The sequence below is a fragment of the Arvicanthis niloticus genome, chromosome Y (genome assembly GCF_011762505.2).
Source record: "Arvicanthis niloticus isolate mArvNil1 chromosome Y, mArvNil1.pat.X, whole genome shotgun sequence".
Taxonomy (NCBI): Eukaryota; Metazoa; Chordata; class Mammalia; order Rodentia; family Muridae; genus Arvicanthis; species Arvicanthis niloticus.
The window spans coordinates 555,911-627,999 of record NC_133431.1 but is presented as its reverse complement, the minus strand read 5'-3'; the positions used below and the strand labels follow the sequence as shown (position 1 = coordinate 627,999).

General features: G+C 39.5%; 1 protein-coding gene and 2 pseudogenes across 1 annotated transcript; 1 reads left to right on the top strand and 2 right to left on the bottom strand.

Moving 5' to 3' along the window:
- Positions 1 to 22,970: 22,970 nt before the first annotated feature.
- LOC143437309 (large ribosomal subunit protein eL38 pseudogene) lies at positions 22,971 to 23,223 on the bottom strand (annotated as a pseudogene).
- A 44,415-nt stretch (positions 23,224 to 67,638) lies between these two features.
- Positions 67,639 to 70,398, bottom strand: LOC143437348 (recQ-mediated genome instability protein 1-like). The gene is made up of 2 exons (XM_076922144.1): positions 70,353 to 70,398; positions 67,639 to 69,607 (listed from the first exon to the last, which is right to left on the bottom strand). The coding sequence occupies exon 2, from the start codon at positions 69,487 to 69,489 to the stop codon at positions 67,639 to 67,641; it is 1,851 nt and encodes a 616-aa protein (XP_076778259.1). The 5' UTR covers positions 69,490 to 69,607; positions 70,353 to 70,398.
- Positions 70,399 to 70,868: 470 nt separating this feature from the next.
- Positions 70,869 to 71,468, top strand: LOC143437246 (bcl-2-like protein 2 pseudogene; annotated as a pseudogene).
- Positions 71,469 to 72,089: the final 621 nt, after the last annotated feature.

Sequence of the window (72,089 nt, the reverse complement as noted above, 5' to 3'; positions counted from 1 at the left end):
AACCCTGTCTCAAAAAACAAAAACAAACAAACAAAAAGAAGCAGGCACCTTTAGCTTTTCATGTCTGGCTCCCTGCCTCAGAGCAGACATCCTGTCTCATTTCACAGCAGGGGATCCTAGCACCTGTGAGCCTTTGTTTAAGTTCCCCACCTCCCCCGCCCCCACAAACTGCAGCCACCACTGATTCACTTCACTCTTCTTGCTGATAAAACAATTTCCCCTCTTCCTAGACATATATCACTGTGTGTATGTGATCAATCATAGAATTCCTAAATTAATAGTGTATTCCTGACTGTATCTTTTTATTTATTTTTTTTAATTTTCATACAATGTATTTTGATCAGGTTTTCCCCTTCCCCAAATTCTCCCAAAATGTAGTCTTGATAAGACTGACCTATACTTGAGAGGGGGAGGAGTCCTTTAGTGGCCAACTCTAGGCTTGAGATCTAGGCTAAATAACAGCAACTCAGTTCAAAGTACAAGAAACCTCAGAAAAAGACAGGCTGGAGATGCAGTACCCACTTTTATTGAAGCCTAAAAGTTGGGAATGGGATGAGAAGTCTGAGACATTGCTACATACCCAAGTCAGGTGTCTATGTGATGGAGCAGCAGACCCAGACCCCAGTGCAGGTGAACAGAACTTAGACTCCTGTGCAAGCTTCTCCACTCTTTTTGTATCCACTCCATCCATGGATGGTGCCTATGGGGTGGGTACCATCCCACTCCTTCCTGAGCCATGTTCCAGTTGCTTCTGAAAATTCCCTCACAGACTCATAGGGAATAGTTCAAGTGTGTTTCAAACTGCTTAAAGTGACAAGCAGGTTTAACCTACACAGGGGGTATCATCCCAGAAGAAGCTTCTAAGGTAACACATTCATCAGCTGGGGGCTAAGCAGATGACAGGATTTCTTTCTATTTAAAGAAACAAGAGAATGGGATTAAAATAGAAAAATAGGGGAGGTGTTTTGTGCACATTGCATGTAGTTATGTCTCTGAGCAACTCGGCTTCCATCCTACTTTAAACCACTGCACTCAGCCAGCCTTATTATAAGGTACAAGAGGCATGTTTTTAAAAATGTAGCATATGTCCCCACAGATGAGTCACAGTATCACAGCACAATGGATTTAGGAGAAGCCAAACAGCAGTTCTCACGGAGGCCACACATATGCAGGGACTTGATTCATGTCACATGAACTCACAGGTTCACACTGCTGTGCTCCCTTGGAAAAAAGGCAAAAACTCTACAGCTTTACCCTTTGGACTCTGACAGGGGCGTAATTTGGCTTCCACATGTACAGAGGCTTAACAAGTAATATTTTGAGCAGTTCTGAAGAGCTACAACTAATACATTAATATGTCTTATCTGATGATTATAAAATAATAAAAAATATAAAATTAGAGATATGCTAGCTATTGGATCACTTCAGGGAAGAGTTTACACAAAACAGACATTATAAAATTTGGTTTTTATTGATTAAAAGTATGGAAAGTCTGAAAATTGGATATTTAACCTCATATTTACCTCAAATGGAAGCAAATGCAAGCCAGAGCGCAGGATGAAAAATGTTGAAGATGTCACCACCAGCATGTCCAACAGCTTTTTGAAATCTGGAACACAACCTCCAGACCAGAATACAAACTGCAAGAGAATGCCTCGACCTCCCTAATGATGAGTCTGAAGGTATTTCCCAAAATATACAAACATGGGCTTCAACTTATTGGCAGGTGGGAAAGAAAAAATCATGAGGTGAAGGGTCCAGGGTCTAGCTCCTCCTAACTTGCTGTGTGACACATATCTGATCTTTCATTTACAAACTAAAGAAAAGAACACTGTGTCCTCGCAGTTCACACAGGTAGGCTTTGTGGAGAGTGGCCACTACTCCACATGCAATAGTACTTGAATGAGACAGGCTTTCCTTTTCTTCTGTGGTTAACATTCTACACACAGAAACCAGTGCATTCTTATTCTTGGATCTGTATACTGATGGTCTTTCAGTCTTGCTGTGTTTGTTGGGGATAAGCTCTCACATAACTAAGGCTCGGCTTAGATTTATTATACAGCTGATGATGTCCTTGAACTTCTGATTCTCCTGATTCTAATTCTCAAAGATATGAAAGAGCATACCAAATTTTTGCAATCCTAGAGTTTCAACTTTTCAGGCAAAAACTCTACTATGGAACTATGAATCCAGAGCCTTGCAGGTGACAGGAAAATGGGGATACCCAAAATGATGGATTTGATTCTTTGGTCTAGGAGTAGTAAACTCTTTAATATATGTTACCTATTCCAAGAAAAGATTCAGACCAATATTAACAGTTTATATTTATTGTACCTGTGTGGATATATTGATTAAATATATTTTTGTCCTTTCATATCAATTTTTAAGTTGATTTTCATTAGGAACAAAATGAACTAGGATCAAGTTAACAAGTTTAATTTACTTGTAATTCATTTGCTATTAAGTACATGATGTGTATAACAAACCATGTCTCATGTGTATATTCTACATGTCATTAATAAAAAGACAATTTTTAATAAGCCATGAATTTATGTCTATTGCATGTCTGGGATTTCTGTTTCAGAATTTTCATTGTCAAGTGAAAACTTCACATAGAAATCTTTGATAAGCATATTTTTAGGTTGGGAAGAAGGTAAACCAGACATGTCTAGAGCAGAAGAGTACTGAGGGCATTTTATCTCAGAGGAAAATTAACTGCAGCAATAGCTGATAGTGAGACCCAGCATAGGGCAGCATAAATGTTCTTTGCTGGCAGCAGGCTGTGTGACTCTTGGCAACTTATCCTTTGATTATCTGTGAGGTTCTGTGACTATCAAAGTCTTTGCTTCCTTTGTTAGTATGCTGGTTTTAGAGGCAAATGGCTGGAAAAACTTTTAGGTTCTTTTGAGAAGCCTTTCTCTAAGTAAAAGAGAAGCTCTCAGAATAAGAATAAAATAACCATTAAGTTATAAAATGAATACCTTGTAGACATGATATTTTGTCTTTGTGTAATAGGGATAATATTGACACACTGGGACCATCAAGAATAATGGTGGCCACCTTAACCTTAACCCTGAGCCTAACCCTTTCCTAACCCTCACCTCTTAATTTCCTAACTTCCTAAACCTAATTCTAAAAACATTTATCCTAATCCTAACCATGACTGTCTAATCTCCTAACCCTAACTCAAACCCTGCTTGCTGTGGGGCATATTTCTTAATTACCACTGTTGAAGGGAGAAACCCTTTATTAATCTTGATCTTTTGAGATGTTCAGATCCACCTTTAATCTGGGCTACAGATTCTTTTGACAACCTACATATATAAAGGACATTGGACAGGGTGGTGTTTTTGTTTGTAGTATTTGCCCTACATTTTTACAAAACAAAGGTGATTTGTTTGTTTATTTGTGTTTTAAAACTGGCATTAGTAAGTACTTAATTCTTCAGAATTCTGGTATTCACTGAAGATCAGCTGTAATACCCTACAGCATAAAATAAACCAGCCCTTGTTTTTCTAATTTCCCTTGTCCAACAGCCTTTACTGGGACATTCTATTACATAACCTTTCTGTGTAAAAAGATTCATTCTCTCTATGATTTGGCTATGTTTATCTACAGAACCTGTCCTAATCCAACTGTGTTTTTTCTCCACGTTTCTACTAATGAAGATATGCTGGCTAACAATAGTGTTCAACTGCGTTTCCCTTATAAATCTGGCCTTTCTTTAGGGTTGATTCATACCTGTCATCTGGTGGAAGGAAGCTGCAGTTTCCCTGAGCCCAGCATGAAGCCACAAAACTAGACTCTTGTTTCAGAAAATCCCTCTTTAATGTTAATGGTGTTAGCATTCTGTTTAAAACTCTACCTCACAGTTATCTGATGAAAGCCAAGTATCCTTCTCCCCATAGTTACCTCTCTTTAAAGAGAGATGGAATGTGTTCTATGGGTGTGTAGGAAAGTGTGGAGGAATGCCCAGGCCCATGGGGATTTGGACAAGACCCTAGGGAAGGGGGCAAAGAATGAACAGACAAGAGACACAAGGAAGAAGCACCAGGCTGCCGTTATAAAGGCAAGCAGGCAGGAGGGGCATCTGACAGTCAGGGTCCAGGGTCATCCCATAATTGCAGAGTTCTCTAAGCCCACAAGAATCCCTAGCCCAAATTACTTATCTAAATATTTTCTCACAAGCAAGAAGATAATTAAAACATTTTTCAGTTTGAGTTGCTTATCTGATAAATATTTTCTCCCTGGGAGAAGGGTAATAAATAAAGTATTCCTTAACTCAGGCTGTTTACTTAACTGACACTTGCTTTCAGGCAGAAGGGGGTCTTAGCTCCCAGCATCTCCTCCTTTCTAACAATTTTTAAAGAGACTGGTCTGAGAAAGCAGACATTTGCAAATCTCATTGACAAATGAGTGGGCATGAACCAGAGGGGGGAAGATTGACCTGATCCTCCCATTATCATTAGAAATGGTGTCTTTTGGGGGAGGAGAGGGTTATATGTCTCATGGCTTTATAGAATATCGAGGGTCCTAGTCAGCTGCTTTGAGACACAAGAAATTACCACCAACCTCTATGCAATCAGGTTTACTTCATGGGAACTCAGATGCAGAAAATTTGGGTCCTCCCCCTGCGGTACCTCGTTACACACCCCTTGTAGGTACCCACACTGTGTTCATGCCATGCAAACCAGTGTGCATAGATCTGAGTTCTATGAAGCTCCTAAAGGAGATATGTCAACACAAGTCTCAGCCATGTCTCTATCAGCCAGATCATGTCTGTGATAATATACTTGTAGAGGTTTAAATGCCAAGGAGTCAATTTGTTGTTTTACAAAGCCAGTAAGGCTGTTAAAGGACCAAGGGCTGATAGCCAAAAGGAGAAGGAGACTGAGCACAGGGCCCAGGATGGAAGGGAGAAGGGTGGTAGGCCAAGGGGAAACAGAAAAGCAATTTTTAAGCTACCCTTCTTCTTGTTCTCACTGTTTCTTTTGCCATTTTAATCTCTCTCTTATCTTGGCTATACTCTCTCTCTAACTACCCCAGTGTGATTAGTACAAAAAGAGTATTCCTCCTTGAGAGCAGCACATAATCCACTGCTGAAGGAAAGCCAGATCTAGCCCTCTGCGTTTTGGGTGAACCACTTCAGACAACAAAACGAGGGATTTTTTCCAGATTAGTGATGTCAATCTCTAGCTGTTCGATGTCCTTGTCAATGTCCCCTCAAAGTTCCAGTAGTAGAAGTCCTGAGGCTGGCATCAGAATTAGAACTTCCAACAGCAGACACCATGCGTGGCATCTTTTTATCTGGAAAGAAAAAAATGAAGGGAATACTCAGAGAGATCCCTCTTCCCTGGAAATGACATTATGATCTAAGGGATTTTTGTCATTATCTATTTGTTTAATCAAATGTTCAGGGAACAATCGGGCTTCTCCTTCTTTTGTGTCAAAAATACAAGCAGAGCCCCTGCCCCAGATAAGGACAGGGTCAGGGCCATTCCATCTACATGTAAAGGGGTCTCTCCACATAACTGTGGCATAGTTTTATTGGTCTCAGGATGCCAGAGGCGATCAGCAGCAGACTTACCATGAGCGTCCAGATTTAGAAAATTGAGGACAAGCAAGGCATGGTGAAGAATATTTCTAGGGGACCCCTTCTGGGTGGATAACTTCCCCCTTTTTAATTAATTAATGTAAAGTGTTCTTGATAGTCTGGTGGGCACGTTCAACAATGCCTTGCCCTTGAGGATTATAAGGGATGCCAGTAATATGTCTGATTTGTAATTGGTGGCAAAACTCTTGAAAATTTTTTCCAGTGTAGCTGGGACCACTGTCAGTCTTAATGATCTTAGGCTTACCCATGACAGAGAGACAATTTAAAACGTGGGCTATAACATTTTTTGAAGCCTCTCCAGTATGTAAGCTAGCAAAAATAAATCCACTAAAGGTGTCTATGGTCACGTGAAGATATTTAAGACTTCTAAATTCAGGAATGTGTGTGACACCCATTTGCCATATTTCATTTGGGAACAAGCCTCTGTGGTTAACACCCAGGTGTGGGTGGGCAAAAGTGTGACACAGGCGGGGCATTGTTTAACAATCTGACATGCCTGTTCACAAGTAATCTTAAAAAGCAGGTGAAGGGTCTGAGCATTTAAATGATGTAAAGCATGACTCTTCTGGGCTGTTCTACAGAACCTAACAACACTGGAAAGGTCAAGTGGCTGGCAGCATCTGCACAGGCATTTCCTCTAGAAAGGGGACCAGGCAGATCAGAATGATCAAGGAGATGTCCAACAAAAAAGAGTTGGCATCTAGAGGCAATCAGCTTTTGAAGCTGAGAAAAGAGAGGGGCAGCATTTGTGGGGGGGTCTAATGTATGGGACCATTTCAAGAATGGGACCAGAATGAGCAATATAGGCACTGTCAGTATACAACTTAAAAGGGCAATCTTTTAGTAACTGAAAAATCTTTATTACTGCAAAAAGTTTTACAACTTGGGCTGATTTAAATGGGGACTAAAAGCAATTGAGCAATTTTCTGTCCTGATTTAACAGTCAAGGGGCCAGAGGTGGACGAGGCCAGGATCTATATTTCACCTGTGAAATCATTATCAATCACTCTGGGGGAGATATTTAAACCCTCAAGAGTGGATCTGGTATGTCCAAGAAGAAGTCCAAAATTATTGGGGGGGTGGCAAGGGGCCAAAGACCTCAGTATGTAGAACTTGTGTCCCCATCTCAGGTGTTAATATTGTATCGGTGGAGGAACAGAGGTCCAATCCTGCGCTGCTTGCTCCTTAAAGGGAGGTAATGTTTGAGTCTGAGGGCCTAATGTTTGAGGGGCAAACCTGATAGCCTCAAGGTTTTGTCTCGGATTTGGGGCTAGGGGCTGGCCCCTCTGGGAGTTTCCCTGATTCTGAGGCAAGGTATTATTTTGTATTTTTACCTTGGTGTGGCTCTCTGAAGCCCAATGTCTACCTCGATGGGAACGGGACACAAGGAGGCAGGGAGAGGATCGGCCTTAGGGGCTTTGCACTCCCTAGAAAAATGTCCTGGCTGTTTACAGTTAAAGCACTTTTTCTGGTGGCCATCCTGCTTGAAATCCTTAAGGGCAGCTCCAATGGCAGGTCCTATTGCATGAGCTGAACCAATGGCTGCACACAGTTTTATATAATCAGGAATATCAGCACCACTATGGTGGGGTCTTATTGTAGCCTAGCAGGCAGGATTTGCATTCTTAAATGCAAAGTGTTTGAGAAAAGCACTTTTGTTTTTCTCAGGACCAACAAGTCTTTCAGCTGCATCAGTAAGATGACTGATAAAATTACTATAAGGCTCATCTGGGCCCTGGGGGACCTGGGCAAGAGAAGTGGTTGCTGATCCTTTCGGAGGGAGTTGTTTTCAAGCCTTAAGACCCACATTTTGAATTTGGGCTAGAAGGCCAGGAGGGAACTGAGCCTGTTTTTCATTAGTATCATAAGGTCTCCGCCCCAAAAGCTTATCTTTGTTCCACTTCATAGAGGTTTTACTTTCAGAATTGCAAAGTGCTATTTCTCTGCAGTTTTCAACAAAATCTGTCTTCCAGAGAACATAGTCACCTCCAGCCAGAGTGGCACAGGCTAAAAAAATACCAATCCTTGGGAAGAAGCCACCGTTCAATCAAATTTTGAATTAAGGATAAAGTAAAGAGAGCTGTTGGTCAGTAATTTGTTACTGTCATTTTTAAGTCTTTCAGCTGAAGAAACCCTAGCTTGTGATACTATTGAGTTTTTATTTCATCTTCCTCACTTTCTGAGTCCCCTGAGGCTTTGTTTTCATTATAAGAGGCCTCAGTGCTTGATGACACCATATCCTTATTGTCTTCCCCAGCATCAGAGTCATTTCTCCTTTTAGAGGGTGAGGCAGTGTTTTTATTTCTGCTATTGGAAGAGACAGCAGATTTGCTTCTGGTAACAGGAAAGGCCAGTACATGTTTTTGAGATTTTGGTTTAGATTTATTCTTAGAGATAGCAGGCATTGGGAAGAGGGAAGGTAATTCTAAATTAAGAGCTCCCAGATCTTTTACTAACTGCAAATGTTCCCATTTTTCCTCTATTAACTTTCTAAGAGAAGCCATTTTTTGTGAAAGTTGGGCTTTAGCCTTGGTGGTATGATTGTTAATATTGGTCAAGTTGAGGACCAGAGCACAAAATGGAGCAGCAATAGTATATGGAGGTGGTCTTGGCATGAATGAGCATTGGGGCAGCAAGTCAGGATTACCATATTTAGCTGCCCCCTTCTCTAGGGACAATGTCTCTGCAGGTGATTGTCAGGCCCATTCTTGGCCAGGGATTTTAAGGATGCAAGGGAGTGGTAAATGTTAGCAAGCGGGGGTTTTTGCAGTTACTGGCTCACCTGCAGCAGCCTCAAGGGGAGCAGCAGGGATGTCTAAATCAGTTATGGGAATAGAAACAGACTCACACACAGACAGTGGTCTAGAGTGTCACTGTAACACCTTTTCCCCTTCTTTCACTAACTCACGAATATCTGGAAATTGTATATAGACTTGAAGTATATCGTGCACCAGGTTCCAATAGGAAAAAACCTGAACAGGGACTTTCTCAGGACCAAAGATTTTGTAAAAATCTTTTAAGCAATCTCCAACCCTAGCCCATCATTTCTCATCAGTAGTCCCCTCGTGGGCAAACCATGGACAAATAGCACCAATGAATTCAAAAAATCTTTTAAGATCCTTTTTCTTAACCCTTATTCCTCATGCCTTGAGGCTCTCTTTGAGACCCTGTAAGAACAAATCATGTTTGCTCAATGTTTGTTCCATAACTGTGTTGCTTTTTCTTACCTTTACTGGATCAATCTCACAGGCGGGCTACTCTGTGGCGATCACAATGCGGATCTTCTCTCTTCTCTTTTCTCTCTGGAGAAGCATTGATCCTATGCTTACAGGATGTCCCTGTAGAAGCAACGTTCAATCGACCACAACCCAAAGGGCCACACGTCTGGCGCCAAGATGCCCTGTCCCGCGGGGATTCAACAAGACCCTAGGGAAAGGGGCAAAAGAATGAAGAGATAAGAGACACAAGGAAGAAGCACCAGTCTGAATGTCTGATCTAGTGCTTAAATTTTATTGTTCAGGCTGCCATTATAAAGGCAAGCAGGCAGGAGGGTCATCTGACAGTCAGAGTCCAGGGTCATCCCATAATTGCAGAGTTCTTTAAGCCCACAAGAATTCCTAGCCCAAATTACTTATCTAAATATTTTCTCACAAGCAAGAAGGCAATTAAAACATTTCTCAGCCCAAGTTGCTTATCTGATTAATATTTCATCCCTGGCAGAAGGGCAATAAATAAAGTATTCCTTAACTCAGGCTGTTTACTTACCTGACACTTGCTCTCAGGCAGAAGGGGGTCTTGGCTCCCAGCAGGGGAAGGGGATGTATGGGAAGGCTCATGCCTCCTGCTGAGATATTTTTCCCCCAGGAGGGACCATGCCTCATGCTGAGACAGCTCTTACCCCTGAGGAACCTGCCACAAGACTGTATAGTATAGAATATAGTTTATTCAGGATATGGGGAGGGGAGTTAAAAAGGTAATAGAGGAAGAGAAATGCAGAGAGAGGCAGAGAGTAGAGAAGTAGAGGCCAGGCATGAGCATGTGCAGAGAGAGAGAGGGGAAGGGAAGAGCACAAGAGGGCAAGAGAAAGAGAGAACAAAAGGTCAAGAGATCAAAAGAGAGGAAAGGGTAAGTAGCCACATTTACAGGGGATCAGGCTGTTGCCAGGTAACTGTGGGGAGGAGCATACCTGGCTGTTGCCAGGTAACTGCAGTGGAATTTAGACAGAATGCTAAGCAATAGCTGGGAAATCCTTCCACTTGTGGGCAAATTAATATCTCCACTGCAAACTGAGTACTGGGCTATGGAAACTGTTCACATTGATTACAGGAAGAAGAAGGCAAGTGTTGTGTGGAAAGCTAAGGTAAGGTCTGGAGTCAGGTCCTGGTAACTGCAGGATCATTGTTCTTGAGACAGAACAGCAGGCAGCAGAACAGCCAGAGCTGGTTTGGTGGGTTCTCCCCCAGGGCTGGGTGTTGTGAAATTCCTCTTTGAAGACAGAAACAAATGCTAATTGGGTGTAAACCCCTCCTGAGCTCTGCAAAAGATCTGACCCTGCTCTGGAAGCACACTTTAAGCTTGAGTAGTGGTAAGTCTCACTGGCCAATCAATGCTTCCAAGCAGACCTGCCAATCAGACAAGGAGGCAGTTCTTCCTGGTATCATTCTGCAAGTTCGATTTGGTTGTGCAGGCTTTAATGGTCATCTGTGCCCTCCTCTGAGCTCTGAGCTCTGCTGTGGGTGCTGTGTGGAGACCTCAGGGAAGCTCTGAAATCAAGTCATGGTGAGCACAGGATCACTGCCCACAATGGGTAGGGGCAGGCGGTTGAGCAGTGGGAGCTGGGTGCTGGGTCCTCTCTGGGGCTGCATTGGAAGCATCAGCCAGATGTGACCACCTGTGAGGTCCCTGGTGATGCCCCTCATGTGTTAGATCAGGAGGTGACCTCTGAGTAACTTCACTGTCATGGCTGATTCTGAATCTGCACAAAACATTTGGACCAGTTTTTTCTTGTAGAAACATGGGTGGTTTCTCTGACTCTGCAACACATGTGTCCAAACCCTTTTGTCTTTTATAGTATACATTAAGAAGACAGGTATAAACCTAATAGATCTGGTTTTATATGTTACTTGGGTTTTTGTTTAGTTTTTGTTAATCTTTTTCTATTGCAGTTTTTTATATTTCTTGACTTTATATGTTTAGGGTTTGATTATTATGTGGCAAAGACACTTTTTTTTCCCAATTTATTTGGCAGTTTGGATGTTCCTTGTACCTTAATAGTTATCTTCCTCTTTACTTTAAGAAATTTTTCAGTTATGATTTCATTGATAAATTTTCCAGACTTATTTTGGTGGGAGTTTTGTGACTGGGTTATTGTTCAATGTATGGATTTGCAGAGAGCCTTGGCTGAGTGCTGCCTCTTTTACTGATCTGTTTGTTTGTTATGTTCCAGAGGGAATGCTTGCTAATGTTGAAAGCTGGGAGAAGAGGTGGGCAGGAAGAGATGATCTTAGTAATCTACAAGGAGACTTTGTCATTAGCAAGGTTAACCTGCTTCTGGTGTTTAGTACAGTACTAGAGGCAACTGTGAAAATTGCATTTTGGATAACAAATATTGTGGTAGATCTATGGAAAGTTTACCTTGTGTCCTTTCAGGCATGGCATGTGGGTGAACAGGAACTATCTGCCCAAGTTGGGGCTATGATACAGGGATGAGGCAGGAAAAGAAGGGCAAGTGGGGATTGTCTGCAGTATCATTAGGAGGCATGTACAATAGGAGGGGTAATTTTCACTAATATTCTTTTCCAATGGTGAGGGCCACTGGTATTCTGTTCTAGTTTTAAGGGCAACTGATATTAGGGTTTGCAGTAACAGACAGTGAGGTAGGCCTTTGGATAAAGTACCTGCTCTACTGTCAGGCATGGCTTGCAGGTAAACAGTAGTATCTTTTGATATTAAGGGGTTAGTCAAAAAGATGAGTTTGTGAAGTCCAACCACCTCTGTTTTTGAGATTGCACAAAGTCCACTTGGGCAAACATCTTATGACTAAACCCACTTATCAACAGCCAGTCAAGGTACAGCAGCAGGGTTTACCTACATATAGATAACTAATAAACCTTAAAGAGGAAAAAATGTTAACCTACCCATCATAGTTGTCAGATGGTTTTGTCTCCTTGTTTGGTTCTTGCAAATTATACCAGACATGCCATTTCTTAAAAAAATAAGTTGCTGACCTGTATGTTAATGTCCCAATCTTGTTGTAGCTGCAATAAATACTCAGCACCCCTAGACTTGGTCTCTCAGTTTGGACCTGATGTGAGATTGACTGGTGAGAATTATGGTTACTGATCTCATAGTACAGACCTTTGTGTATTTGCATTGCAATACACTCTTGTTGGTCTTTGGGGTACCAGTGAGTTGGGCACAACATCTTGGTGCATGGACTGGAACCCTGAAACCCTCAAGAATCCCAACTGAATGCTGATGTGTCATTGTTCTTTGTGTCAAAGTGGCTTATCTGTCAGATTTGTGTCTGTGTACCTTGGGTTTTACATTTTTCTTGAGTATTTGCAAAGGGAGATGACTAAAGTGACTGTGGAAGCACAGTATAGTGGATGCACTGGAGCGTTGAAGACACAAAGGGCTTGGAAGATGTTTCAAAGCCTGGTGTAGCGGATGGTGTGCCCATGGTCTTAATTTTGGGGATGGTTTTCAGCTGACATTCATTCTAAAGCCAAGAAAAAGCCAGGTTTAGAACTAAGTGTTTTAGTTAGGAGAGATGACAGAGGCTTTGGTTAGTCAACAAAATGATGGACTGGGTATTAAGACTATCTTGTACTTCACTGGTACAATTAGAAATAATTATGTTCTAATTGTACTTTGAGAGAAATATTTTATTTTAACAGGAAGGGTGATATGTACGAGGAGCTAAGGTAGGAGGAGTACTGAGAGGAAGAGAAGTAGAGGAAAAGTTAGTTGATGGGAGAAAGAAAGAGAAAGAGGGAAGACATGGAGGCAGATGTTCATGTGTCTCCACCAGTCAAAGATAGTTGATATATCTATGTTGGGTATTGGGTTACACTTCTTTTTTTTTGGATTTTTTGAGACAGGTTTTCTCAGTGTAGCCCTGGCTGTCTTGGAACTCACTCAGTAGACCAGGCTGGCCTCGTACTCAGAAATCCGCCTGTCTCTGCCTCCCAAGTGCTGGGATTAAAGGCATGCACAACCACTCTCCAGCTGGGTTACACTTCTGATTGAGCATTACAAAACTTATAAAGCCTTTGATTAACATTTTAAAAAATTGTATAAAAGCAAAAAGGGAAAGGGGGCATGGAATAGGGGTTTTCTAGGGAGGGGAAATGGGGAAAGGCGATGGCATCTGAAATGTAAATAAAATATCCAAAAGAAAAATATTGGGAAGGTTAAAGCCTACTTAGAAACCTGCTACATGGCTGACAGCTCACTTCCCATCTTCACTGTCTCCTCTGTACTAGTAGAAGAATCTGCTGGGTAGCCTTTACCGCCCCCTTGTGGCTGTCTATTTTGTGTGTGGCACTTTGTTATTCTCTCACTGAGGAAATGAGACAGACTCCATCCTAATTGATTTATTTATTAGCCCCACACCTTGGGTTAAATCCTTCTTAACAACAGGACTTAGACCCATTGACTAGTCCATGACAGAGAGCTTTTGGAGACAGCATCCAGGGCAAAATCAGACTCTGCCTACCTTGTTTTATAGGGTAGAAAGACAAAAATCTCATTTCCAACCTCCTGAACTACCCTCTGCCCAGTTCATATGTGACTCTGTAGTTTTGAACTTGGAGCTGTCATGAGATGGAAGGTCGTTCTTCATCGATTCTCACAAATTTAGCATATCTTCCTTGGACCAGAGGTCCTGTCCTTTGTTGGTGGTCCTTTCCAGGTCTGTGGGACAATCTGCTTTTCTGTCCACCTTCCAGCTGCTTTAGCCACATCTTTGGTAGCACTGGCCTGAGAACCCAGGGTTAAAGATGCTCACCCCAGGTCAGCACAGCCTCTGAGCTCCCCATTCCAGTGTATCCTTCCCTGCTCTGAGTCAGGTGCCCTCTCTATTTTGTTCTTGCTCAGCCACAACTCCAACTCCGTCTTGTAGTGTCAGGGGCTCCTGTAATTGATATGGATAGCTCATTGGTTTTGTGTTGTAACAACTTCCTCACTTATTATTGTGTCTGTGTCATAGTTGTTTTCAGTTCTCAGCATTTCAGAGCTACAGTCATCTGAAGGCACCTAAATTGAGGGCGTGCCCTCATCAGAATGGCTGGTTGCTATGTCTGTGAGAGATAGTGTTGATGATTGATTAGGAAGGCTCTTCCACTGAGGGTGGCAATATCCCTAAGCAAGTGGTCCTGGGCTTGATAAGAGAGCAGGCTAAGCATGAGACAGTGACCAAGCAAGAGAGCAAGCCAGGAGATAGTGTGTGTCCATGCCTTTTGCCTTCAGTTTCTAATCTAAGCTTTCAAAATGATGGGCGGTGATCTGATAGAATCATGTACAACAATCACTTATTATCTGAGACGGTTTTGCTTAGAGGATTCAATCACAGCAGCAGAGGAGCAAGTTAGAATAACAACATGGTATCAAAGGGTTATTTTGCTGCTGTACAGAATCTATGTTGTAGATTGCATTCTTGTGGACAGGACAAATTTTAGGTACAAAGGTTTTTGGATTGGTTGGTTTCTTTAACTCTCCATTGGGGGTCCTCGCTGACTGCAGGATGTGGCCTCTTCAGCATCCATATCTCACTGCCATGAATCTCAGCTAAGATCAACCCCATAGTCTCCTTGTCACCCTCCAATTCACAGTCTCTGGCACATCCTAAATGTACCCCCTTCTCCCAGCCAGCTGCAGATTTTGATTCATTTTCCCCTCTGGCCCTCTCTTGTCTCTCACCACATCTGTTGCTGGTTCTCCCTGATTTACCCTTCTTATCTGCTCTCCCATGCAGTTCTCTCTCTTCCATCTGCCTCCTATGATGTTATACTCCCCCTTTTGAGTGATATTCAACTGTGCTCATTTGGGCCTTATTTCTTGTTTGGTTTCTTTGTGTCTATGGAGTGTAGTGTGAGTTTCCTATATTTTATGATTACTATTCACTTGTAAGTGAGTACATACATGCATGTGCTTTTAGGTCTGGGTTACCCCAATCGAGATGGTAGTTTCTAGCTATATCCATTTGCCTGAAAAATTCATGGTGTTCTTGTATTTTATAGCTGAATAATGTTTCATTTTGTAAATGAACCACATTTTCTATATTCATATTTTAGTTAAGGGGCATCTGGATTCTTTTCAGTTTCAAGTTGTTATGATTAAAATGGCTATGAACTTAGTGGAGACGCTGCTCTAGGTCACCTGCCTCTACAGAGTCCCTCCTGTATCTTCTGTTTGTCCTTTGAGAGGGTGTGGGCCCCTGGGTGTCCATGATGGTGTATCAAGTCTCTATTGGGTTAGGTGGATTCTCTCAGCTGAGGCCAGATGTGGCAGCCCAGTTAAGGGAACAGATTCCCGAAGACAGTCAGCAGTTTTAGGGACAGCTCCTGCTACAGTAGTTGGAGGACCATCATGAAGACTGAGCTGCACATCTGCTACTTATGGGCCATGGTCCTTTGTCCAGGCTGTGTGTGTTATTGTTTGTGGCTCAGTCTCTGAATGTCCCCAAGGATCAAGGTTAGTTGAGTCTGTTATTCTTCCTGTGGAGTTCCTATCCTCTTCAGGACCTTCAATCCTTCCTCCAACTCTTCCATCAGAGTTACCAAGGTCTATGCAATGTTTGACTGTGGATCTCTGCTTCTGCTTCAGTCAGCTGCTGGGTGGAGCCTCTGAATGGACAATTATGTAAGGCTCCTGTGTGGGAGCATCACAGAATATCCTTAATAATGTCATGGATTGGAGCTTGTCCATGTGTGTCTAAAATTGAATGAGTTTTCATTGGCCATTCCTTAAGTCTCTGCTCCAGCTTTACTTCTGCATTTCTCTTAGACAGGATAAATTTTGTTCTGGGTGTCTCCAGTGTTGTGGTTGAATCTGATCCTTCAGCTTTCTTCTCATGCTCCCATACATTCCCCATTTGGACTCTGTCCCTAAATCACATAAGATACTGTGCCCACATTTGCTGTTTAATGCTATGCTATTTTGCAAATCTGGTGGTTTTATATTTTAATTTTATTCATTCTGTTTTTGTTTTTCTAGACCAAATTTCCCTGTGAAGGACTTCTTGTTCTGATTGTAGATATAGAAAGCACATAAGCCCCCTGACATGTTTTTGTTAAGTAAGCACATGCTTTTGTGCTGCTCTTCATCCACATCTTTAATTTTGAAATTTAGCCATATGCATAAATTATTTTCTATGTCTCTGGATTGCTTATGCTCATGTCATCAATATTATCTGATGCTTCAGATTCATTGAATTGCAGGTGTATGATGTTTTGGTACCTGTTATGTTTGTTGTGAAATTTTTGAACAAATAAGTTCATTATGACTGTGTGCATGAATATGAGTATCATGTGTGCCTCATCTTTACTGTTGTCAGAAGATAGCCTCAGAACTCCTGATCTTGAAGAAATGGGCAGGTGTTGGTCCACATGTGTATGCTAGAAATTGATCACCATTATGTGGAAGACTAGCACGAACTTCCATCTCCTGAGCTATAACTCCTGAACTACATTCTTTATTTCTGATCAGTATATACATTACTAATATTTTTATCTGTCCATTTTTAAATCTTTAAACATGCATTTCCTTTTAGTAAAGTTTAATTAATGTTGCTGTTTAAACTCATTCACTTCATGTATATGCAAGATGAATACAGAACTGTAGGGAATGTATAATTCTTTGCAGGAACTTCAGTAAAGAATTGTGAGTTCTCTCTATCATTTTTGTTTCCTGGTTTATTTTTGTAGCAGAGTGAGGTTCTTAACATGTAACTTTTGCTGTCCTGAAACTCATTTCATGACCTTGTTGGCATCCAGCTCAATGACATACACCTGCCTGTACCTCTGCGATTAAAGACATGAGAAATATATATAACTTGCCCATAATTTCTGTAGTTAGTGTTTGTTCATATTGTTTTTCAAGTGTTTGCTAAGTACAGTTGATCTGTTTCCCTCTTGTAAATCTCTCTCAATTGTCATTTGTGTTGAAAATCTATATCCAAACAAAGAGTTCAGGATTGACACAGGTGAAGCTTATATTTCAAGTTCCTTCTAAATTGACATGGTGATAATAATTCATGTGTCAGCAAATAAGTGGAGGAATAACCTGAATTATATGATTACATTGTCCAGTAAGCATACATTTAATTTGTAGTGGTGTCAGAATCAGGCTTTGTGTTGTACACATGCATGTGATATTTCAGGAAGCAGTGAGTTTTGATGATGTGCATCTGAACTTCACTGCAGAAGAGTGGAATTTCCTGGATCCTTCCCAGAATAATCTCTACAAAGATGTGATGCTTGAGAACTACTGGAACCTCACTGCTACAGGTAAGACTGAATTTTCTTTTGCTTCTAAATATAAGGGAAAAATGTTTCTGCATTACTGACAATCATCTCTTATTTCAATAGAGAACAAGTAATATTGCGTTGAATAAATCAGGTTCATTGCTGTGAAAATTCAGAGTAACTTGAAATTTGCCTAATTCCAATACCATATCATTTATTTCCTGGTACCGTGTTTTAGGCTATAATTTGGAAGACCATCATATTGAAGAACAACATCAAACTTCTAGAAGTCATGAAAGGTAATTTTAATGTCTAAACTGATACAAATATGCCTGTGAGGAAATTTTACTATGATCTGGAAGCTCTAACGGAAAGCAAGTGTGTAAACTATCAGTCCTTTTATTGTAGCTATGATTATAATATTCTCCCAAAACTGTGTACCTCAATGTCAGTTATGTGATTTCTGTTTGCAAGGCATTTCTGTAAGAAAGAAGAGAAGGAAACAATGCCTTAAGCGATTCCTTTATTTGATTTGTATCTCAATTAGAACGATGTTGTGGAACTACCAATTTGTATAGTCTCATAATATTTAGACGTTCCACATTGAACAGTGATAAACATGTATCCATAACTTTCTAATAAGAAAATACTCCATGATAAAGTTGGTGATACTCATCTACTTGTAATGAAACTTTTAAGTTTATTGTGAGGTCAGTTTATGAGAGTCAAGAATGTTGTCATGGAAAAACATTAATCATGTCTGATATGAACTAAAAGTCAATGTGTGTGAATTCAATGTAGAAACCTTCCATTTGTTCTTATTTTTTAATGGGCGTATCAGTTCTCAGAATGGATGAAACCATGTGAGCATAGAGATACTAAAAGTAACAATGTACCTCTATGTACATCAGAACAATGAGAAGATATGTAGTATTCTGCCTTTGGTAGACTTTCTGAATAAGATAGACATTTGCAATTCACACTATAGGAAAAACTAAGAAAGCAATCAGTGTTTTAATGCCCTGAAATCTTCAGACATGTGAAATATATCATACAGAAATCTCATATAGTAAAAAGATGTTAAAAATGTGAGCCACGTAATAAATGCTTTTACCGTCACAAATGTTTTCAAAGAGGTAAAGCAACCCACAGTGAGCAAGTACAACCATGAACATCAAAGTGATAAAACCTTAAGATCTGAGTGTTCTTTATATTACACCAACTGCATAATTTATTTGTATTAATAAAATGATTGATCAGGTTAATGAATATGGTAAAGCTTTCACATGTGTCCATTATTGTTGCAGGCATGAAAGAAGTCATACTGGAGAGAAACCACATGAATGTAACCAATGTGGTAAAGCCTTTTCACGTCACAGTAATCTCCAAAGACATAAAAGAACACATACTGGAGAGAAACCTTATGAATGTAATGAATGTGGTAAAGCCTTTTCATGTCACAGTCATCTCCAAAGACATAAAAGAACACATACTGGAGAGAAACCTCATGAATGTAGTCAATGTGGTAAAGCCTTTTCATGTCACAGTAATCTCCAAAGACATAAAAGGACACATACTGGAGAGAAACCTTATGAATGTAATCAATGTGGTAAAGCCTTTTCACATCACAGTAGTCTCCAAATCCATAAAAGGACACATACTGGAGAAAAACCTTATGAATGTAATCAATGTGGTAAAGCCTTTTCATGTCACAATGGCCTTCGATATCATAAAAGAACACATACTCAAGAGAAACCTTATGAATGCAATAATTGTGGTAAAACCTTTGGAAGATCCAGTCATCTCCAAAGACATAAAAGAACACATAGTGGAGCGAAACCTCATGAATATAATCAAGGTGGTAAAGCCTTTCCATAAAGTTTTTTTTCCTCCTAACACTTATACAAGAACCCATATTGGAGAAAAACTATGAATGTTATCCTTGTGCTAAAGCATTTGCATGTCCCACTAGTCTGGAAAACATTAATGATTTCATACTGGAAAGACACTTCATGAATGTAATCAATGTGGTAAAGACTTTTCAGACCCTTAGAATCTCCATTATTATAAAAAACATGTACAGGAGAGAAACCTTATCGATTTAAATCAATGTGGTAAAGCATTTGCAAGTTCAGTCATCTGCAGTGACAGGAATGATTACATGCAAGAGAGAAACCTGCTTGAATATTAACACAACAGAAATCACAGTGGAGAGAACCCTTATTAACGTAATCACTGTGGTAAAACCTTGGCAATTCACTTTTATCTGTGACTACATAATAGGACACATCAAGAGATTGACTCAATGTAATCAAGGTGTTAAGCCCTTGCACAACACAGTCATCACCCATTACATAAAAGAACACATACTGGAGAGAAACTTAATGTCATGAATGAGGTAAAGCCTTTCCAGGACACAGTCATCTTTGAATACATAAAAGAAAATGTGCAGAGTGAAACCTTATGAATGTAGTCAATGTGATAAACCCTTTGCATGTCACTGTAGTCTCCAAACACTTAAAGGAACACATGCTTTAGAGAAACCTTAACAAATGTAATGAATGTGGTAAAGCCTGTGAATATCTCTGTAAAGTTTGAAATGATTGTTGATACTTGTCACATTTTTTTCTCATAATAAATAACCTTGAGAAACTCAATGTCAGTGTGTTGGGTAAGATCATATAACTTATTGGCAGTCACAGACTACTTTTGATATTATTGAAGGTGCTCAAAGACTATTGTGATACACAAAGGCCTTAATAGATTGATTACTTACTAAAGACTTTAGTTTTTTATAAAGATAGCAGAAAGTATTTTAGAAATAAACGGTGGTGATTTGAATATGATTGACCCTAAGAAGTGGCAATATTAAGAGATGTGTCTTCTGGGAGATGTTACCTTTTTGAAGGAATTGAATTCCTAGGGTGGTGGCCTTTGGAGCTCAGGCCAGTACAAAAGTGACCCTCCTACCACTTGGTTGGAAGACAGTCTCTTCCTGGATGCTTTCTCATGAGGATGTAGAACTCTCAGCTCCTTCTCCAGCATCATGGCTGCCTGCATGCTGACATTCTTCCTGCTATGATGGTGATGGACTAAACATTTGAAAGTGTAAGCCAGGTCCAATTAAATATTTGCCTTTAACACAGTTGCCTTGGTTACAATATCTCTTCTTAGCAATGGAAATTCTATCTAAGACAGAAGCTGGTACCCCAGACTTAAGCATTGCTATGATAGGCCTGAATGTGTTATTTTTTGTTTAGTTTTATGGAGCAATGTGGATTTTTAGACTTTGGATTTGTATAGGCATTAAGTGGAAATTAATGGGCTGTCCTAGTAGGAATATGGAACGCATATGTACTAAGGGTGATTTGAACTTTGTATATAGTTTTATGATGTTTTGCTGAAGAATATTGATGCCTTTTGCCCTTGTCTGTAGAGTGTCCTTGAAGATAAGGTAAACAGGTTGATGTTAATTGCATTAACAAAGGAAGTTACAGTGAAGCCAGCAAATCCTTTGGCCTGTGTTTAGTCTCATGATGATTGTTTTGAGCAAGCATAGTAATCTTAGAAAGAAAATAAATATAAAATATTAGGTCAAAAGAGAAACTCGAACCATGAAGTTGAATGAAGCTAAATTCTGTGATCAATGGTATTAAATGGAATTAAAGGTACGGTGACATTAGGGCAAGATTCCATCCACCTAAACAAATGGATATGAAGTTGGACAAAGGAGAACTGTATCGTGTTAGGCATTATTATTATGTAGTTGTTGTTTTAATGTGGACACAAGATTTATCAGTATGTGTGAAATTGACAATTGATGGATTGTGATTACTATTCTGGGTTTTCAATTTGAAATCTACAAGGATATACTTAAGTCTAGGCATGGTGGTACATGCATTAAATCCCAGGAGATCAGAGTCAGGCAGATTTCTGATCCAAATCTTCCTTGTTCAAGTGTTCCTAAAACAGAACAAGTTTTAGGTAAAGAAAAGCTTAGGTACAGGCAAAGTGTTACACATATATTATCCAGTGTTCAGGAGACAAAGCCATTCAGATCTGAGTTCAAGGTTCGTCTACAGAGCAAGTTCAAGCACAGCTGAGCTTAGGCAATGAGGTTGTTGAAACCTATAAAGCTGGTGATGATGTAATAGAAGGAGCCATGTTCCAGCTCCAGCAAGCAGAACTCAGCAGCCTTGTCCATGTGGCTCTGGCTTTAGAGGCAAGAATAGAAGGTATGACTGAGACAATTGATGCTGGTTGCCTGTAGTTAGAAAATTAGTGAGGATGAAGAAGAAACGAGCATCACTGAGGTGAAATCTTCTGGTGTTTTCAAACAGGAGAAAGAAGTTATATTCCAGAGGTAGCCAAGGTTTACCTTGTGGTGCAGCTTGAATCAGTCCTGTGTAAGACTCACCCAGGTCACACTGGTTTTAAGGCTTGAATGTTTCATACAGTGCAGCTGAGGCTTGGCACCATGAAGGGAGCATGAGAGGAATGCAGTCAAGACTGTTTGTCACAGAAAAACCCAGAATGTTGAAGATGTCAGTCCCACGGGATGAGCAGAAAGAGCAGCAGCAGCAGTTGAGTGGAGTCAAGCAGAACCTAGTGTTCTATAGAGGGAAGAGCTGGAGAGAGACACAGCTTCTTTTGAGGAGGACAGAAGATCATCTGCGGATCCCAGATACTGGAACAAAAAGCTTTAATTTTGAAATTACTTTGGAGACCCCAAGAGTTTTAGATTCCCAAGCTATGGGATACCTTCTCAGGAAAACTACTTTCAGGAAAGAAAATCAGCCAAAGAGAAAGAATTGTGCTGCAGTGAGCAGGGCAGGAAGGAGTTGGAGATCTGAAGAACACTTTGACATCAGACATGGGGTTGCAGAGTTTGGAGATTTCCTTGCTGGCTTTTGGTCTTCTTTTGGCCCAGTATTTCCTCACATTGGTGATTAGGAATGGTGAAGTATATCCTGTGAATTTGGATGTATTTTATGTGCTATTTTTTCAAAGTATAGGGGATTATGGTTACATGATTGGATGAATCTCAGAAGAGACTTTGAACTTTGGACTTTTAACATTTATGAGAGTTCTATAGATTATGGGGACTTTTTACTTTAAACCTCACATATCTTGTATTATGCTATTTTTAAATATGGTCCCCATAAAATCATGTGTTTGTACAATCATAGGGGGGCCAGGCAGTGGAATGTGGTAGTATAAATATGCTTGGCTCAGGGAGTGGGAGGAAGTTATTATGAGATGTGGCCTTGTTGGAGGAAGTGCATCACTATAGGGGTGGGCTTTGAAGTTCCACATGATGCAGAATGGGCCCTCCTACTAGCTCCCTGGCAGACAGTCTCTTCCTGGCTGCCTTTGGATCAAGATGCAGAACTGTCAGCTCCTTCGCCAGCATCATGTTTTCTTTCATGCCTGCCATACTTCCTGCTATGATGAAAAAGGACTAAATCTCTGAAAGTGTCAGCGAGTCCCAATTAAACTGCTGTTTTTATAGGAGTTGCCTTTTTCATGATTTCTCTTCATAGCAATGGAAACAGTGAGACAGAAACCCTGTGTGTGTATTTAATATGGTCAAGCCTTTGCACAATTCTCTAGTCTTCATTATCATGAAAGAATGTGTGCTAGAGTCTAAGCATGCCCCCTGTGACCCAGGACATATCTCTTCAGTCTTAAAAATGCCTCCAGAGTCCTAATCATGCTTTCTGCATCTCAGGACAGGCCCACTGAGTCTTAAGCATGCCCCCTGTGACTCTGGACAGAGTTCTAAACAAGCTCCCTGTATCACAGGACATGCCCCCATGAGTCTTAAGCAGTCCCTCTGTGACTCAGGACATGCCCTCTATACTTTTTGGGGGGGGGTTTTCTTTTTTTTCTTTTCAGGGCTTTTAATAGTCATATGCAGGTCTGATTCATTTCAGCTCCTTCACTGCGAAACCTGGGGGGTAGGGACTGCTTCAGTTTCTCTGCCTTCTCCTTGTCTGTGATGACCAGGGTGTAAAGGTACCTGCTGCAGCTGACCTTGAACTTCACGTTATCCTTGTTCTTCTTGATATTGACAGATTTGGCGTTTTTCTGCTGAGCTGTGAGCAAAAAGTCCTTGATTTCCTCAATTTTCTGAGGCATGGCGATGGGCTTTCAGGTCTGGCATCCTCATGGGCAAGAACGGAAGACCTTTTTTTTGGTTTTTCAAGATAGGGTTTCTTTGTGTAGCCCTTGCTGTCCTGGAACTCACTCTGTAGACCAGGATGGCCTCAAACTCAGAAATCCACCGGCCTCTGCCTCCTAAGTTTTTGGATTAAAGGGCTGTGCCACCACCACCCAGCTGGTCCTATTCATCTTTAATGCCTGAGATTCTCTCTTCCTGTCCTGTTTTCTGGCTGAACATTACCTGTGTAGTTGTCAGGGCACAGGCAATTTCAATGGCTTGCTCTCAGGGACTTAGCAAGTGCTTAAGTTGTTCCCTCCCTTATGCCGTCTATACTAGAGCATGCCCCCCTGTGTCTCAGGACACACCCTCTGAGTTTTAAGAACACCCACTGTGACTCAGGACATGCCCCCTCAATCTTAAACATGTCCTCTGTGGCTCAGGGTATGCCCCTGAGTCTTAAGTCTGACCCCTGTGACTCTGGACTGGCCTCTGAGTGCTAAACATGCACCCTGTGTCTCAGGACACAACCCCTGAGCCTTAAACACGCCCTCTGTGACTCAGGACACACCCACAGAGTCCTACTGGACATGTTTAGTATAATGAAGCCTTTGCACACCTCTGTCGTCTTCATCATTATGAAACTATTCATACTGGACAGTGATTACATACTGTGCTAAAGCCTTTACATCATGTTGTCCACTGAGATCCAACACAACTCAAACACAGGACAAGGCAAATGATAAGAATTTATTGTAATCAAGTCACTATTGATAAATCAAGGCCACAAAATTACACTCAGAAGCTTAGCTGCAAAACCCCGGCCTCAGCCCCACCCTGAACCAGAATGTTATATAGCATCCAAAAGTCAAAACCACAAAGTCCTGTGCCAAGTTTCAGTTACATTTTTCTCCCAATCACTTTTTTTCTATTTTTACTCTATGTCAAATGATACAGAATGTAAGTTCTATGGTCAACACTATCACAGCATTTGTTCTTTTGTGGTTAGAACCATGAATTATATTTTGAGGAATAAAACAGGAATAATAGAAATCATGGTTAGGGACAGTTGTTATGTTTTAGGTAATAAAACATGAATGATGGAACCTGGTCAGATATTGTTAAGTACACAGGTCCCCTATGACCTGGGACTTGAATACTTAGTTTCAGTTCATTATTAAGTCGAGGTTAGTAACAAAAAGGCAGTCCTCAGGTCAAGTTTCTTTTGCTTCTTCCCAACATTTGTATGTTATAGGCATATTTGAATATGTAACAGAACACATTGAAGACATAACTTATAAATGTAATCAATGAGATAAAACCTTTTCACAATACAGTCATCTATGATCATAGAAGAACACATTCTGGAGAGAAATGCTCTGAATAAGCAATGTGGTAAAGCCTTTGCATGTGGCAGTCATCCTAGAAAACATGAGATAAAGTTATAATGCAAGAAAAACCCCATAAACGTGGTCAATGTGTTAAAGTTGTGTACTTTCTGATATCTTTATAGAAGACTAAACTCTTTAGTAAGTAATGAATCTATTAAAGAGTTTGTATATTACAATAGTCTTTGGGCACCTTCAATAATATCAAAAGTCATCTGTGACTACAAATAATTTGTATGATCTTACCCAACACACATTGAGTTACTCAAGGTTATTCATTATGTAGAAAAAAACATTGACAAGCGTCAACCATCAGTTCAAACTTTATGATGTCTCTCTATTTTGTTTACACTGGTAAACTCATTTGTACATACGAAGGCCACTGATTTTTTCTTTCTTTCTTTCTTTTTTTTTTTTTAGTTAATCATGTATCCAAAACTTTGCTGAAAGTGTTTATCAGCTCTGGGAATTGTCTTTGGGAAGTTTTAGTTCACTTGTGCTTACTATCATATCATCTGCAGATTAAGATAACTTTACTTCCTCTTTAAATTTACAATTTAATGTTAAGTTATTTAACATTGTAAATTGCAATATAGGACTAGTTAACATTACATGGTAAATTGCAGTAAAGGACTAGTTAACATTAAATTGTAATTTCAATATAGGACTAGTTAACAGTAAAATTTTGGATAGTATTTTGAATAGATATGGAGAGAATGGATCACCTTCTCTTCTTTGTGAATTAGTGGAATTAATTAGACATTCTCTCCATAATTTAAAGTTGGCTATAGGTTTGCAATAAAGTGACATTATTATGTTCAGGTATGTTCCTTGCATCTTTAATCACTCCAAGAACTCTATCATGGAGTTGGATTAAATATTGTCAGAAAATTTTTCATCATCCAAGACATTACAACTTTTTTTCTTACCTTTAATCACATTATGATAAACCATCCCTGCATCTCTTGAACGAAGCCTATTTCATTGAACATGGGCAATAGTCTTTTGATATGGTTTCTATTTTATTGTATTTTTTCTGTTTTATTAAATATTTTTATATATTTGGTTTTAAGGAAAAATTGGTCTATAATTCCCGTTTATTTCTGAGTCTTTATATTGACTGGATATTTGAGTAACCATGGGTTCACGAAACAAATTGGCTAAAGTTTCTTCGTTTTCTATATTGTTGAATATTTGAGGAGTATTCTCATGAACTCCTTTTTGGAAGTCTGGTAGGATTCTACCCTAAAATTCATGGTCCTGGGCTCTATTTGTTGGCAGACATGTAATGACTTATCTTTTTCTAGTTGTTTAGGCAGTTTGAGTTTATCTTAGTTTGATTTAACTTTGGTAAGAGGAACCTATTGAGGAAATTTTCCATTATTTTTAGAAATTCCGGTTAGATGGAATTGAAGCTTTTTAAAACTATGCCATTACCATTCTTTAGATTTCTTCATTGTCTGTTATTTTTTCCCCATTTTCATTTTAGATTTCATTAATTTGGATATTCTTCATCTTTTAATAAGGGTTTGACTATCTTATCTAATAAAAGGCTCAAAGGACCAATTCCATGTTTCATTAATTCTTTGCATTCTTCTTTTTCTATTTTGTTGATTTCAGCCACCAACTTGATAATTTACTGATGTCTAATCCTTTTTTTCATTGCTCACTTGTTTCTGTTCTAGAATTTAAAGCATGCTGTTGAATTGCCAGTGTGAGAGCTCTCCACATTTTTCATGTAGGGATTTTGTGTTATGAACCTTCATCTTAGAACCAGTTTCATTTTATTTGTATTCTGTAAAATTGTGCATGTTTCATATTCATTTGTATTGAATTCTAGAAAGTCTCTAATGTCTTCCTCTATGATTGTTTTAAGCTATTTTTCTTTCATAGTGAGGTGTTCAGCTTCCATGAGTTTGTAAGGTTTTTGTTCTTTCTGGTTTTGTTGATATCCAGCTGTAATCCATGGTGGTCTGATAGGATTCATGTGGTTATTTCAATTTGTTTGTATGTATTGAGGTTGGCAGTGTGTCTGAATATGTGTTCTGTTTACAAGTAAGTTTCATGAGGTGCTGAGCAGAAGGCATATTCTCAGTAAAATGTTCAGGAGTATCAGCTGGACTCATGTTCATGTTGTCAGTTAGCTGGAATATTTCTCTTTTTTCGGGGGGAGGTGTCTGGAGAATTTTTCCACTGGTGAGAAAGGGTATTGAAATCTTGGAATATATGTTTATGAGTGTTACGTGATTTTAGTTTTAAAACATTTTTTTTTTTGTTTTTCAAGACAGGGTTCCTCAGTGTAGCCCTGGCTGTCCTGGAACTCACTCTGTAGACCAGGTTGGCCTCCAACTCAGAAATCTGCCTGCCTCTGCCTCCCAAGTGCTGGGATTAAAGGCATGCACCATCAATTATTGGTTATCAATGAGTATTGATAGTTAAGTCTTTCTTCTGACTCTTCAAGATGAAACATTTCACCCTACAATTATATATATATATATATATATATATATATATATATATATATATTCATTCTTCTGAGAAACTTATGTTACCTTCTACAAAATTCACCATATTATATGTCACAAATCCTCAACAGATACAAGAATACTGAAATATTCTCATGCATCCTATCAAATCACTAGACTAATTTAGACTTCAGTAATAACAAAATCATCAGAAAGGCACATACTGAACAACTTTCTACACAATGATAACTTGATCAGGGAAGAAATAAAGAAATAAAAGACTAGACTCTAGAATTCAATGAGAATGAAGACACAGCATACCCAAACTTATGGGACACAGTGAAAACAGTGGTAAGAGAAAAATTCATAGCACTAAGTGCCCTCATAAACATACCAGAGAGATCTTACACAAGCAACTTCACAGCCCACCAGAAAGCTTTAGAACAAACAGAAGCAAACACACCTAAGACACATAGATACCAAGAAATAATCAAACTCAGGGCAGAAGTGGGTCCCATGTTCTAGAGGGTGTCCCACGATGATCTCCAGCCCAGCTCAGGACAGGGTGCGAGCAGGGAGGGGAGATTGCCTGCCTCCATTGCTGCCTCTGCTGAGTTTCCACTGTTGCAGCCCAGTCACTCCCAGGTGCTGCACCTGCCTCCATGCTCAGTTGGCCCCAGCTGGGCCAGAGGCAGCTTGGTTTCCCAGGCAGATTTTGTGAGAGCAAATCTCTTCCCAAGTGTTATAGCTCTTTCTACACAAACTGTCAGACATGAGGATGATCTCATACACTTTACTTCTCCTCAATAGAGCCCTTATATACAGTTTTTGGGTGGGTTAGGGTCAGTCAGCAGATAACATCTATTGACTTGGTCTGAGAGCTTGGAGATATCTCATCTATATGTGGGAGAGCCTAGGGCACTGTTCCTCATGACTGGTGGCCATAGACCTCTCTGTGGGCTCTGGAGGGCTGAAGCTAAATAAAAAGAACCAGTGTCTGGGAGCAGAGCAGAACACCTGCCTTCCAATAAAGGTCTGGTTTACAAGGCCTATGCTCTACCAGGCACCTAGCTGCTTCCCACTGCCCACCTCCTCACAGGCAAAAATAAAACAAAGAGGACAATACTCAGACTCAACAATACCAAGAGCTGGTTCTCTGACAAAATCAATAAGATAAAAAAGCCCTTAGCCAGACTAACCAGAGGGCACACAGACAGTATCCAAATTAACAAGATTAGAAATGAAAAGGGAGAAGATACAAGAGAAACTGAGGAAATTTTTTAAAAAATCATTAGTTCTCTCTCTAAAAAATCTAGATGAAATGTGTAGCCAGAGAAAAGGATAATTATCTAGACAGAAACCATGAACTCAAATTAAATCAATATCTGGTAAATTATCTAAACTGTAGTATAACCCCTTAGCAAATCAAAGCAGGCATTATAAACCTCCTGTCCAAGAGAAGGCAAGGACTAGGTAGTATTAGTGCAGAATTCTACCAGACCTTCAAAGAAGAGCTAAGACAAATACACCTTTGAATATTCCACAAAATAGAAACAGAAGGAATGCTACCAAATTCATTCTACATATATTTGTTTTAAAAGTCAATTATTGAGTTCAAATGCAACACTGCTATACTCTCTTGTCAGTTCTCATTCCCCTTCGATCCCAAGTCATTAAGAATTTCTTTCCGGGTTGGAGAGATTGCTCAGTGTTTAAGAACATTGAGTGCTCTTCCAGAGGTCCTGAGTTCAATTCCCAGCAACAACATGGTGGCTTACAATCATCTGTAATAGGATCCAATGCCCTCATCTGGTGTATCTCAAGGCAGCAGCAGTGTACTCATATATAAACTACATAAAACTTTTTTTAAAAAAAGAATTTTCTATTTTTAAAACTCCCGCTGATTATTTATTTCTGTTCATAGAAATGTTGCCTGTAGCAGGGGCTTGCCTCTGTGATTGAAAATTGCTTTGAGCACCCAATCCTTTCTCTGCTGCTCAGTGCTGCAAAGAAAATTGTTTGGAGCCTTTGGCAGGTGTTTATTGAGAATCATAGATTTGAATATTGGAGCAAGGCTCTACCATCAACTCTATCCAAATATCTTACCTTGAAAAGAAATATCTTGGCCTGCTATTCCATCTTAGTAGAAATTGAACATGTCGTGCCAGGGAAATGTTAGTTATCCCCAAAATGACACACACAGGAGCCGATCTGATGCAACTCCCAGCAGGGTCTTTATTCTATTTGAGCTAGCTTGTCCCCATCCCCAATGCATCAGCATCAGCCAAGACTGTTTTGGTGATGGTGGAACCCCATATGTCTATGGGGAAAGGATTTATTGTAAGCAGCAAGTGGGGAGTTGTAGGAGGAGCTAAGGTGTGAGGAGTAAGGAGAAGAAGAGAAGGAGCTAGGGGAGGGGGACATGAGAGAGGGGAAACATAGAAGCAGAAGTGTGTGTGCCTCTAGCAGCCAAAGGTAGTTGATATATCTAGATAGGGTATTGGGTTACCCCTCTGATTGTATAGGCATCTTCTTATTGAGCATTACCAAACTTAGAGAGCCTTTGGATAACCTAAGCATTATAGTCTCATTTGACTGAGCTCACATAGATGGCAGGATGGTCTGGGTTCAGCCAAGCATGGTGGCATCTCATGGGTGGCAGGGCTGGTGGTTCTGACCACCTTAGCAGACTGCTCCAGCTGAGCAGTGGTGTACAGCCACAGCCATTACTGGCCACAGGCCTAGGCTAGTCAAGAACATGGCTGAGGATTAAGAAAATTCTGATTTAATGCTGCCATTTTAAATGTCTCTTGCAACAGGTAAGATGAGTGCAAGCATCTAATTGGAAAGCTGCTGTGACATTTAACATACTTGGCTGGTGCTGGGAGTTACATCATAAACTTTAGGTCACCACCCCTCTGCATTATTGGTGGTTAGGCATGGTCTTGTAACCTGAGGTGCAGGTTTGTTAGGGGAATAACCTGGAGACCCTTGTATTGTTGAGGATGTAACTTGAAAACTCTAGTCTTGTTTGGAATTCCCTAGAGAGTGGAGCTAGGCTTGGGTTTTGCTGGGAAGGGCGCAACTTGAAAACTAATGCTAGGTAACTGAGTTGCCCAGAAGCCTAGTTTCTATTCCTGTACAATGCTGCTGGTATTATATATGCACCTAGGACTTCCTGGTACAGGCCCTATCATCAAATGACTGAGGAAGAAATAACTAGGTCCTGCTTTACTAACGGATCTGCCTGTTATGCAGACCCCATCCAAAAGTGAACAACTGCAGCATGAAAACATGTTTCTGGGACAATCCTGAAAGACACCAGTAAAGGAAAATCACCACAGTTCAGAGCTTCATGCAGTAGTCACGCTCATGCATTTGTTTGGAAATGTGTGATTATTCACTCAATCATCAGCTATAAACAGTGGGATGGCTTAACTGTCAGAGACTTGGAGACAGAACGATTAGAATATTGTTGAGAGAGACATAAAAGGAAGAAGTATGTGGATAGATCTCTCACAATGGTCAAAGAAGCAGGGCAGTGGTGGCACACATCTTTAATCCCAGTACTTGGGAGGCAGAGGCAGGGGGATGACAGTGATAGAATAATGTTAAATAATCAATGCTGATCAATAACCAATAACCATAAACAGTATTCAATAATTATCAATATGGAGGCAGAGGCAGTGGGAGGTTGGTGATGGAATAACGATCAATAGTCAATGCTGATCAATAATCAATAATCAGTAATCCATAATTATTAATACTAATTGATAACCAAAAATGATCAATAACTGATGATGCACACTTTTAATCCCAGCATTCGGGAGGCAGAGGCAGGTGGATGACGGTCATGGAAGAACGATCAATCATCATGTTAATCAATAATCAATACTAATCAATGGCCAATAATCAATACTAGTCAATAACCAAAAGTGATCAATAGTCATGATAATCAGTAATCGATAGTGCCCCATGTAAATGCTGATCAAAAGCAAAGTTCTGCTGAGCAAACATTCAGTAACCAAGTAGTTAGGGTGATCTATTCTGTGGGAAGTCAGCCATGTCCTCAGCTGTATCTGTCATTTTCCAATGGGACCATGAACATAGTGGCCATGGTGAACGCAGTGGGGTTTATTCATGGATACAACAGTAGAGTCATCCTCTCACCAAGCCTGACATGGCCACATCTGCTGGTGAGTTCCAGATCTACCAGCAGCAGAGAACAACACTGAGCCCTAGATATGGAACTATATCCTGGATTGACCAGCCTGTGACTTGGTGGCAGGTTGACTACATCGGATCATTGCTCTTAGACAAAGAACAAAGCTTTCTACTTCCTGGAATAGATACATAATCTGCTTATGATTTTGACTTTCATGCACATATTGCTTCTGCCAAATCAACGATCCATGGACATACTGAGTGCCTCATTCACCACAATTGCATTCCACACAGTATTGCTTCTGACCAAGGAACTCACTTCACAGCAGAGAAGTGAGACAGTGGGCCAATTGTCATGGATTCTAATGGTATTAATTACTATTAATACCATAGTCCTTGTTACCATAAAGGTGCTGAACTGATAGTAAAATAGAATGACCTTTAGAAGACAGGTTTACACAGCCAATTATGAGACAGCCACCTGGAGAGCTGAGCAGGGTCCTGGGCTGTATGTATTCTGAATCAGCTTTCATAATTTGATACAGTTTCTCTCACAGCCAAGATCCCTGGTTTCAGGAATCAAGGTTTTGGAAAACCTGTGTGAAGGTCGCAGGCCACAAGTCTCAATGGAACTCAGCTCAAAATGCAGGGCTTTCTTTATTAGCAGGGCTTCCATTTCTCTGCCTGACTTTGTCTGGATAATGTCCCTGAACACAGGTGGCTGTCCTGATTTAATAAATATCATTTTGCAGAGCTGCTTAAACTCAGCACACAAGTCACATGCTGGATTCCCCGTGCATATGAAGCACATGTATCTGCTGCATTGTAAGAAAAGACAGTTGAAGTTCCAGGGCATGAGATAGGTTAGCTGAATAATTCTATAACTCTGTGCATTTGATGGCAGAAGGTAGTACATCACATTTTAATCAGGGAGCAGACACGGTTAGTGTAACAAAGGACACAGTCTATTAGTGAGAGGTTTTCTTTGATAGTGAGATGGTGTTCTATATTTGGTAAATAAAGGTTTTAGATTTGACCTCACTATTTAATAAGTTGTTCAGTTTTTCTCAGCTGTATGTAGACCCTGCCATGCTGAAGTATTTCATGGACTTTTCTTTCATCTGGGATATTGAGATGTATCTATATATGACAAAGAGAATCGGGAGTGAGAATTTCTTTTCTAAATAACATTTCATAAGATCAAACATAATTTTTGAGTACACTTGTCCCTTCACTTGCTAAAGAGACACACTGCATTCTGAAAGTGATCATACTTTACATATTCCTGCTTAAGATTACATGTTTAGCAAAATCAAATTCTGTTAACCTTCTGTTAAGGTCTATCAAAATTTCTTGTCTAGGTTATCACTTGATCTTCTGAAGAATCTCTGTATATTCAAGCTTTTCATTGTACTATTTTCCCTCTTAGTGAATTACTCGATAGCCTTACTTGGGCTGAGTGTGACTTCCCATAGAAGCTCTGAGGGAATCATCCCTGTATTCTGACTCTCCTCAATGTACACTGGACACAGGATAGGATAAAACTTATATTACAGCCAGTTTGTCATAAATGTTGATCTGAAGACAGATACTTTAATCCCATAAGTATTTCCTAAATCTTTTATGATCTAAGTGCCTTAAATGCCTCATTTATTCCTTCAGAACTTCCAATGGCTTTGTATGCTTTCTTTTCTTCTCATTTGGGAAATTTTCATTTTAATCTATATATAACTCCTTTATTGAAACCATTTACATGTTTAGATCATTCTAACATTTTATAAATGTTAATACCATAGCATACAATAGGCTTAACAAAAAAATTCACAATCTATTGTGAGAATATTTATTCAGGGGTGGGAAATAAGCAATTTATATCCCCTCTTTCTAAGTTCTCAGTGGCACCTCATTTCAAAATTATCATAGTTCACCCTAAGATAACAATGAGATAATTGGTTTTCCATACAGAAAATTGACAAAGTATTTCTTATGAGAATGTAGACATCCTGCAATCAGTCACATTAAAAATACTTTACTCAATATATCTGGAGACAAATTTACATTACCTAAATAGTTATTCCCCTGCCAAGTTTTACAAATACTGACCAGCCATATCACACCTTTTTTGATAAAGGTTTAGTAACATTTTAAAAGACCTGCTGTGATTATTTTAATTTACCAAAGCTGAAGGTATGAAAATGGTTGTGGTTTAATTTAGAAGATAAGTTAAGCCTTGTGCTGGATCTGCCTATCTTTGTATATTTTTCTGTTTTTAAAATAAAAACTAGCCGGGCAGTCCTGGAGCATACCTTTAATCCCAGCACTTGGCAGGCAGAGGCAGGCGGATTTCTGAGTTCCAGGCCAGCCTGGTCTACAATGTGAGTTCCAGGATAGCCAGGGCTACACAGAGAAAACTTGTCTCAAAAAACAAAACACAAAAACAAAAAAAACCACAAAAAAATCTAAATATTTAAGTAAAATATCTAGTAAATAAAAAAAGATTTACTGGATATAAATATCTTTTAAATTATTAACATGTTTATGCCTGCATAAAATTTTAAATATGGTCAGGCTGTAGTGGCACACTACTCCCAGCACTTGGGAGGCAGAGACAGGCAGATTTCAGAGTTTGAGGAAAGCCTGGTCTACAGAGTGAGTTCCAGGGCAGCCAGGACTACACAGAAAAACCCTGTCTTGAAAAACAAACAAAAAATAATTATGCATATATCATAAGTAAAAACATAGATATACTATTCTTATATGAATGAAGACAATGTGTAATAGTAATAGCATCTTCTAGTCTAGGAGTAGTAAACTCTTTAAAAATAACTTATGATCTTAAGGAATAGAGACCACGTTGTGTTCTAAAAATAGGATGGGGTTCAAATAGATATCACTGTCCCCAGAACTGTATGTTTACATGTGTCACATTTTTAAAAATAGGTGTTAGCATTTAATTATATCATGTTACCTATTCCAAAAAAGAGTCAGTCCCATATTGTCATTTTATATTTATTCTACCTGTGTGGATATATTGATTAAATATATTTTTGTCCTTTCATATCAAATTTATTTTCATCAGGAACAAAATGAACTAGGGTCAAGTTAACAAATTTAATTTACTTGTAATTCATTTGCTATTAAGTATATCATGTGAATAACAAACCATGTCTCAGGTGTATTTTCTACACGTAATTAATAAAAAGTCAATTTTTAATAAGCCATGAACTTGTGTCTATTGCTTGTCTGGGTTTTCTATTTCAGAATTTTCATTGTCAAGTGAAAACTTCACAGAGAAATCTTTAGTAAACGCATTTTTAGGTTGGGAAGAAGGTAAACCAGACATGTCTAGAGCAGAAGAGGACTGAGGGCATTTTATCTCAGAGGAAAATTAACTGCAGCAATAGCTGACAGTGAGACCCAGCATAGGGTAGCATAAATGTCCTTTGCTGGCAGCAGGCTGTGTGGCTCTTGGCAACTTATCCTTTGATTATCTGTGGAGTTCTGTGAATATCAAAGTCTTTGTTTCCTTTGTTAGTATGCTAGTTTTGGAGGCAAATGGCTGGAAAACTTTTAGGTTCTGTTGAGAAGCCTTTCTCTAAGTAAGAGAGAAGCTATCAGCATAAGATTAAAACTAACCATTAAGTTATAAAATGAATACCTTGTAGGCCTGATATTTCTTCTTTGTGCAATAGGGATAATATTGACTCAGTGGGACCATCAAGAATAATTGTGGCCACCTTAACCTTAACCCTGAACCTACCCCATCCTAACCGTCACCTCTGAATTTCCTAACCTCTTAAACCTAATTCTAAAAACCCTTATTCTAATCCTAACCACGACTGTCTAATCCCCTAACCCTAACTCAAACCCTGCTTTCTGTGGGGCATATTTCTTAATTATAACTGTTGACATGAGAAACCCTTTATCATTCTTGCTCTTTTGAGATGTTCAGATCCACCTTTAATCTAGGCTACAGATTCTTTTGACAACCTACATATATAAAGGACCTTGAACAGGGCAGTGTTTTGTTTTTTTGTATTGATCCTACATTTTTACAAAACAAAGATGCTTTGTTTGTTTATTTTTTTTTACAAACTGGTATTAGTAAGTACTTAATTCTTCAGAATTCTGGTATTCACTGAAGATCAGCTGAAATATCCTACAGCATGAAATCAACCAGCTCTTGTTTTTCTAATTTACCTTGTCCAACAGACTTTATTTGGACATTCTATTACATAACATTTCTATATAAAAGATTCATTCTCTCTATCATTTGAGCTATGTTTATCTACAGAATCTGTACTAATACAACTGTGTTTTTTCTTCACTTTTCCACTAATGAAGATGTGCTGGCTACCAATAGTGCTCGACTGTGTTTCCCTTATGTTTCTGGCTTTTCTTCAGGGTTGATTGATACCTGTCATCTGGTGAAAGGAATCTGCAGTTTCTCTGAGCCCAGCATGAAGGTGGTTTTCTAAAACCCCTGTTTAGTGTTAATGCTGTTAGCATTCTGTCTAAAACTTTACCTCACAGTTATCTGGTGACAGCCAGGTATCCTCCTCCCTATAGTTACCTCTCTTTAAAAGAGAGATGGAATCTGTTCTATGGGTTGTGGGGAAGTGTAGGGGAAGGGGATGTCTCAGCAGGCTCATGCCTCCTGCTGGGATATTTCTTCCCCTGGAGGGACCATGCCTCATGCTAAGACAGCTCTTCCCCAGGAGCAACCCACCACAAGACAGTATAATATAGAATATAGTTTATTCAGGACATGGGGAGGGGAGTTAAGAAGGTAGTAGAGACAGAGAAAAGCAGAGAGTGGCAGAGTAGAGAAGAGGCCGGGTATGAGCATGTGGAGAGAGAGAGAGGGGTGAAGGGAAGAGCCCAAGAGGGCGAGAGAAAGAGATAGCAAGAGATCAAAAGAGAGGAAGGGGCAAGTAGCTATTTTTCCAGTGGGTCAGGCGTACCTGGTTGTTGCCAGATAATCAAGGGGAGGAGCATACCTGCCTTTTGCCAGGTAACTGGGGTGGAGTTTAGACAGAATGTTAAGAAATATTCAGGATATCCTTCCTCTTGTGGGTCAGATTGATACCTCCACTGCACACTGAGTACTGGGCTATGGAAGCTGTTCACCTTGATTACAGGAAGAAGAAGGCAAGTGCTGTGAGGAAAGATCAGGTAAGGTCTGGAGTCAGGTCCTGGTAGGTGCAGGATCATTGCTCTCAGAGGGGAGGAGCAGGCAGCTGAACAGCCAGAGCTGGAATGCTGGGTTCTCCCCTAGGGCTGGGTGGGGTGAGATTCCTTCTGAAGGATATGTATACATGCTAATGGAGTACAAACAACTTCTAAGATTTGGAAAAGGTCTGGCCCTGCACCGGAAGCACACTTTAACCTTGAGGAGTGTTAAGACTCACTGGCAAATCAATCCTTCCAAGCCGACCTGTCAATCAGACAAGGAGGCGGATTCTTCCAGGTGCCAGCCTGCAAGTTCACTGTTCCTCTGCAGCCCTGTTGTTGGGTCCTGTGTGGAGACCTCAGGGAAGCTCTGAAATCTTGTCATGGTGAGCACAGGATCACTGCCCACAATGGGTAGGGGCAGGCGGCTGAGCAGTGGGAGCTGGGTTGCTGGGTCCTCTCTGGGGCTGCATGGGTAGCATTAGCCCGATGTGACCACCTGTGAGGTCCCTGGTGATGCTCTTCATTTGTTAGATCTGGAGGTGACCTCTGAGTAATGTCACTATCATAGATGATTCTGAATCTGCACAAAACATTTGGACCAGTTGCTTCCTTGTAAAAATGTGTGATTTCTCTGACTCTGCAGCATATGTATCCAAACTATTTTGTCTTTTATAGAATACATTAAGAAGACAGGCATAGCCGGGCAGTGGTGGCGCATGCCTTTAATCCCAGCACTTGGGAGGCAGAGGCAGGCAGATTTTGGAGTTCGAGGCCAGCCTGGTCTACAGAGTGAGTTCCAGGACAGCCAGGGCTACACAGAGAAACCCTGTCTCAAAAAACAAACAAACAAATAAACAAACAAAACCTGTTTTTAAGAAAACAGGCATAAATCTAACAGATCCATTTTCATACATTACTTGTTTTTGTTTTATTTAGTTTTTGTTAATTTTTTCTGTTGCAGTTTTTTATATTGCTTAATTTTTTACGTTTAGTGTTTTATTATTATGTGGTTAAGGGGCCTTTTTTTCTCCAATCTGTTGGGGTTTTTGGGTGCTTCTTGCCCATTAACAGGCATATTTTTTTGGTTTAGGAAATTTTTCCTTTATGGTTTCATTGAAAATATTTTCTAGAACTTTGGGCTGAAATTCTTCTTTCTCCTATTTCAGTTATCTGTAGTTTTTTCCTTCTCACATGTTGAAGAATTCCTGGTTGTTTATTGCCAGGAAACTTTTAGTATCCACATTTTTTGAACGATGTATCCATTTTGTTTTATTCATCTTTAATGTCTGAGACTCTCTCTTCCTTTCCTGTTCTGTGGGTGAACCTTGTTTCTGTAGTTGTCAGTGCACAGGCAATTTCAATGGCCTGCTCTCAGGGGCTTAGCAACTGCTTAAGTCATTCCCTGCCTCCATCACCTGCTGCTGTTGTCATGTGTGCTTTATATACACGGACCACCAGCTGCAGCTGCTGTCTATGTTTGTTCCCTGTCTCTGTTCTGTGTACATGCCCCTCTCTATTCTCTTTTTTTACTCTCAGGTCTCTCTCTCTTCTATCTGTCTGTCTGCCTGTCTGCAGGTCCTCTTTCCTGCCTCATTACCTTCCCCAGGTTCTCATTCATCTCCCTTCTTCCAAACAATGTCTTTTTTTTTTTTTGTTTTTTGAGACAGGGTTTCTCTATGTAAGCCTGGCTGTCCTGGAACTCACTCTGTAGACCAGGCTGGCCTTGAACTCAGAAATCCATGTGTCTCTGCCTCCCGAGTGCTGGGATTAAAGGTGTGCACCATCACCACCAGGCTAAACAACATCTTTTGTACCATATCTGTTGCATGTTTTTATTTCTCAAGACCTGCTGTGATAGGATAGCTTGGATTTTTTGGTGACATATTTTCCTGGTTATTATTTATTATATTCCTATGCTGGTGTCTAGTCCTCTGGGTTTGAAGTGATTATTGATCTCAGTACTGATTTCTGAATTTGTCTTCCTTGGATGGGAGTTTTGTTCCTGGGTTGCTGTTTGATGTCTGGATTTACAGAGAAAGTTGCCTAAGTATTGCCTCTTTTACTGACATATTTGGTGGGTATGCTCAAGAGGGAATGTTTGCTAATGTTGGAATCAAGGAGAAGAGGTAGACAGGAAGAGAGGATCTTAGCAATCCACAAGGAGACATAGTCAGGCCAGAGGTAAAGCTGCCTCTGGTGTTAGTACAGTGCTAGGGGAAATTCTGATCATTGCATCTGGGATAACAGACAGTGTGGTAGATCCATAGAAAGCTTACCTGTGTCCTGGCAGGTAAATCATGTGGTTAAACAGGAACTGTCTGCACAAGTGGGGCTGAGACACAGGGATGAGGCAGGAAAGGAAGGGCAGGTGGTCATTGTCTATCTTATCTATAAGAGGCATGCACAGGAGGACAAGCAACTTCCACTGGTATTCTGTCTAAAAGTAAGTGCAACTGATTTTAGGATCTGCAGTAACAGATAGTGAGGGAGGTCTTTGGACAAAGTACCTTTTCTACTGCCATTCATGGCTTGTGGTTGAACAGGAGCATTTTTCAATAATAAGGGCCTCAGGCTCAAAAATGAGTTTATAAAGCCCAATCAGTTCTGTTTTAGAGAGTGCACAAAGTCCACTTGAGCAAACATCCTATGACAACGCCCCCATGTCAACAGCCAATCAAGGTACAACTGCAGGGTTAAGCTACATATAGCTAACTAATACACCTTAGAGAGACAAAGTTAGTCTACCCATCATGGTTGTCAGATGGTTTTGCCCCCTTGATTGGTTCCTGCAGATTATGCCAGACATGTAGTTTTTAAAATGTTAAGTTGCTGACCTGTATGTTAATGCCCCAATCTTGCTGTAACTACAATAAATACCCAGCACCTCTAGACTCTCAATTTTGATCTCATGTGAGGCTGACTGGTGAGAATCCTAATTACAGAGCTCATAATAAAGACCTCCACATGTTTATATTGCAATAGGCTCTTTGTTGGTCTTTGGGGTCTCTGTGGCTTGGACATATCATCTTAGTGCATTGACCCAAGATCCTCAGGACTCCCAACTATAGGATTGAAAGGCCAGTTGTTAAGCTCCACCATTCTTTTTGTGTCAGTGGCTTGTCTGCCAGATTTGAGTTAGTGTGCCTTGGTTTTCAGATTTTTCTTGAGTATATGTTAAGGGAGATGACTAAATTGAACTTGGAACCCTGCTACAGTGGATACACTGGAGAGTCATAGCCCTAAAGTGCTTCAAAGATGTTCCAGAGCCTGGTATAGTGGACAGTGTGCCTCTGGTCTTAATTTCTGGGAAGGTTGGAAAAGACTTGGAGCCCTGCTACAGGGCTCACAGCTGCCATCCTGTCTTCATTTTCTCCTCTGTACAAATGTTATATGCTGGGTAGCCTTTACCACCCCCTTGTGGCTGTCTATTTTGTGTGTGCCATTTTTTTATTCACTGACTGAGAAAATGAGACAGACTCCACCCCAATCAATTTAGTTACTAGCCCCACAACTTGGGTTAAATCCTTCTTAACAACAGGACCTAGACCCAGTGATTAGTCCATGGCAAAAACCTCTTTGAGACAGCATCCAGGGCAAAATCAGGCTCTGCCTACCCTGTTTTACAGGGTGGAAAGGACAAAGACCTCATTTTTCTTCTTCTCCCATTCTACTCTCTTCGCAGATCATGTGTGACTCTGTAGTGTTGTAGTTGTTCTTTGATGAAAGGTTGTTCTTCATTCCGACAGTGTTAACATATATTTCTTGGACCAGAGATCCTATCCTTTGGGGTTGTCATTTCCAGGCCTGTGGGACAATCTGCTTCTCTATCCACCTTCCAGCTGTTTTAGCCACATCTTTGGTAGCACTGGCCTGGGAACCAAGAGTGAAAGATGCTCACCCCAGGTCAGCACAGCCTCTTAGCTCTCAATTCCAGTTTATCCTTCTCTGCTCTGAGCCAGGTGCCATCCCTATTTTGTCCTGGCTCAGCCACAACTCCAACTTTCTCTTGTGGTGGCAGGGGCTGCTGTAATTGGTATGGTTAAATTTTTGGTTTTGACTTGTTACAACTTCCTCATTTATTATTGTGTCTGTGACCTAGTTGTCTTAAGTTCTCAGCATTTCAGAGCTACAGTCATCTGAAGGAGACTCAATTGAGGGTGTGCCCTCATCAGAATGGCTGGTTGCTATGTCTGTGAGAGATAGTGTTGATGGTTGATTAGGAAGGCTCTTGCACTGAGGGTGGCAATATCCCTAAGCAAGTGGTCCTTGGCTGGATGAGAGAATAGGCTGAGCATGAGACAGTGACCAAGCAAGAGAGCAAGCCAGGAGACAGTGTTTTTCCATGCTTTTTGCCTTCAGTTTCTAATCTAAGCTCCCAAAATGATGAACTTGTCTGTCAGAACCATGTACAACAACCACTTATTACCTCAGATGTTTTTGCTTAGAGGATTCAATCACAGCAGCAGAGTAGCAAGTTAGAGCAACAACATGGTATTAAAGGATTATTTTACTGCTGTACACAATCTAAGTTGTAGATTGTATTCTTGTGGACAAGAACAAATTTGGTTAAAAGGGTTTTGGATTGGTTGGTGTCTTTAACTCTCCAGTGCGGTGTCCTGCCTGACTGCAGATGTGGCCTCTTCAGCATCCATATCTTACTGCTATGTATCTAAGCTAAGGTCAATTCCATAGTCTCTCATCACACCAGTTGCTGGTTGTCCCTGATTCTCCTTTTTTATCTGCTCTTCCATCCAGTTCTCTCTCATTCATCTGCCTCCTATGACTGTTTTATTCCCACTTCTGTGTGAGATTTAACCATGCTCTTTTGGGCCTTCTTTCTTGTTTAGCTTGTTTGGGTCTTTGCAGTGTAGTGTGGGTTTCCTTTGTTTTATGATTATTATTCACTTGTAAGTGGGTACATACATGCATGTGCTTTTTAGGTCTGGGTTACCTCACTCAGGATAATAGTTTCTAGTTCTATCCATTTGCCTTCAAAATTCATGATGTCCTTGTATTTTATAGCTGAATAGTTTTTCTTTTTGTAAATGAACCACATTTTCTATATCCATATTTTGGTTGAGTGACATCTGGTATTTTTCCAGTTTCAAGCTGTTATAATAAAATGGCTATGAACTTTGTGAAGTCCCTACTCTAGGTCCTCTGCCTGCACAGAGTCCCTCTATCCAATATCCTCTCTTTCTTCTTTGAGAAGGTGTGGGCCCCTGGGTATCTCCACACTGCAGTCAAGTCTCTGCTGGGTTAAGTTCATCCTTTCCATTGAAGCCAGACATGGCAGCCCAGTTCAGAGAGCAGATTCCAAAGATAGACAGCAGCTTTAGGGACAGCTCCTGCTACAGTTGTTGGAGGACCATCATGAAGACTGAGCTGTACATCTGCTATATATGTTCCAGGGGCCTTAGTCTAGACTATGTTTTTTTGTTTGTGGATCAGTCTGTGAGTCTCCCCAAGGGTCAAGGTTAGTTGAGTCTGTTGGTCTTCCTGTGGAGTTCCTATCCTGTTCAGGGCTATCAATCCTTCCCCCAACTCTTCCATAACAGTCCCCAAGGACCATTCAATGTTTGACTGTGGTTCTCTGCAATTGTTTCAAGTCAGCTGCTGGGTGAAGCCTCTTAATTGACAATTATGCAAGACTCCTGTGTGGGAGCATAACAGAGTATCCCTAATAATGTCATGGATTGGGGCTTGTTCATAAGGAGAGTCTCCAGTTGGGCAAGTTTACATTGGCCATTCCCTCAGTCTCTGCTCCAGCTTTACCCCTGTATTTCTTTTTAGACAGGACATATTTTGTTTTGTGTGTCTACTGTGTTGTGGTTGAAACTGTTTCTTCAGCTTTCTTCTCATGTTCCCATACATTCCCCATCTGGTCTCAGTCTCTAATTCCCATAAGATACAGTATAAGCATTTGCTATTCAATGCTAAGCAATTTTGCAAGCCTGGTGGTTTTATATTTTTAACTTTGTATCTTTTGATTATTGTTTTCAAGACTAAATTTCTCTGTGAGGACCTTTTTGTGCTGATAGTAAATACAGAAACCACAGAAACCACAGAAACCACCTGACATATTTTTGTAACATAAGCACATGTATTTGTGCACCGCTTCATACACATCTTTAATTTTAAAATTCATATATATATATATATATATATATATATATATATATATATATAATTTCTCTGAATGGCATATGTTCATGATATCAATACTGCCTGAGGCTTCAGACTCATTAGATTCCAGGTGTATGTCATTCTGCCTTACCCTTGTGTTTGTTCTGAAATTTTTGAATAAACAAGAGTATTTTGCCTTTGTGGATGGATATGAATATCATCTGTGCCTCATCTTTACTGTTGTCAAAAGATGTCCTCAGTCCTCTTGATCTTGAAGTAATGGGTAGTTGTTGATCCTCATGTAAATACTAGAAATTGACTACCATTATGTGGAAGACCAGCAAGAGCTTTACGATCCTGAGCTATCTTTCCTGCCCTATGTTCTTTATTTCTGATCAGCATATACATTACAAATATTTCCATCTGTCCATTTTCAACATCCATTCTAGTAAACTTTAATTAATGTTGCTGTTTAAACTGGTTCACATTATGTTTTTGCAAGATGAATACAGAACAGCAGTGAACTTATAAGTCTTTGTAGGAACCTCAGTAAAGAACCATGAGTTCTCTCTCTCATTTTTTGTTTCCTTGGTTGATTTTTACAGGGGAGTGAGGGTCTTAACATGTAACTTTTGCTGTCCTGCAACACATCGCATAGACTACGTCAGAATCCAGCTCAATCACATACACTTTCCTGTTCCTCTGTGATTAAAGACATGAGCAAATACTCGCAGCTTGCCCATCATTTTTGTAGTTAGTAATTGTGCATACAGCTTTTCAGATGTGTGTTCAGTACTGTTAATCTGTTTCCTTATGCATATCCCTTTAAATTGCCATTTGTGTTGCAAGGCTATATCCTATTCAAAGGGATCAGAAGCAACACAGGTGAAACTTATAATTCAATTTCCTTCTAAAATGACAGAATGATTAGATTATAACTTCTGTTTCAGGAAATAAGTGGAAGAAGCACAGGAATTACATTAATACATTGTCTAGAAAGTAGACATTTATTTACAGTGATGTCACAATCATGCTTTCTGTTGTACACATATGTGTGATATTTTAGGATTCAGTGAGTTTAGACGATGTGCATGTGAACTTCACTGCAGAAGAGTGGAATTTGCTGGATCCTAACCAGAAGAATCTCTACAAAGATGTGATGCTGGAGACCTACCAAAACCTCACTGCTATAGGTAACACTGTAAATATTGTTTGGCTTTTTAAAATAATGGAACTAGTGATTCTTGGTTATTGATAAGCCTCTCTTATTTTAATTGAGAACAAGGAAGATTAACTTTAATAAATCAGGTTCAGTGCTGTCAAAATTCACAGTAACTTGCATTTTACCTAATTTCCAATACTGTATCATTCATTTTCTGGTACTGTGTTTTAGGTTACAGTTGGCAAGATCATCATTTTGAAGAACAACGTCAGAGTTCTAGAAGGCGTGAAAGGTAGTTTTCATGTGCAAGCTGATACAAATATGCCTGTGAGGAAATTTTAATGTGTTAAAGAACAGCAAGTGTGTAAAAAATCAGTCCTTTAAGTATAGCTATGAATATAATATTCTCACAAAGCCATGTTCCTCAGTGTCAATTATCTGATTTATGTTTGTAAGTCATTCCTCTAAAGAAGAATACATGGAAACAATGTCTTAAGAGATATCTTTATTTGATTTGTAGCTCCATTTGAGCTTTGCTGTGGAAATACCAATCTGAATAGACTCATAATATTTTGATGTTGCACATTGAATAGTGATAAATATATATCCAAAGCCATCCAATAAGCAAATAGTCCATAGTAAATTTTGTGATGCTCATATTCCTGTGGTAAAATTTCTAGGTATATTGAGTGGTCACTTAGTTAGAGTGAAGAAAGTCGTGGAGAAACCTTAATCCATATACCACATGTCTACAAAAAACAAAATGTCAAATGGTGTGAATTCAATATGGAAACCATTCACTTGTTGTTCTTTTAACGAGTATATCAAGTATCAGAATGGATAAAACCTTGTGAGCATAGGTATGTTGAAAGAAGCAACATACCTCTTTCTACTCCAGAAAAATGAGAAGATATGTAGTATTCTGCCTTTGGTAGACTTTCTGAATATGATAGACATTTGCAATTAATTGGTTTTCTGACATTACTGGAGACACCCCCAAAGTCACACTGCAGAAAATCTCTATGGGTACTAGAAGTTTGGAAATTCTTCTGTTTGTCCTGGCTCACAGTGCTGCTGTGGTGTGATTCTCACTACAGGAAAAACTAAGAAAGCCATCAGTGTTTTAAAACGCTGATATCTTAAGACATGTGAAATACATCATATAGAAATATAGAAACCGTGAACATCAAAGTGATAAAATCTTACTATCTGAGTGTTCTTTATTATTAGATCAACTGCAAAATTTATTCATATTGGTAAAATGATTGATCAGGATAATGAATGTGGTAAAGCTTTCACATGTGCCCATTATTGTTGCAGGCATGAAAGAAGTTATACTGGAGAGAAACCCTATGAATGTAATCAATGTGGTAGAACCTATTCAATTCACAGTCATCTCCAAAGACATAAAAGGACACATACTGGAGAGAAACCTTATGAATGTAATCAATGTGGTAAACCCTTTTCATGTTACAGTACTCTCCAATCTCATAAAAGAATACATACTGGAGAGAAACCTTATGAATGTAACCAATGTGGTAAAGCCTTTTCATGTCACAGTGGACTCCAATATCATAAAAGAACACATACTGGAGAGAAACCTTATGAATGTAACCAATGTGGTAAAGCCTTTTCATCTCAAAGTAGTCTCAATTGTCATATGAGAACACATACTGGAGAGAAACCCTATAAATGTAACCAATGTGGTAAAGCCTTTTCATGTCACAATACTCTCCGATATCATAAAAGAACACATACTGGAGAGAAACCTTATGACTGTAATCAATGTGGTAAAGCCTTTTCATCTCACAGTCATCTCCAATGCCATAAAAGAACACATAATGGAGAGAAACCTTATGAATGTAATCAATGGGGTAAAGGCTTTACACAACAAGGTAATCTCCAATATCATAAAAGAACCCATACCAGAGAGAAACATTAGTTATGTACTCAATGTGGAAACCCATTTATAAGTGAAAAGTCTCCAGAGACATAAATGATCACATAATGAAGAGAAACTGTATGAATGTAATTAATATAGTAAAAACCTTTTTCACAAAATTTTTGTTTCCAAAACCATAAAAGGACACATATTGGAGAAAAAAAAAACCTATGAATGTAATCATTGTGGTAAAACCCTTTCCATAAAGATTTCCACCCAAAACAAAAAAGAACACATATTGGACAGAACTATGAATGTAATCATTGTGGTAAAAGCCTTTGTATGTTCCATTAGTCTCAAAAACATAAAAGACTTTTCACAACTTTAATGTAGGGTACAGCTCTGCCAAATGTTGGAACCCACACTGCCACAAGCTTAGGGGCCAAAATTGTTAGAGCCTGCATTGCCCCAAGCTTGGGGGGCTAAATTGTTCTGGCTCGTACTGCTGCTCCAGTCTGTGGGTTCAGCAAGAGAGAGTGAGGATGGACATGATGAATGGAGAACAGACAGAGTGTGATTTAATCCCATTTATTCTTATGTCTTTCTCTCCTCCCATCTCTCTTCTTCTCTCTTTCCAAGTCTCAAGTCCCAAATTCCTAATCACAAGTCTCAAAATCCCAAGTACTTTCTTCTGTCTGCCTCTCACTTTTTATACCACTCTTAAGTCTCACTTCTTAAGTCACACCTTTAAGTCTTACACACCCAAGGGAAAATCCTGGGTATCTAAACCAAGATGTTATCAGAGTGTGCTCAGCTGTTGTAGGCTGTTGAAAACAAGTCTCTTGTCAGGGTATATGGCTCAAGATGGCTGCAAGGATGATAGCCACCTTCTGTTGTCTTCCCACACTTTATAGCCTTCATTTTATAAAAGAACAGGTACAGGAGAGAAATCTTATGAATGCAATCAGTGTTGTAAAGCATTTGCAAGTCACAGTCATCTGTGACGACATAAAAGATCACATACAAGAGAGAAACCTACTTGAATATTAATGATGTGGTAAAGCCTTTGCACGTCATAGTTCTTTACACATACAGAAAAGAACCCACACCAGAGAGAATCCTTATTAACTTAATCATTGTGATAAAACCTTGAAAATTCACTTTTATCTGCAACTACATAATGGAATACATTCAAGAGAATCACTCTGTGTCATCAATGTGCTAAGCTGTTGAATGTGGCAGTCATTGCTTGATACATAAAAGAATACATACTGTAGAGAAACTGCATGGATTTCATGAATGAGGTGAAGTCTTTGCATGACAATGTACTCTCCAAACTTCAAGTAACACACCCTTAGAAAAACCTTACAAATGTAACCAACATAGAGAAGCCTGTGCCTATTACTAAAGTCTCCAAAGACATAAAAGACCACAAATTGGACAGAAATCTTGTGAATGTCCTCAAGTTGGAAAATACTTTACATGCCACAGTATTCTTTGAATACAAAAATCAACACATACTAGAGAAAAATTTTCTGAAAGTAATCAATGTGGTTAAGTGTCTGCATGTCCTAATCGTATTTAAATGCATGAATGAATTTATAGTAAGAATAAACTGTGGTGTTTTGAATATGCTTGTCCCTAAGAAGTGACAATGTTAGTATGTTTGGCCTAGTTAGATATTACTGTTTTGAAAGAAGTAAATTCCTAGGGTGGCAGTCTTTGGAGCTCCGGCCAGTACAAAACAGACTCTGCTATTTTGCTGGATGACAGTCTCTTCCTGAATGCCTTCTCATGAAAATGCAAAACTCTCAGCTCCTTCTCCAGTATCATGGCTGCCTGCATGCTGACATTCTTCCTGCTATGTTGATAATGAACTAAACATTTGAAAGTGTAAGACAGATCCAATTAACTATTTGCCTTTAACACAGTTGCCTTGATCACATTGTCTCTTCTTAGCAATGGAAATTCTGTCTAAGACAGAAGTTGGTACCCTAGACTTAAGTATTCTTTTTAGTAGGCCTGACCATGTTTTTGTTGGAAGCAATGTGGGTTTGACTTAGGGTTTGTACAAGCATTAAGTGGAACTTCATGGGCCATGCTAGTAGAACACATATGTACTAAGGATAATTTCAAATTTTTATATAGTTTTTATAATGCTTTCTTGAAGAATGGTGCTGTGTTTTGCTCTCATCTGAAGAAAAAGAGGTTTACTTTGTTAATTGCATTGACAAAGGAAGTCTCAGGAAAGCCAAGCATAGCCTTTAGCCTGTTTTCACTCTCATGGTGATTGTTTTGAACGTGCTTAGTAGTCTTAGAAAGGAAAAATATGAAACATTACCATCTAAAAGAAAATCTCACCTGGAAGGTGAATGAAGCTAAATCTTGTGATCAAAGATACACAATAGTATTAAAGAAATGGTGATATTATGGCAAGATTCCATCCACCTAAACATATGGATGTGAAGTTGTATGGATGAGAACTGTATAATGTTAGGCATTATTATTAACTGGTTATTGTTTTTATGTGGACATGAAGAGATACAAGTATGTGTCCAATTGACAATGGACACATTGTGATTGCTATACTGGGTTTTCAACTGAAAATCTAAAATGATATAGGATATACTTAGGTCCAGGCATGGTGATACATGCCTTAAATCCCAGGAGATCAGAGTCAAGCAGATTTCTGATTCAAGTCATCCTGGTACAGAACAAGTTTTAAGTAATGAAAACCTTAGGTATGGGCAAAGTGTTACACATGTATTACCCAGCATTCAGAAGACAGAGCCAACCAAAAAAAAATAAAATAAAATAAAATAAATGAGCCAGGCTGTGGTGGTGCACACATTTAATCCCAGCACTTGGGAGGCAGAGGCAGGTGGATTTCTGAGTTCAAGGCCAGCCTGGTCTACAGAGTGAGTTCCAGGACAGCCAGGACTACACAGAGAAACCCTGTCTTGAAAAACCAAAAAAATAACTAACTAACTAACTAACTAACTAAATAAATAAATAAATAAATAAAATAAATAAAATGAAATAAAAACAGAAGACAGAGCCATTTAGATCTCTGAGTTCAGGGTTCATCTACAGAGGAAGTTTAAGGACAGCTGAGCTTAGGCAGTAAAGTTGTTGAAAACTAGAAAGTTAGTGATGATGTAATAGAAGGGGCAATGTTCCAGCCCCAGCAAGCAGAAGAACTCAGGAACATTGTCCATATGGCTCTGCTTTTAGAGGAAAGAATAGAAGGGACGACTGAGACAATTGATGCTGGTTGGCTGTAGTTAGAAAATTAGAGATGACAAAGAAGAAACCAGCATCACTGAGGTGACATATTCTGGTGTTTCCTAAGAGGAAATAGAAGTTGTATTCCAGAGGTAGCCAAGGTTGTACCTTGTGGTGCAGCTTGACTCAGTCCTGGGTAAGACTCACCCAGGTTGCACTGGTTTTAAGGCATGGATGTTTCATGCAGCACAGCTAAGGCTTGGCACCATGAAGGGAGGAGCATGAGAGGAATGCAGTCAAGACTGTTTGTCACAGAAGAGCCCAGCATGTTGAAGATGTCAGTCCTATGGGATGAGCAGAAAGAACAGCAGGAGCAGTTGAGTGAGGTCAAGCAGAACCTAGTGTCCTATAGAGGGAAGAGCTGGAGATGAGACCCAACTTCTTTTGAGGAACGCAAAAGATCATCTGTGGATCCCAGATACTGGAATAAGAAGCTGTAATTTTGAAGTTACTTTGGAGACCCCAAGAGTGTTAGATTCCCGAGTTATAAGATACCTTCTCAGCAAAACTACTTTCAGGAAAAACAATCAGTCAAAGAAAAAGAATTGTGCTGCAGTGAGCATGGAAGAAAGGAAATGGAAATCTAAAGAACACTTGACATCAGACATGGAGATGCAGAGTTTGGAGATTTCCTTGCTGACTTTTGTTCTTTTTTTGCCCAGTATTTTCTCACAGTAGTGATTAAGAATAGTGACGTATATCCTGTGAATTTGGATGGATATTATGTGCTATATTTATGAACATATAGGGGATTATAGTTACATGATTGGATGAATCTCAGAAGAGACTTTGAACTTTAGACTTTAACATTTATGAAACTTCTATAGATGATGAGGACTTTTTAATTTGAACCTCACATATTTTGTATTATGCTATTTTAAAATATGGTCTCATGTGTTTGCACAATCATATGGGGGCCAGGGAGTGGAATGTGGTAGTATAAATATGCTTGGCTCAGGGAGTGCGAGGAAGTTATAATGAGATGTGGCCTTGTTGGAGGAAGTGCATCACTGAAGGTTTTGAAGTTCCACCCAGTGCAGAATGGACCCGCCTACTAGCTCCCTGGCAGACAGTCTCTTCCTGGCTGCCTTTGGATCAAGATGCAGAACTCTCAGCTTCTTCACCAGCATCATGCTTCCTTTCATACCTGCCTTGATTCCTGCCATGACGAAAAAGGTCTAAATCTCTGAAACTGTAAGCCAGTCCCAATTAAACTGTTGCTTTTATAGGAGTTGCCTTGTTCATTATTTCTCTTCATAGCAATGGAAACACTAAGACAGAAACTCTGTGAGTGTATTTAATATGGATAGCCAGGCTTACACAGAGAAAGCCTGTCTTGAAAAACCTAAAAAGAGATAATTTTACTTCCTCCTTTCTAATCTATATCACCTTTATCTTCTTCAGCTTTATTGTTCTTGCTAAACTTTTAGATAGTATTTTAAATAGATACGGAGAGAATGGATCACCTCATCTTGTTTATAAATTAGTAGAATTTATATGAATGTCCCTCCATTTAATTTAATGTTGGCTATAGGTTTGCATTAAAGTGACATTATTATGTTTAGGTATGTCCCTTGTATCCTTAATGACTTCAAGAACTTTATCATAAAGTGGGATTAAATATTGTCACAGAAGTATGCATCATCTAATGAGATGACCACTTGTTTTATTTTCTTACACATTAAGCACATTATATTACACTATTCCTGGATCTCTTTAATGGAGCCTGCCTCATTGATCATGGCGGATGATCTTTTGAAGTGTTTTCTATTTTGTTTAATGTATTTTATTAAATATTTTTACATCTGTGGTTTTAAGGGAAAATGGTCTGTAATTCATTTTTGTAGCTGAGTCTTTATATTGATTGGATATTTGATTAACTATGGGCTCACAAAATAAAATCAGCTAAGGTTTCTTCTTTTTCTATATTGTTGAGTACTTTGAGGAGTATTCTCATGAACTCCTCTTTGAAAGTCTGATGGGATTCTACTCTGAAACTCATGGCCCTGGCCTCTATTTCTTGGCAGACTTGTACTGACTTCTCTTTTTCTAGGTGTTTAGGTCTGTTTAAGTTATTTACCTTAGTTTGATTTAACTTTGGTAAGTGGAACCTATTGAGATTAGCCTTTTCTTTTAGAATTTCTAATTTGGTGTTGTGCAGGCATTTTAAAACTATGCCTTTATCATCCTCTGGCTTTCTTCATTGTCTGTTATTTTGTCACCATTTTATTTTAGATTTCATTAATTTGGATATTCTCTATCTTTTAATAAGTGTTTCTATTTTGTCTAATAAATGGCTCAAAGGACCAACTCCATGTTTCATTAATTCTTTGTGTTCTTCTCTTTCTATTTTATGGATTTTGATCCCAATTTGACAATATCTTGATCTCTACTTCTTTCCTTCATTGCTCATTAACTTCTTTCTGTTCTAGACATTAAAGGATGCTCTTAAATTGCCAGTGTGAGAGCTCTCCAATTTTTTTAAATGTAGGAATTTTGTGCTATGAACTTTCATCTTAGAGACAGTATCATTCTCTTTGTGTTCCATAAGATTCTGCATGTTGCATATTCATTGGCATTGACTTTTATAAGGTCTCTAATTTCTTCCTTTATTTCTCTCTTAACCTAGTATTCACTCAGTAGTGAAGTGTGCAGTTTCCATGAGTTTGTAAGATTTGTGTTCTTTCTGGTTTTGTTGATATTCAGCTGTAATCCATGGTGGTCTGTTAAGATACATGGTGGGTAGTTTGTTTTTCTTGTATTTATTGAGACCTGCAATGTGTCTGAATATGTGTGCAGTTTACAAGTGAGTTTCATGAGGTGCTAAGCAGAAGGTATATTCTCTTATATTTTGGTAGAATGTTCTCCAAATTTCAGCTGGATTCATGTTCATGCTATCAGTTAGCTGGAATGTTTCTCTGTTTAATTTTGGTCTGGAAAATATATCCATTACTGAGAATGGAGTATTTAAATTTGCAAGTATAATGTATGAAGGTTATCATGTGATTTTTTTTTTACTTTAAAACTCTTTATTTTACAAAGGTATGTGACCATGTGTTTGAGGCATAGATGTGAAAAATTGAAATGTCATCTATGGTAATTTTTCCCTTTGATGAATATGTCGTATCTTTCTCCAATTTATTTTTATTTTTTTAAAAAGTATTTTAAAATGGCTACATTACCTTGCTTCTTTGGTCTATTTGCTTGGAATAACTTTTTACAACCCTTTACATTGAAGTAATGCTTATTCTTGATGTTGAGCTATTTTTCTTTTTTCTTTCTTTCTTTTTACAGTTTTTATTGTTTTTGAATGATTTATCTATTTATTTATTTATTTATTTATTTATTTATTTAATGTATGTGAGTACACCATAGCTGTCTTCAGACAAACAAGAAGAGGGCATCAGACCCCATTACAGATGGTTGTGAACTACCATGTGGTTGCAGGGAATAGAACTCAAGACCAGTCAGTGCTCTTAACCACTGAGACATCTTCTCCAGCCAAGCTATATTTCTTATATGCAATAGAAGGATAAGTTTGTGTTTGCATCCATTCTGTTAGCCTGTGTCTTTTTATAGGTTATCTGAGGTCATTGATATTGAGTTATTCAATGAATGGTGATTGTTATCTCCTGATATTTTGTTGTTGTTGTTACTGCTGCTGCTGGTCCTGGTAGTGGTGTTGGGGTATGTGTGTGTGTGTGTGTGTGTGTGATTTCCCTTCTTTTGCATTCCCCCAACATTTTGGCCCCCAAATGTGGGGTAGAGCGGCTCACAACATTTTTGGTGCCCAACGTAGGGCAGCTCAGGCCGCAACACAGGAATAGTTAATGTTAAAATGCAAATTTCAATATAGGACTATTTAATAATAAATGGAATTCCAATATAGAACTAGTTAACATAAAATTGAAAATTGCAATCTAAGACTAGTTAACATGGTGTTGTAAATTTCAATAAAGGACTAATTAACAGGAAATTGGAAATGGCAATCTTGGACTAATTATCATGGAATTACAAATTGAAATCTAAGACTAGTTAATATATTAAATTGTACATTTAAATATATGATTAGTTAACATTAAATTGTAAAAGTTCATTGTAGGACTAGTTAACATGAAATTATAAATTTCAATATAGGACTAGTTAACAAATAATTGGAAATTGCAATCTAGGACTTGTCAACATGGAATTCTAAATTCTCATTATAGGACTAGTTAACATTAAATTGAGAGTTGCAATCTAAAACTAGTTAACACAGAATTGTAAATTGCAATCTAGGACTCATCAATATCGAGTTATAAATTACAACATAGAATTAGTCAACTTGGAATTGTAAATTTCAATCTAGGACTAGTTAACATGAAATTGTAAATTTCAATATAGGCGTATTTAACTTGGAATGGAAAATTGCAATCTAGAACTAGTTAACATTAAGTTGTAAACTTCAATATAGGACTAGTTAACATGAAATTGTAATTTTCAATATAGGAGCACTACAACAGTAGAATTGCCCTCTCACATTGGATCATTTGTCTTGGGCAAAGGACAAATCTTTCTTCTTCTTCCTGGAATTTATACATATTCTGCTTATGATTTTGACTTTCATGCACACATTGCCTCTGCCAAATCCACGATCCATGGACATACTGAGTGCCTCATTCACCACAATCGCATTCCACACAGTATTGCTTCTGACCAAGGAACTCATTTCACAGCAGAGAAGTGAGACAGTGGGCCAATGATCATAAATTATAATGGTATTAATTACCATATTCCTTGTTACCCTGAAGGTGATGAACTGATAATAAAATACAATGACCTTTAGAAGGACCCTTTACACAACCAATTATGGGACAGGCACCTGGAGAGCTGGGCAGGGTCCTAGGTTGTATGTATTTTGAATCAGCTTCCAATGTTTGGTACAGTTTCTCTCACAGCCAAGATCCACAGTTTCGGGAATCAAGGTTTTGGAAACCTGTGTGAAGGTCGCATGCCACAAGTCTCAGTGGAACTCAGCTCAAAATGCATGGCTCACTTTATCAGCAAGGCTTCCATTTCTCTGTCTCAATTTATCTAGACAACGTCCCTGAACACAGGTGGCTGTCCTTATCAAAAGACTGTCCCTGTGTGGAGCTACTTAAACTCAGCCCACAAGTTTCATTCTGGCTTCCCTGCCCACATGATAATTATGTATACTATTATGACCAATTAATCCTTTCCACCTGTACCCATAAAGGCCCTCATATATCTTATTTCTGGAACAATAAAGTAGAATTGATTCACTGTGCTAGTCTCAGGAGTTAATTTTAAAATACACACAGCCACCTCAAGCCAGATTGCCATGCCTGTTTCCTTTGCCTCACTGTTTGATGGCTAACAACCACCCAAGAATAAAGAAGACCCACACCAACGCTACCACCCTTAGTGACCCAGTAGGAAAAATTGCTTCCTATTCCTCTGATCTTAAGTTCTGTTGGCCTGTAAGTATTAGTTATAGAGAGGTGAGCTCTCCTTCCAGGAACTACAACAAACCTTCAGTCTTCCCAGTGGTCAATTTGGGCATCTGAGGCCCTTAACCCAACAAGATAAGAAAGCAATAACAGTGTTAGAAAGGCTGAAAAATCGCCATGGGGAAGTGAAATTGCTTCTCCAAATGGAGTTACAAAGGCTTATGTCTAGACTGCAGAATCTCTTGTGGTGGTTCTCAACCTTCCTAATGCTGGGACCCTTGAATACAGTTCGTAATATTATGGAGACACACAAAGCATAAAATGAATTATATTGCTGCTTCCTAATTATAATGTTGCAACTGTGATGAACTGTAATATGAATATTTGATTTGCAGTTGGTCTCAGGCAACACTTGAGAAAAGGTTCTTAGATCCCCACAGGGAGCATGACCCACAGGTTGAGAACTAGCATTTTATGGTATCTCTTGATGATTAAAAGCAATTAAATATCTTGTAATTAAAAGCAATGAAAACCTACAACAGCCTTATCCAGACAGGATTACAAAGGGCACAGACCCATCAGAAATGAAGGTATGAATTACTCCTCCAGGAAAAGTACCAGATATGCTGAGGTTATTACCAAGGTTGTGGAAAATATAGCATGGGTAGTAGGGGAAGGTCATTATAAATATAAACAAAGGCCACATGACTAATTGCAGAAATGAGGATTATAAGTGATGTGAGTATTCCTGACATATTGTGTTTCTACAGACAGTTGTGATTTCTTCAATTTTAAAAATTAATTAAGAGAATATCAATGGTAATCACACTTGAAGTGGCTACACTAAAAAATGTTTCCATGATGCATTATAACATGTTTATGTGTTTGTGCTTGTACAGGGTGTAGTTCAATCATTTTAGGCATAATTATGACCTGGTACAATACATAATGGTTTTCTTTTTGGGTGATATTGTAATATTTAAACATTATTATGACATTTTTTTCAATTTGGAAATTAACCATGACATAATAAGATGTAATTGTGTGTGAAGTTGACATGGGGAAGAGTTGAGATTGCTGTCTTGATTGTTAACTCTATTACATCTGGAATTAACCAAAACCCCAAAAGTGACGTTAATCTGAATCTTGATAGTGGAAGACACAGCTTTAATCCAGATGTCTGAGCTGAAAAACGCCAGCTCTAATCTGATCCATAACTTGTACTTCAAGCCTATATAATGACATGGAAGGAAAAGGTGTGGAAGGAGCTAAGGTGGGAGAAGTAAGAAGAGGAGGAGTAAAGGGAGGAGGAGGAGAAGGAAGAGGAGGAACTAAGTGTGAGATGGAGTATGAGAGATTGGAACACAGAGGCTGATGTTTGCTTCTCTGTAACAGTCACAGGTAGTGGGTATATCTAGGTTGGGTACTGGGTTACACCTCTGATTGTAAGGGTACCTTGTTATTGATCATTACTAAATTTATAAGCCTTTGGATAATCTAAGCATTAGAGGCTCATTTGTACTGAGCCCAGGTTGTTGGTGGGATGATCTGGGCAACGCCCAGTCTTGCAGAGACAGAGTGGAAGATTGGCAGAGCCATCTCCCATGCTGGCATCCCATGGGTGGCAGGGCTGGTGTTTCTGGCTGCCATTTTCTGACTGGCCATGCAATATGGTGGCTGAGCTGGACAGAGACTCTGCAGCTTAGCCTGTTGGCTTAACCGTGGCTGCTTTTTAAAATAATTACTACAACAGAAGGCATTCCCTCTTTAGCTTCTTCCTCTCAATTTGATAGCAAGTCCATTCCTTCACTGATTTTAGGGCCACTTTATTTGGAATTCCAGCTTATTGTAAACTTAAGCTGAGACATCAAGCCTTGTGGGCTGAGCAACTACTGGATCCTTGCACTTGGCCTTTATAGCTAATTATTGGTGAATTAGCTAGGCCATCACAGCCTAGGAGTCATCCTAAACAATTCCCTTTAAATAAAGAGACATTTATTCTATTAGTTTGGTAGTCTATAGAACTCTGGCTAATATACTAGACAAGCACTGAATACTTTTAGAGCAATTTGGGCCCTATAATCATCTCAGCTCAGATACAAATTCAAAATGGCCACCTTCCCTTAACCTTTTGTTCAGGTGATGCTTTGATGCTGGGCTGTTACAGCTATTGGAAAATAAAGTCAATAGCAAAAGTGGAAAAATGTAGCACAAATAATACAATTATATGAGGACCTCAGATAGAGGGATTCAAGATTAAGTGAGGAATGGGAAACCAGATGTCTTAGCTTCTGTAGGCCAAGACCTGGCACCCCTACTCACATGAAGATCACGTGACAGGAGATCCTTTTAATCATTGATTTTACAGCACCAGTCTGGAGACCTGTGAGGTTTCTTGTCCCCCACATTGACTCACTGATTCACTGTCAGTCTCAAAAATCAGATTCTTTCTAGGGATCTTCACAAGAATAAAGCACTGGAAGAAACAATCAGTCACATCAAAAATATTTTACTTAGTATGTCAGAAGACAAATTCACATTACCTAAATAGTTATTCCACTTCCAAGTTGTACAAATACTGACCAGGCATGTTCTCTCTCTCACATTGAATATTGTATAATGATTGTAGTTTTCAAATATCCTAAACTTTGTGATTTTAGCATAAACTTTTTTTTCTATAATTCTCCTGATGTAAACCAAATTGGTCCTTCTCTGTAAACTTCAACTTACAAAAATGAGAGACCATCTCATGTCAGTTTCAGTGGAAATTAGATAAATGCACAATACAGTGAAGTTCCTCATGTTGTAGAAACTTTTATTTCTGTGTGTCTCTGTGATTCTGTGTTGTATGGTTGTCTGTGTTCATTCTGTGTGTGTGTTTGTGTGTTTTTATTTGTCTGTGTTGAGCTGTGTCTGTGTGTCAGTTTGTGTGTCAGGGTGTGTGTGTGTGCTTGTGTGTTTGTGTGGGTGTGTGTTTATGTGTTTGTGTGTGTGTGTCTGTGTGTGTCAGGGTGTGTGTCTGTGTGGGTGTGTTTGTTTATGTGTGTGTCTGTCTGAGTGGAGTGTGTGTGTGTGTTTGCACTTGATGACACCTGTGCTAGGAATTTTTATAGTCTTTGTATACACAATATGCTAGATCCAGGCATGTTAAAGAAATAGATATATCAAAGTCACAGAGGGTGATATGTATGACAGATTCCCTCATTTCCAAGCTTTCTCAATGGATCTACATGTAATCCATAGCTCACACAGAATATTAGTTCCAATCACCATCTTAGATGTTTTTCAAGGGTCCATTTTATGTAATTCAGATCTTCTGGTTTGCATGGCCACCACAAATACCTGAGCTACCTTCCTTATCTCATTTGAAGAAGTGGTTGTATGTCAGTGTGTCTTACATTCCTGTATTTAACCTTTCCCATTCTTCAGGTTTCTCACAAATTCTCCTGTCTTTCCATGAATCCATCACTGGTGATGCTGTGACAAGATGAATATAAGTGGGCTGGCACTGCAGTCACCTTTGAGAGGATATCTGTCCTTTTTGGTGTTTGTACAATGGATCCTTCTACGTTGTTAAACTCACCAAAGGGGTGATATAGAAAGAGCAGCAGTTATGGTGCCTCAGAGAAGAGTCCTTCTAAGGGGACAAAATAAAATAAGAATGACTTTGTGGAAGGTTTTTATTGGACAGGATACAGCAATTTAAGGGCTGGGAGCTAGACCTCGAGGGCCTTTTGCAGTACTTCAAGGTTCCTGAATAAACCATGTTGGGAAGAAGATCCTGTGTCCATTGTCTTCTCTCTGCTGGTCTGTTCAGGAGGCGACAATGAAAAACAGTCTACACAGCAAGTGTGGTCTGTAATGTGTTATTTCATTCTAATTCCTAGGAATTTAAAAAATATTAAATACACATTTGTAGCCCAGCTGCAGAGGTCACACATGGATCTGGAAAGTCTCTAGTAGAAGAAGGCCAAGAAAATCTCCAGTGCTAAGGAAAAATCACATAATTCCCAGGATGAGATTTTGTTTTCTCATTAAGCAGCACAAAAGCCTGCTTCTTAGCAAGACACTGACTTTGAGCCTTCACAAGACCAAGGGCCTCTCCTCCCGTTGATGCCCAACAGGGCTATCTTCTGCTACATATGCAGATGGAGCCATGGTTCTCTCCATGTGTACAGTTCAGTTGGTGGTTTAGTCCCTGGGAGCCCTGGGGGGGTCTGGTTGGTTGATATTGTTGCTCTTCCTCTGGGGTTGTAAACCCTTCAGCTCCTTCAGTCCTTTCTCTAACTCCTCCATCGGGGACCCCATGCTGAATTCAATGGTTGGCTGCAGGTATCTGCCTCTGTATTTGTCAGGCTCTGGCAGAGCCTCTCAGAAGACATCTGTATCATGCTCCTGTCAGCATGAACTTCTTGGTATCCACAATATTGTCTGTGTTTGCTGACTGTATATAGGATGGATCCCCAGGTACAGCAGCCTCTGGGTGGCCTTTCCTTCAGTCTCTGCTCCACACTTTGTCTCTGTATTTGTTCCCATGAGTATTTTGTTTCCCTCTTCTAAGAAGAACCAAAGAATCCACACTTTGGTCTTCCTTATTCTCATTCATTCTCTCTCGCTCTCTCTCTCTCTCTCTCTCTCTCTCTCTCTCTCTCTCCCTCCCTCCCTCCCTCCCTCCCTCCCTCCCTCCCTCCCTCCCTCCCTCTCCTGTGGTTTTTTGAGACAGGGTTTCTCTGTGTAGCCCTGACTGTCCTGGAACTCACTCTGTAGACCAGGCTGGCTTCAAACTCAGAAATCTGCCTGCCTCTGCCTCCCGAGTGCTGGGATTAAAGGCGTGCACCACCACTGCTGGCCTTGTCTTTATTCTTGAGTTTCATGTTGTCTGTGAACTGTATCAAGTATTCTGAGCTTTTGGGCTAATATCCACTTATTAGTGAGTGCATACCCTGTGTGTTATTTTGTGTTCGGTTTAACTCACTCAGGACGATATTTTCTAGTACCTTTCATTTGACTAAGAATTTCATGAATTCAATGCTTTTAAGAGCTGAGTAATACTCCATTGTGTAAATGTACCACATTTTCTGTATCCATTCCTCTGGTGAAGGACATCTGGGTTCTTTCCAGCTTCTGGCTATTATAAATAAGGCTGTTACAAACATAGTGGAGCATATGTCTTTTTTTCTATGTTGGAACATCTTCTGTGTATGTCCCCAGGAGTGGTATAGCTGGGTCCTCAGGTAATGCTATGTCCAGTTTTTTAAGGAACTGACAGTCTGATTTCCAGAGTGATTGTAACAGCTTGCAATCCCACCAACAATGGAGGAGTGTTTTTCTTTCTCCACATCCTCGCAAGCATCTGCTATCACCTAAGTTTTTGATCTTAGCCATTCTGACTGGTGTGAGACAGTAACTCAAGGTTGTTTTGATTTTCATTTCCCTGATGACTAAGGATGTTGAATATTTCTTTAGGTGTTTTTCAACCATTTGAGTTTCCTCAGTTGAAAATTCTTTGTTTAGATCTGTACCCCATTTTTAATAGAGTTATTTGATTGACTGGAGTCTAATTTCTTGAGTTCTTTGTATACATTGGATATTAGCCCTCTATCAGATGTAGGATTGGAAAAGATCTTTTCCCAATCTCTTGGTTGTCATTTTGTCCTATTGACAGTGTTTTTTTTTTTTCCTTACAGAAACTTTCCAACTTTATGAGGTTGCATTTGTCAATTCTTGATCTCAGAGCATAAGCCATTTGTGTCCTTTTCAGGAACTTTTCCTCTGTGCCCATGTGTTCGAGGCTCTTCCCCACTTTCTCTTCTCATTAGTTTCAGTGTATCTGGTTTTATGTGGAGGATCTTGATCAACTTGGATTTGAGCTTCGTACAAGGAGATAAGAATGGTCGATTTGAGCCAGGCTGTGGTGGCGCACACCTTTAATCCCAGCACTTGGGAGGCAGAGGCAGGCAAATTTCTGAGTTCAAGGCCAGCCTGGTCTACAGAGTGAGTTCCAGGACAGCCCAGGCTATACAGAGAAACCCTATCTCAAAAAACAAAACAACAAAAAAAAACAATGGTCAATTTGCAATCTTCTACTTGCTGACCTCCAGTTGGACCAGCACCATTTGCTGAAAATGCTGTCCTTTTTCCACTGGCTGGTTTTAGATCCTTTGCCAAAGATCAAGTGACCATAGGTGTGTGGGTTCATTTCTGGGACTTCAATTCTATTCCATTGATCTTTCTGTCTGTCTCTGTACCAATACCATGCAGTTTTTATTACTATTTCTTTTTAGTACAGCTTGAGGTCAGGGACGGCGATTCCCGTAGGAGTTCCTTTATTGTTGAGAATAGTTTTCCCTATCCTGGGTTTTTTCTTATTCCCAATAAATTTGCAAATTTCTCTTTCTATCTCTATGAAGAATTGAGTTGGAATTTTGATGGGGATTGCTTTGAATCTATAGATTGCTTTCAGCAAGATGGCCAGTTTTACTATATTAATCCTGCCAATCCATGAGAATTGGAGATCTCTCCATCTTCTGAGATCTTCAATTTCTTTCATCAGAGGCTTGAAGTTCTTGTCTGCAGATGTTTCACTTGCTTGGTTAGATTTGCATCCAGGAATTTTATATTATTTGTGACTATTATGAAGGGTGTAATTTCCCTAATCTCTTTCTCTGCCTGTTTATCCTTTGAGTAGAGGAAGGCTACTGATTTGTTTGAATTAATTTTATATCTAGTCACTTTTCTGAAGTTGTTTATCAGGTTATCTGGTAGAAGTTTTGGGGTTACTTATGTATACTATCATATCATCTGCAAATAGTTACATTTTGACTTATTCCTTTCTTATTCATACACTTGATTTTTTTTGTTGTCTAATTGCTCTGGCTAGGACACTGAGTACTACATTGAATAGGTAGGGAGAGAGTGGGCAGCTTTACCTAGTCCCTGATTTTAGTGTGATTGCTTCAAGTTTCTGTGCCTGTGCAGGCTTGAATGTTTCTCTGTGTTCTGAATGCTCTGAGTTCTGCTGTCAGTTGCTCTGTGGAGAACTCAAGGAAGCTCTGAAATGGAGTCATGGTGAGCACAGGATCACTGCCCACAATGGGCAGCGGCAGACAGCTGAGCAGTGGGTGCTGGGGTGCTGGGTCCTCTCTGGGGCTGCATGGGAAGCATCAGCCAGATGTGACCACCTGTGAGGTCCCTGGTGATGCCCCTCATGTGTTAGATTAGGAGGTGACCTCTGAGTAACTTCACTGTCATGGCTGATTCTGAATCTGCCCAAAACATTTGGACCAGTTGCTTTATTATAAAAACCTGGGTGGTTTCTCTGACTATGCAGCACACGTGTCCATACCCTTCTGTCTTTTATAGTATACATTAAGAAGACAGGCACAGCTGAGCAGTGGTGGCTCAGGCATTTAATCCCAGAACTTGGGAAGCAGAGGCAGGTGGATTCCTGAGGTTGAACCCAGCCTTTCTACAGAGTGAGTTCCAGGACAGACAGAAGTACACAGAGAAACCCTGTCTCAAAAACAAACAAACAAAACCTGTTTTTAAGAAGACAGGCAGAAATCTAACAGATCTGCTTTCATACATTACTTGTTTTAGTTTTGTTTAGTTTTTCTTAATTTTTCCATTGCAGATTTTTATGTTTCTTTACTTTTATGATTAGTGTTTGATTATTGTGAGGTATAAAGACTTTTTTCCCCTTCAATCTCTTGGGTCTTTTGGATGCTGCTTGTACATTAACATGCATGTTCTTTGGTTTAGGAAAATTTGCATTATTATTTCATTGAAAATATTTTCTAGACCTTTGTGCTGAGATTCTTCTTCCTCTATTCCAATCATCTGTAGTTTTTCCTTCTCATATGCAGCACACGTGTCCATACCCTTCTGTCTTTTATAGTATACATTAAGAAGACAGGCACAGCTGAGCAGTGGTGGCTCAGGTTCAGAATTCCTGGTTGTTTAGGGTTAGGAAAGTTTTAGAATCCACTTTTTTTTTTTTGTTGACCAATGTATTCATTTTGTCCTATTCTTCTTTAATGTCTGAGACTCTTTCCTTTTCCCTGGGTGAACCTTGCCTCTGCAGTTGTCAGTGCACAGGTAATTTCAATGCTCTGCTCTCAGGGACTTAGCAACTGCTTAAGTCATTCCCTGCCTCCAGCACCTGCTGCTATTGTCATGTGTGCTTTATATACATGGACCACCAGCTACACAGCTCTCTCTGTTTGTTCCCTGTCTCTGTTCTCTGCACATGCCCCCTCTATTCTCTTTCTCTACTCTCAGGGCTCTCTTTCTGCTTCCTGTCTGAGTTCCTGTCTGCAGGTCCTCTTCTGTGCCTCTATCCCTTCCCCAGGTTCTCACTCATCTCCCTTCCCCCAAACAACGTCTTTTTTTTTCGGTTTTTGATACAGGGTTTCTCTGTGTAGGCCTGGCTGTCCTACTCTGTAGAACTCACTCTGTAGACCAGGCTGGCCTCAAACTCAGAAATCCACCTGCCTCTGCCTCCCAAGTGCTGGGACTAAAGGCGTGTGACACCACCGCCTGGCTAAACAATGTCTTTTGTACCATATCTGTTGAATGTTTTTATTTCTCAGGACCTGCTGTGATAGGATAGCTTGGATATTTTGGTGACATATTTTTCTAGTTATCATTTATTATATTCCTATGCTGGTGTCTAGGCCTCTGGGTTTAAAGTGATTATAGATTTATGTACTGATTTCTGGATTTGTCTTGCTTGGTTGGAAATTTTGCTCCTAGGTTGCTGTTTGATGCCTGGATTTACAAAGAGAGTTGCCTGAGTATTGCTTCTTTTACTGACATGTTTGGTGCGTATGCTCAATAGGGAATGCTGGTTAATGTTGGGAGCAGGGAGAAGAGTTGGGCAGGAAGAGATGATCTTAGCATCCACAGGAAGACATAGTCAGGACAGAGGTAAAGCTGCCTCTGGTGTTTAGTACAGTACGAGGGGAAATTGTGGTCATTGCATCTGGGATAACAGACAGTGTGGTAGATTTATAGAAAGCTTACCTTGTGTCCTGGCAAGTAAAGCATGTGGTTGAACAGGGACTGTCTGCCCAAGAAGGGCTGAGACACAGGGATGAGGCAGGAAAGGAAGGGCAGGTGGGGATTGTCTATCTTACTTATAAGAGGCATTCACGGGGGAGAGGCAACTTCCACTGGTATTCTGTCTCAGAGTAAGTGCAAGTGATATTAGGATCTGCAGTAACAGATAGTGAGGTAGGTCTTTGGATAAAGTACCTTTTCTACTGCAGTGCATGGCTTGTGGTTGAACAGGAGCATCTTTCAATAATAAGGGCCTCAGGCACAAAGATGGGTTTGTAAAGCCCAATCAATTCTGTTTTAGAGAGTGCACGAAGTCCATTTGAGCAGACATTCTATGACAATCCCCCTTGTCAACAGCCAGTCAAGGTACAACTGCAGGGTTAAGCTTCATGTAGATAACTAATTCACCTTACAGAGAAAAAGTTAGTCTACACATCATGGTTGTCAGATGGTTTTGCCCCCTTGATTGGTTCCTGCAGATTATGCGGGACATGATGTTTTTAAAATATTAAGTTGATGAACTGTATGTTAATGTCTCAATCTTTCTGTAACTATAAAAAATACCCAACACCCCTAAAAGATTGAAAGGCTGTTTGTTAACATGCACCATTGTTGTTTTTGGGTCAGTGGCTTGACTGCCAGATTTGTGTCTGTGTGCCTTGGTTTTCAGGTTTTTCTTGAGTATATGTGGAAAGAGATGACTAAATTGAATGTGAAACCCTGCTACAGTGGGTACACTGGAGAGTCATAGCCCCAAAGTGCTTCAAAGATGTTCCAGAGACTAGTATTCTGGACAGTGTGCCTCTGGTCTAAATTTCTGGGAAGGTTAGAGCAGACTTTGAACCCTGCTACAGGGCTCAGAGCTGCTGCCATCCTGTTTTCTTTTTTTCTTCTTTTTTAATGATTTATTTTTATTGGTGTTTTTGTTTGTTTGTTTGTTTTTGTTTTTCGAGACAGGGTTTCTCTGTGTAGCCCAGGCTGTCCTGGAACTCATTCTGTAGACCAGGCTGGCCGATGCCATCCTGTTTTCATTTTCTCCTCTGTACAAGTGGAGGAATCTGCTGGGTAGCCTTTACCGCCCCCTTGTGGCTGTCTGTTATGTGTGTAGCACTTTATTATTCTGTGACTGAGGAAATGAGACTGTTTCCATTCCTGTTGATTTAGTTACTGACCCCTCATCTTGGGTTAAATCCTTCTTACCAACAAAACTAATACCCATTGACTAGTCCATGACAGAAAACTCTTCAAGACAGCATCCAGGGCACAACTGCTTTCTTTCTATCTTGTTTTACAGGGTGGAAATGACAAAGACCTCATTTTCTCTCTCCTTCCATTCTACCCTCTGCCCAGTCCATATGTGACTCTGTAGTTTTGGAGTTGTCATTAGATGGAAGGTTGTTCTTCATTCCAACAGAGTTAGCATATCTTTCTTGGGCCAGAGATCCTGTCCTTTGGGGAGGCCGTTTCCAGGTCTGTGAGACTATCTGCTTCTCTCTACACCTTCCAGCTGTTTTAGCCACATCTTTGGTAGTGCTGGCCTGGGAACCCAGGGTTAAAGACACCTCACCCCAGGTCAGCACAGCCTATGAACTCCCCATTCCAGTGTAGCCTTCCCTGCTCTGAGCCAGATGCCCTCCCTATTTTGTCCTGGCTCAACCACAACTCCAAGTCCCTCATTGGGTGGCAGGGGCTCCAGTAATTGATATGGTTAAATAATTCGTTTTGTTTTATAACAACTTTCTCATTTTTGTGTCTGTGACATAGTTGTCTTAAGTTCTCAGCATTTCAGATCTACAGTCATCTGAGGGACCCTCAATCGAGGGTGTGCCCTCATCAGAATGGCTGGTTGCTATGTCTGTGATACCCTCTTCCACTGAGGGTGGCAATATCTCTAAGCAAGTGGTCCTGGGCTGGGTAAGAGAGCAGGCTGAGCAGGAGACATTGACCAAGCAAGAGAGCACACCAAGAGACAGTGTTTGTCCACAATTTTTGCCTTCAGTTTCTAATCTAAGCTCCCAAAATGATGGACTGTGATCTGACAGAACCATGTACAACAACCATTTATTACCTTCGATCCTTTTGCTCATATGATTCAATCACAGCAGCAGAGTAGCAAGTTAGAACAACAACAACAAAATGGTATCCAGATGTGATTATGCTGCTGGACAGAATCTATGTTCTCTTTTGAAGGAATGTGGAGAATATCACAAACTGAGATGGCAAAGTCATAGAGAGCTGTACATGGATCCTAATCAGTTGTTCTCATAGGACATGGAAGCTTGGGATATTGCCAGTAGTGCAGCCAAAGGTAGTTGAGGTCGTGCTTGTTCAGTGGAAAATAGACTCTGAGAAAACTTTAGTTAGAGATCATTTGTGTGATACTTTTGTCAAAAATCTTCCCTACTTTGGCTTATGCCCTGAGACATTGAGTAGGGTAAAATTTAAAACTAATATGCTGATTTGTATATTTTTATTTTATTTATATGTAGTGTTTGCTCTTCCCATTTATTTATATATTTCCTTATATCTCAGTTACTACCCCCTCCCCATTCCATCTTCCACAGAACCTCATCCCTGACTCCTTTTTTCTCCCCAGGGAGGGTTGGGGGCCACTTGAGTAGCCCCCAGTCATGGCATGTTAAATCTCTCTGCAGGGTTAAGCACATCCTCTCCTACTGAGGTCAGACATGCCAGCCAAGTATGGGGAACAGTGTGGACAGACAGGCAACACCTTAAGGGACATCCCCCACTCCAGTTGTTGGCGAACTTATGTGAAGACTGAGTAGCACATAGAGTACATATATACTGGGGACCTCTGTCCATCCTGTGTATACTCTTTGGTGGGTGACTCTGAGAGTCTCCTAGGGCCCAGGTTAGTTAACTCTGATGGTCTTCTTATGAACTTCCTGTTTTAAAGGCAAATAGTTGGGTCTGTCTTACACTTTCAAGTGTTTAGTTCATGACCAACATAGCAGGTAATAGGGGCCAACTAAAGAAGGCATCAATGATGCTAACTCAGTCCTGGCAGGACAAATTTAAAATATAAATTAAAAATAAAATAAATAAAATAAAATATAAAGTATGAAATAAAAAAAAAGTTTAAAATTTAAAATATGTAATAAAATAAAATGTAAAATATAAAACATAAATATAAAATATAATATAAATACAAATTTAAAATATAAATTAATAAAATAAATAAAGTAAAATATAAAGTATAAAATAAAGTTTAAAATTCAAAATATATTATAAAATATGAAATGTAAAATATAAAACTTAAATTTAAAATACAAAAATAAAATACAATAAAATATAAAATACATCAAATATAAAATATAAAGTATAAAATATAAAATAAAAAAGTAAAATATAAAATAATATAAAAATAAAATATAAATATAAAGTGTAAGTATAGTAATAGTTTAAATTTTATATTTTATTTTTAATTTTAGATTTTATATTTCTAATATATTAGAAAAAAACTTTCCCTGGTATGCAATACCTAATAAGGTAATAGGACCCGATAATGGACCCATCTTTGTTGTCCAGGTAAGACAGGAACTGGCTGCCCAGCTGGGGATGAATTAGAAATTGTGCATTTAGGACCCAGATTTTAGGACAGGTAGAGAAAATGAATAGAACTCTAACAGAGACCTGGACTGACTTGGCCTTAAAGACTGGTGGGAGTGATTAGACAGTACTCCCTCCCTTTTCCTCATTCCAGGTTCAGAACACCCCTGAGACTGGTTAAATCCTGTGTGGGAGCTGCCACTGCTCACTGAGACAGGGGGGGCACTCAATCCTTTTCTTTATTTTTCTTTTTTCTTATTCCTTTTTTCTCTTTTTTCTTTTTTTTTGTTCTTTTTTCTTTTTTTTCCATTTTTCTATTTTCTTTCTTTTTTCTTTTTCTTTTCTTTTTTTGATGAAATACCTTTATTTTTAAAATATCATTTACCGTGTGTGTGTGTGTGTGTGTGTGTGTGTGTGTGTCCCATGCTACCTGTTTAGTAGACTAACAATAGATTCTGGAAGCTGGGTCTCTCCTTTTGCCTCAAGGGACCAGGAGATGATCAAACTGAGGTCAGCACACTTGGCAGAAAGTCCATTAACCACTGAGCAGTCTCAGCCATTCTTAAGCTCTGAAGCTCTTTTACAGAATTCCAAAATTGAGAATAAACAAATTTGATTCCAAATAGTTGCCTGTTTTAAAGTGTGCTCCAATAGCATTGTGGCCAATTATTTATTCAACCGTTTCTTTAGGTCCTCAAGGTGTTCCATACCAACATCTTGAAATTCCAATACCATGCCTTTACATGAAGAAGGATTAAATGAAATAGTCATTAGGCAACACACATCTATCACATCTCGCTGACATTTTTGTAACCCTTCTAGGAATTTTTTATATTTAAGAGGGTCCTTTCTTAATTGTTTCATTTCTGGTACTGAATACCCTATCATACTGGTAAGTATTTCATCTATAAAATCTACATCTAGATATGCAGTACCATCAGAAACCTTTGCAGTTACACACCAAGAGCCACTAGAACTTGAGAGATTTCCAGTTAAAGTGACAATAAATGCTTTAACTTTCACAGTGGTAACTTCCTTTGGCTTTCTGGCCATTAGAACAGACAAATAGATAAAGGGTGGAGAATGTAAGTCCATGCCAATAGAAAGACAAGTATTATTCTCAAATGATCTTGAAGAACAAGCCTGGAAAGGGAAGCCATTTTCTTTAGAAATTTGTGAACTCTTTTCTGATATGTCCAGCTTTCTGTTTAATATTTTATTACTTAAGCAATGTTCATCTGAACTGCTGATGGTTTGTTGTGCTATATCATCTACTTCTGAAATCTTACTTTCATTTGTAAGATCATGAGCTAAGAGTCTCTTATGATTGTCTCTAGTAGATGAACAGTCAAAAAATTTGTCTTCATGAATCATTAGTTCAGATATTTTTTCATTGAAATTGCTGTTTCCTTGTTTATGAATCAAAGTCGTGTGGTTTAGACTACTAGGTTTATGTGAAAAGATCTCCACACATTTACGTATGTTTATGTTTTCCTTCAAAGTTAGTGGCTGTGATGCTTTTGTTTCCATCTGTTCTTTCTGGACAGTTTCTTCCAAAAGCAAGGCCTCTTCTAGTGAGAAGTCATCAAATTCTCCATCAGTGAAATGCATAGGCTGGTTTGGTGTTTTTTCCTTTGGCCTTGAAGAAATATTACATCCTGGCTCAAAACTAGACTGATTTGTCCAAATAGTGTTTGAGGAACTACCTGTGCTGAAACAGCTTCTTTCCATAGTCACATTTGCTGCAGGCTCTTCATTTTCATCAAGACTTGCCAAGAGTTCTTCATCCGAAGGCCCCAAAACAGCATCTAAACCCCCTGAAACTCTGGGTACACTGTGATTGGAGTGATTTGGAATGACTGAAACTGTAGGATCGAGTTCACCAATTAATCTTGCAAGTACTTTTTCTTGGGCATATTCTTCTGAAAGACCATCTACCTCACCTCCTAACACCTTCACATTTTCTGGTTTCAGTAAGAGAACGCCAAGACGGAACAAAATGTGTCCATGAACTAAAATTTTTGTACCCGGAGGAAGAGCACTATGGAGAGCTGGAATAGACTGATATTCCATTCCCTGAATTTGTGTGACCCCATCAGTGAGCGGCAGCATTAGCATCCATGAAGACCTTACTTCCCATGGTTTTGGAGTACTCTGTGTTTCAGCTGAAACTAGATCATTGGTTGTATTCTTTCCTCTCAGCTTTTGTATCTGGGAATACACAGGTTGACTTACATCAACCAACGAATTGATCTGTGGAGCATAAAATCCATTCAGTTCTCCCTTTGGAATTTCTAAAATGTCATCAGGTAAGAGAGGATGTTCCAAGTTTCTCAGGACAGTAAGAAGCCATTGTTCTAACACCTGTTTATTTATTTGTGCCTGACTCAAATTAGCATTATTATTTTCTTCTTGGATCCAGTTAACACAAGCTTCCAGCCACATCCGAGGCACTTTAACATGCCATGCTGCCAAGAGCCATGTCTTAACTCTTGATACAGCACTAGCTGCATTCATTTCTTTTCAATAAGAGCATCCACATCCACCACTTAGCAGGCAGCCAGTGATCTACTGACAGGACTTCAAGCTGGATGGTCAGTAGAGTTCTCAAAGTATCTTCTGCAGAGAAATGACCCTGCCTGCTCTCTTGCCTTACTTTTTGTGTTTGTTTCTTGAGACAGTTTGACTATGTAGCTCTGGCTGACCTGGAACTCACAGATTCCCGTCTCTGCCTCCCAGCTGCTATGATTAAAGGCATGAACCACCACCATAGCTTATTCTACTTTTCAAGAAACTCCTTATACATAAAACAAAAACAACTCATTCAAAGTACTGTAATAAGCATTAAATTGTCACCACAAAGTGGCAAACAGGAGAGCACTTAGGGTATGGTGCCTATAGTATTTTAAATATTATGCCAGCCAGCTACTGAACTGTTGAAATTATATTATATTAAGTCCCACAGCTAAGTAATACTGGATCCAAACTGACACTAAAGCATTAGACTAGACCATTTAACCAGTAACTCCCGGAATACCCAGGAGCCACTAAACGAAGCCAACTGGCACAGGCTTTGTTGTGCCACCCAAATCCAGGGCCTCTGCACTCAAGCGCTGTGCCACCGAGATATATGTCCGGTGTGAGGTTTTAATAACCGATAGAAAACTTTCAACTCCACATAGAAAATGAACGCCGGACAAAAGACAGACTTTGACTACTCCAAGAGAAAAACCTACAGTGTGAGAGAAGAAAACAAACGGACATATCTGGGGGCAAGAACAATGCCATCACGGAATCTAGAAGGAGCAACTTCTCACTGGAGTCTAGTCAAGACAATTGTTGTACAGTTTCCTATAGATTCCCACTGCTCATTAACTTACAAGAAAAAGAAGAGCTGTTAGCTGGGTGGTGGTGGCTGTGGTTCACACCATAATCCCAGCACTCGGGAGGCAGAGACAGGCAGATATCTGTGAGTTTTCAGCCAGCCAGGGCTACACAGAGACTTCTTTTTCTTTTTTTCTTTTTTTCTTTTTCCTTTTTTCTTTTTCTTTTTTTCTTTTTCCTTTTTTCTTTTTCTTTTCTCTATTTTTCTTTTTTCTCTTTCTTTTTTATTTTTCTTTTTTCTTTCTTTTTATTCTTTTTGCTTTTTTTCTTTCTTTTTTTCTTTTTTCTTTTTTTGTTTGTTTTCTTGTTTTTCTTTTTTTTTTTTTTTCTATTTTCTTTTTTCTTCAGGGCACTCAGTCCTAATATTGTTCTTTCTAAATTCCTGTTTGCCCACATGAAAGCATTCGAGGTGGCTCAACAAATGAGACCAGAGGCCTGAGCACCAGTTCCAAGCAGGAAACTCAGTCTGACATCACTGAGCTGGAAACTTGGAACCCAGCTGAATGCACCTGATGACGACCCCAGCCTCAACCCCAGATATACGGGCTCCAGTGGCTGACTTTGTAGGCTACAAGCTAAGGCAGAAGGGTTATGTCCGAGGAGCTGGCCCAGGAGAAGGCCCAACCGCTGACCTGCTACACCAAGCCCTACTGGCAGCTGGAGATGAATTTGAGACCTGCTTCTGGCACACCCTCTCTGACCTGGTTGCTCAACTACACGTGACCCCAGGCTCAGCCCAACAATGCTTCATCCAGGTTTCTGAGGAACTATTCCAAGGAGGCCCCAATTGGGGCCGTCTTGTGGCATTCTTTGTCTTTTGGGCAGCCCTGTGTGCTGAGAGTATCGACAAAAACTTAGAGCCATTGGTGAGGCAGATACAGGATTGGATGGTGGCCTATCTAGAAATACACCTGGCTGACTGCATACACAACAATGGCGGCTGGACGGAGTTCACAGCCCTGTATTCGAACAGGGCCCTGAAAAAGACATGGTGTCTACAGGAAGGCAACTGGATGTCAGTAAAGACAATACTGATGGGGGCCATGACACTGGGGGCCCTGATATCTGTAGGGGTCTTTCTTACATTGGTTTTTCTTCATCTGAGCTGGTGAACTTTTGTTAGAGAAAGGGTAAGTGCTGTTCAGATTTTAGTGTTTTGCCATCGATATTGAACTTTATGTCAGGAAAACAAAAGTTATGATGATACTGAAGTTTAAAATTTCTAAAAATTTATGTTAGAAGTGGGGTGGGAACGGGCCTATGAATAGTTAAGTTTTTATGATTAAAAACCTAATGGAATATTAACAATGTGGTAAAGCTTTTGCATGTCATAGTTCTTTACACATACACAAAGAAATCACAGTGGAGAGAATCCTCATTAATGTAATCACTGGGGAAAAACTGACAATTCACTTTTATCTGTGACTACATAATAGAACACATTCAAGAGAGTGACTCAGTGTCATCAAGGTGCTAAGCCCTTGCACTGCACAGTCATCACCCATTACATAAAAGAACACATACTGGAGAGAAACTGAATGTCATGAATGAGGTTAAGCCTTTCCAGGACACAGTCATCTCTGAATACACAAAAGAAAATGTGCAGAGTGAAATTTATGAATGTAGTCAATGTGATAAAGACTTTGCATGTCACTGTACTCTCTAAACACTTAAAGGAACATACACTTTAGAGAAACCTTACAGATATAATGAACGTGGTAAAGCCTGTGCAT

What these genes read in the sequence shown, in the direction of transcription:
- LOC143437348 (XM_076922144.1), bottom strand. Translation starts at nt 69,489, where the DNA reads ATGAATGCAGCTAGTGCTGTATCAAGAGTTAAGACATGGCTCTTGGCA.